This window comes from Bos mutus, chromosome 6, assembly GCF_027580195.1.
Source record: "Bos mutus isolate GX-2022 chromosome 6, NWIPB_WYAK_1.1, whole genome shotgun sequence".
NCBI classification, from domain to species: domain Eukaryota; kingdom Metazoa; phylum Chordata; class Mammalia; order Artiodactyla; family Bovidae; genus Bos; species Bos mutus.
The window spans coordinates 44,665,041-44,737,129 of NC_091622.1; the positions used below are offsets into that span (position 1 = coordinate 44,665,041).

The 72,089-nt window shown below is 39.0% G+C and overlaps 1 protein-coding gene across 2 annotated transcripts; it reads right to left on the reverse strand.

Moving 5' to 3' along the window:
• Positions 1-11,577: 11,577 nt before the first annotated feature.
• SEPSECS (Sep (O-phosphoserine) tRNA:Sec (selenocysteine) tRNA synthase) lies at positions 11,578-51,394 on the reverse strand. 2 transcript variants are annotated; one of them, XM_070372223.1, is made up of 11 exons: positions 51,323-51,394; positions 49,624-49,778; positions 47,751-47,869; positions 47,278-47,436; positions 44,564-44,717; positions 40,338-40,440; positions 31,485-31,614; positions 31,263-31,354; positions 18,849-18,942; positions 17,306-17,396; positions 11,578-15,952 (listed from the first exon to the last, which is right to left on the reverse strand). In XM_070372223.1, exons 1-11 carry the CDS (start codon positions 51,377-51,379, stop codon positions 15,649-15,651), a joined length of 1,458 nt encoding a protein of 485 aa, XP_070228324.1. In that variant the 5' UTR covers positions 51,380-51,394; the 3' UTR covers positions 11,578-15,648. The 2 variants fall into 2 exon arrangements, with proteins under 2 accessions (XP_070228324.1, XP_070228323.1); XM_070372222.1 differs by lacking the exon at positions 51,323-51,394 and adding an exon at positions 51,128-51,316.
• Between the last annotated feature and the right edge of the window lie 20,695 nt (positions 51,395-72,089).

Here is a 72,089-nt window from a genome sequence, read left to right on the forward strand (position 1 = left end):
TCACTGCAGAGCAGCTCCTGGGCCTCAAAGGGCTGACCAGCGAACAACAAGGCTATTGGATGGGTCAGCCAAAGACAGGGCTGACCATCCTTGTTTGCAACTGCTGGGGCTTCATCTGCTTCATTCTAATGGTTCTCACCATTCATCACCACAGGATACGTAGGGTCACCTTGAACATGGTCAGTGTGAATGTCAGCAGTCCTCTGGGTAGCGCAGGGATTCCCACTGATGAACAGGGAACTTCAGGCCCCAAAGGGCAGACACCCGATTCAGTCTCTGGGGTACCAAGAGGCCTGTTCTGACCTTCTTATCCATCCTGCCTGCCTCAAGGGAGCAGCAGTAATCTGAGAAGGTTGGTCTATGGAGGATTCTGGAAGCAGATGCCAAGTCACAAGCTTCTACTTCTGAACAAGGAGAGCAGGGAGCCAGATTTGAGCAAATCTAGGCCAGGTTGGCACATGCTGAGTGGACAGACTTGGGGCTTTTTCCTGGATTCAGCTCCTTAGCTGCTTTCTGTGCTTGCAGATGTCTCCTGCCCATCATACTCCCAGCCTCCCGTGGTGATGCTGGAGCCCCACAGACCATGACCTCGGGCCTGAGGCTGAATACTCAGGGTGCCTGGAGCAAAGGGTTTCTGAAGATCTCAGTCTCTTTAGTGCTCAGGAATAAAAGGGGCATATTTGGCTAATAGACACTTCCCTCCCCTCCCCCACTGCCACCATCAGCATCAACACCGATCCCTTCAGAATCCAAGCTTGAGGTGGGGCACCTGTGAGGGACAGAACAGGGAAACCACCTGTTCGGGAAGATTGTTGACCCTTGGCTAAGCATGATGCTATACCTTTGACACCTATCATCCTAATTCATCTTCTCCTGCATCCTATGAGACAGAGATCGTTGTTATTATTCCCATTTTACAGATGAAAAAACTGAGGCCTGCGGGCAGAAGATCCTTATCCTGATTTTGTCAGCAGGCCAAACATGCAGCTTGTTCATTTCATTTGGGGCTTTATTATTTTTTATCACTACAACTACAACTTATTATTTTTTAAAGGCTTTGTTGTTCTTCTTCAGTTGCCCAATCATGTCCGACTCTTTGCAACCCCATGGACACCAGGCTTCTCTGTCCCTCACCATCTCCCAAAGTTTGCCCAAGTTCATGTCCATTGCATCAGTGATGCCACAGCCATCTCATCCTGACGCCCTCTTCTCCTTCTGCCCTTAGTCTTTCCCAGCGTCGGAGACTTTTCCAATGAGTTGGCTGTTAGCATCAGAGGACCAAAATACTGGAGCTTCCGCTTCAGTATCACTCTTTCCAGTGAATATTCAGGGTTGATCTCCCTTAAGATAGACTGGCTTGATCTCCTTGCTGTCCAAGGGACTTTCAGGAGTCTTCTCCAGCACCACGGTTCGAAGGCATCAATTATTTGGCATTCTGCCTTCTTTAAAGTCCAGCTCTTACAACCATATGTGACTGCTGGGAAGGCCATAGCCTTGACTGTACAGACCTTTGTCAACAGGGTAATGTCTCCGCTTTTCAGACACGTAAACACTATCTATATTTGTCTTAGGCTTACCTTTGGCTTAAAAAAAGTACTTCTGTCCTGTGGGTATATCTGGCTGCTGCTGCTAAGTCACTTCAGTAGTGTCCGACTCTGTGCGACCCCGTAGACGGCAGCCCACGAGGCTCCCCTGTCCCTGGGATTCTCCAGGCAAGATCACTGGAGTGCGTTGCCATTAACTTCTCCAATGCATGAAAGTGAAAAGTGAAAGTAAAGTCACTCAGCCATGTCCGGCTCCTAGCAACCCCATGGACTGCAGCCTACCAGGCTCCTCCGTCCATGGGATTTTTCCAGACAAGAGTAATGGAGTGGGTTGCCATTGCCTTCTCAAGGTATATCTGGATTTCCCTTCAATTCACAATTTTTCACTAGGACCAGGTGCAGAAAAGGCTGAAGTTGTTTGAGAGACAGCAGAATCTCTTATCGGTGTATTTCAGGAGGACAAATGATTCCCTAGAATTTAGCGTCATCGAATCATGACACCCTCCCATCCATTGAGGGCTACCTATGTAAGAGATTTGCTAAACACTTTACAATTATTGCATTTTATCCTCCAGTCCCTGCAGGTAGAAAACACTATGACTTTTCCAATCCTGTCATTGAGGGCACTTAGGCTTATTTAGTGGAGAAGGCAATGGCACCCCACTCCAGTACTCTTGCCTGGAAAATCCCATGGACGGAGGAGCCTGGTGGGTTGCGGTCCCTGGGGTCACTAAGAGTCGGACACGACTGAGCGACTTCACTTTCACTTTTCATTTTCATGCATTGGAGAAGGAAATGGCAACCCACTCCAGTGTTCTTGCCTGGAGAATCCCAGGGACGGGGGAGCCTCGTGGGAGGCCATGTATGGGGTCGCACAGAGTCGGACACAACTGAAGTGACTTAGCAGCAGCAGCAGCAGTCTTATTTAGGTAATCCGCCCCAAATTGTATGCTTAATAAATGCCAGAACCAGCTCTAAAAGAAGGTCAGTGCACCATGGCCCATGAGCGAAAACACAACCAGCCTCCTATTTTTGTGTGGCTGTGAGCTAAGAATAGATTTTACACTTTTAAGTGATTGAAAAACAAAGTCAAAAGAAGACGAATATTTCACAACTCAAAATGATATGAAATTCAAATTTCAGTGTCCATAAATAAAGTGTTAATGGAACCCAGCCATGCCCATTCATTTACATATTGTCTGCCGCAGTTTTTGAGTTGTTGCAATGGAGGCCGTATGGCTTCCAAAGCCTAAAATATTTACTACCTGGCCCTTTTCAGGACAAGTTTGCCTATCCCTGCTCTAAAGCACAGGATCTTAACCCTTGTTCTAAGTTTCCAAGAAAACTGCAAGGCGGGAGTCAGAGCCCTGAATGCCTAGGTTTCTAGACCCTCCTACCCCTCGGAAGGAGGGCAGACAAGTCATCTAAATCACCAAACCTCTCTGGAGCTTAACTGCAAAATACACATCATCATCACGCCTGGTCCTGCTCCCAGGACTGACAGAAGATAAAAACAAGATCATGTATGTGAAAGTATTTTGTAATCTGGAAAGCACTCTATAGAAAAGGGGAGGATTACTGCATTATTTGACTCAGAGAAAGGAGGTTGGTATGAGGAAAATAAGCCAGTTTGGGGGAAGGGGGAGTTCTGCTTGGCTTTTGCATGAGTTATTAATGAAACAGACCAAACCTGCTAGAAATGGCCTTTGGCATAAACCCTGTGGCCCTCACTTGTCAGGCAGTTCCTTTGGCCCTGCAGAGAAGAATCATACAACAAGCATTTCTATCTGGGGCCAGTGCTTTTGCCCCAGAAAACTGGGCTACCTGGTCTTCCCAGATTCAGCCACTACCCAAGGAGTGGGTTATCCCCCCAGGGAATCTCAAGGCACTCCAAAATCTTCCCTGCTCTCCACATACACCCAGTTCTTTCTGCTCACTGATTTGCAAAAGATCTCAGAGATTCATTTCTATCTTTATTCCAAACTCAACATTTGTTTAAATATTTATTTCTGGAATAGACCACCATTAAACCTTCTTGGTTATTTCTATAGTGTGAACAAGTTATTTGATCATTGGACCAACGGATATTTACTAAGGTTCTCCAACATGCAGAGAAAGGAACATGCAGTAAGTAGACTGATGACCCCCAGGAAAGAGGCAATTTGAAGGACCAGCAGAGAATGCCAGGAGGGTGAAATTGAAGCTGGTGCCATCACCACTGTACTGAACACCCACTTTTCAAGGTGTCTAAGAGAGAGAAAGGAGGAAAGGAAGGTACAGTGAGAGTTCCAGAGGTATGGAATTGCTTTGTGATAGAGAAGGGCAAGGATGTGAGGCATGTCTTGAATGGGAAGGGATATTTGGAGCCTGGTAATTCCAGGGCGGGGTCCACTGCTGCAATGAACCCCCACTCACCAGGAATCTGTAGTCCTGGGGGCTCTCAACACAAAAGCTGATCTGGAATCTGACAGCAGCCCTGCTCGCCTATACCCCTACCCATCCAAGAGTCTCTGCTGGCACCGTGGATGCATGATGCTCAGTCGATCTTTTAAAAGTAAGAGGCAAACAAAACTGTGTGCGGAATTGGATGTTTATTTCCACCATCTGCGTGGCAATACAAGTTCAAGTTATAATGGCATCCGCACTCGATCAGTATTAGGCAACCATTTAAACATCCACAGCCATTTACTGATTATAAACACACACTAAAAAAAAAGCGGCAAGTGGCATGTGGCCCCGCACCTGCTGCCTTTGTGTGTGTCAGTCAATTTCATGCCTAGGAAGCACTGGGCTCCATGGGGACGGCTATATAAACAGTTTGGTTGGTTGTGGGTTTGCTTTTTTTCTTTTTTCTTTTTTCCTGGGAAACAGCATAAACCAAGTTGGCCCCAAAATGCATTTATTGCAAATAGATGGGAATAAATGGAAAATAGACAATGATCATAAATGCAAACAAAAATACTGAATTTCCTAATGTTAAAAGGCCCATTTGCTTATAATTAGTAGATTAAAACTAATGAGTATTTTTACTGGCTTTCAAGAAAAGTTAGCAGGGGTCACTGTGCAAAACAAAAAGGCTTCTATCTCCCATCTGCCTGCACCCTCAGCCCAGAAGGTTTGAGTCACCAGGTGATGGCAAATAGGGTATAAAGTGAATATGGTGAGAGTGGGCATGGGGAATTGAAGGCACAAAAAGAAACTGATGCATTTTACAGGGGGACTAAAGGAAGTTTACCCAAAAGCTGTCAAAATGTTTTCTGGATCAACTCTTTATCTTATAAAGGGTTTTCTTTATCTCCTTCAGACCTGTCCATGCCCTGTCATAGCTGGGGGCTCCTGCCTCAGTCCTGACCCTAATTAGCTGTGCGACTTTGGGCAGTCAGTCCTGCTCAGAACCTGTTTTCTTACTGGGGAAATACTTAAAGGGGGTGTTTTATTTCCAGGTTAACTTCTCCAAGGAGAGGTTTTGCTTTTGTTTTGTTCTGTTCTGTTGGGTTTTTGGATTTTTGGGGTTTTTTGGCAGCTTTCTAATTGAAAGTACTTTCTGCCTTTATGGTGTATAAGACCAATTTACTGCCTGTGAGCAAATCTTTTGGAGGCGAGAGTGTGGAAAATCACTCTCTCAGCTTTCTATCTGGTCAAAAGCTCCAAGTGCTTTCTAAAAGTTTCCATCTCTCTAAAGTGATCCGTGAGATCCATCAGGCATTCTTCCCACTGAGCATCATACTCAGCTCTTCTGATTTATCCTGGAGGGGGTCCCTGTCTGCATTCCTTCTCTGAAAACTGGTTTTGAGATGGCACCCTCCCATTGCTCATTAAACCTGGCTGGCTGGAGCCCCAAACAATGGTTCAATTAGCACTCAATGCATTTATCTAGAATAAGGGTTCCCTCTATGTATCTGACGGAGAAGGCAATGGCACCCCACTCCAGTATTCTTGCCTGGAAAATCCCATGGACGGAGGACTCCGGTGGGCTGCGGTCCATGGGGTCGCTAAGAGTCGGATACGACTGAGCAACTTTACTTTCACTTTTCACTTTCATGCATTGGAGAAGGAAATGGCAACCCACTCCAGTGTTCTTGCCTGGAGAATCCCAGGGACGGGGGAGCCTGGTGGGCTGCCGTCTATGGGGTCGCACAGAGTCGGACACGACTGAAGTGACTTAGCAGCAGCAGCAGCAGCAGCAGCTATGTATCTGAAACAATTACCCCCATTGCCTTATAGACCTAATCTAATTTGAGGTTCTAATTCACAGCCTTATGTTAAGGAAGTTGGCATTGAAATTGGATTGTTATACATGACTATGGACTGAAGTCCATTTCTTATGATAACCAGTGAAAACTTCGAACAGGTGAAATGTGAATTTCTCCAGCATCCTGGAAGATATTTAGGAGCCCATTTGGAATATGAACATCCTTCATAAATCCAGTATTACTAATCCATGGGAAAGTTGTTAGAAAATACCATCTCAAGCCTTGTGAATCTCTTTTCTCTGCACTTGTCTAATTTTCTCTGGTTACTCAAGCCATCTGTTTCTCACCTCTTCTCCCTTTTCCACTAAAATCTACCCTTAGGGGATCTTATTTGGATCATGACTCAAATGTAAAAAAGGAAATTAATTAGAGAAGTGAACAGTGATAGCATATTTGATGATATCAAGATAATTGGGGTTGATAACAGTATTGTGACTTTTTAAAAAATGAGTCCTTTAGTTGTTGTTCAGTTACTCAGTCTTGTCCGACTCTTTACTAACCCCATGGACTGCAGCACACTAGGCTTCCCTGTCCTTCACTATCTCCTGGAGTTTGCTTAAACTCATGTCCATTGAGTCAATGATACCATCCAACCATCTCATCCTCTGTTGCCCCCTTCTCCTCCTAGGAGAAAGGAGATTCTTCAGGTAGGAGATTCATATTGAAATGTGAGCTACACGTTAAAATGCATATTTGCTTTAAAGTAAGAGGGTGGTGCAGGTAAAACAGAATAGGGCTTGGTAAGTGTCAAAGGTGGCCCTCATTATATGGTTCTCTCCAATATGTTTGAAAATTTCCATAATAAAAATGTTTTTTAATAAACCACTCTCAGGGAAACATCTGATAAACTTATCCAAACTAAGATGTTGCTGCTAAGGGTAAATAGCAGTTATCTATTTCCTGATGTAGCTATTAATACATTTTAACAGGATTCAAAAAAAGACTTAAGACAAATAAATAAATACAACAGTAGCAAATAAGGTGGGAGCAAAGGAGAGAGGAGGGAAGGAGGGGGCCATGAGGAAAATGGCCACTCGAACAAGAGCTTTGAATACAGTTCATCTTACTGTTCATTTTTTCATCTGATCTAATAGGATTTAATCAAGATCAGGCCTCTAAACCTGGCTGCATTTTTTAAAATTGAAGTATAGTTGATTTACAATGTTGTGTTAGTTTCAGTGATTCAGATATGTGTGTATATATATATATATATTTTTTTTTTTTGCGTACTTTTCTGAGACAGAGGGTGGAGTAAACAGAGTCCACGACTGTGTTTCCCAATCCAACACCACTGATGTGGCAATTTGTGCAAATGCTCTCAGACCCCAGCATATGATTGTCTGGTATCCTGATTATCAGAACTGCTGTAATGAACAAGAACAACAACAAAAGTACTTGTACATTTTCAAAGGAATTTTCCTGGAATGTTAGGAGAGGACCAATAAGGGACCCCACCTTCTGGGCTTCCCTTGTGGCTCAACTGTTAAAGAATCCGCCTGCAATGTGGGAGACCTGGGTTTGATCTCTGGGTTGGGAAGATCCCCTGGAGAAGGGAAAGGCTACCCATTCCAGTATTCTGGCCTGAGAATTCCATGGACTGTATAGTCCATGGGGTCGCAAAGAGTTGGACACAACTAAGTGACCTTGGCTTTCAGCATGCCTTCTATTAAATTGGAAGTCTAATGTCTACTTTTATTTATTTATTTTTTAATTTTATTTTATTTTTAAACTTTACATAATTGTATTAGTTGGGAGGAGGAGGGTTCAGGATGGGGAACACATGTATACCTGTATGGATTCATTTTGATATTTGGCAAAACTAATGTCTACTTTTATTTTATTTTATTTTTTTCCTTTACAGGCCCTCTATCAAGATTCTTTTAGGTGGTTAGGAGGAAGGTCAAAGTTTCTTCCTTAGTCTATTGGGCCTTGATTGTTTTTATTTATTTTTTAATTTAATTTTATTTTTATTATTATTTTTTTTAATTAAAAAAATTATACATGTGTTCCCCATCCTGAACCCTCCTCCCTCCTCCCTCCCCATACCATCCCTCTGTCGTCCCAGTGCACCAGCCCCAAGCATCCAGCATCGTGCATTGAACCTGGACTGGCATCTCGTTTCATACATGACATTTCACATGTTTCAATGCCATTCTCCCAAATCTTCCCACCCTCTCCCTCTCCCACAGAGTCCATAAGCCTGTTCTATACATCAGTGTCTCTTTTGCTGTCTCGTATACAGGGTTATCGTTACCATCTTTCTAAATTCCATATATATGCGTTAGTATACTGTATTGGTGTTTGTCCTTCTGGCTTACTTCACTCTGTATAATAGGCTCCAGTTTCATCCACCTCATTAGAACTGATTCAAATGTATTCTTTTTAATGGCTGAGTAATACTCCATTGTGTGTATGTACCACAGCTTTCTTATCCATTCATCTGCTGATGGACATCTAGGTTGTTTCCATGTCCTGGCTATTATAAACAGTGCTGCGATGAACATTGGGGTACACGTGTCTCTTTCCCTTCTGGTTTCCTCAGTGTGTATGCCCAGCAGTGGGATTGCTGGATCATAAGGCAGATTTACAATGTTGTGTTAGTTTCAGTGATTCAGATATGTGTGTATATATATATTTTTTTAAAGATTATTTTTCCTATACTCAAAATATTGAGTATAGTTTCCTGTGCCATACAGTAGGTCCTGTTTGTTCCTATAGTAGTGTATTTATGTTAATCCCAAACTCCTAATTTATCTCCATCCCTTTCCCCTTTGATAACTGTTAGGTTTGCTTTCTATGTCTAACACAGCTACATTTTAAAAGATTGTCTCTGGTGCTACTTTGTTGAAATCTCTTTGTTGTTGTTGTTAACTGCCATGTAATAATAGCTACTATCAATGCACTTGCTGTTTATCAGACTCCTTGCTAGGTACTTCACACGCATGATTACATTTGATCTTTATTTCAACTTTCTTAGATATCATTACCCCAATTTTACAGACGAGTCAAAAGTAACTTGTGCAATGTCACTCAGACACGTAGAAGTCTGGTCTCTCAATTATGTCATGGTCACCACAGTACCTTGGTCACTATAGTACTTTGGTCACAACAGAACTCTTCCTAAAGGTTCAGGGGATGATTTACTCTTCTCACAGTGTATGGACCACTTGTCAGAGGTATGCTAAACCACTGTCTTGCCCCATGTTTAAAACAGTAATTAGTACTTTAAATTACTAAAGAGCTAACAACTGAAGTTTGAGCTAACGTTGAAGGAGCAAACAATGCAGAGGGCATGGGTTCAATCCCTGGTCAGGGAACTAAGATAGCACATGCCTCAAGGAGAGGCCAGGAAAAATAAAAAGGAGTGAATATCAGGGAGGTTGTCAGCAAAGCACATTGCTGTAGCCAGGTAACAAAGTCTTTTCTTGATGGGGAGACTGGAGCAGGACCTCTTTGGATCTGCCATAACCAAATAGGATTTTTGGAGCTCTGTCCTAGAAGCAATAGAAAACCACTGAATAGACTCAATCAGACATGATAAGATTTCATACACAGTTAAAATATAATTAATAATGCCTACTGAATCATTCATACAACAAATACATGTCTCATGTGCCAGGTGCCATTTAGGTACTTGGGTATATGTGAGGGGACAAAGATCCTGCCCTGAAGTAGCTTATGTTCTAGCCAGAGGGATAGAGATAAACAATTGAATGTAATAGTTAAATTACATAATACGTTGTATCTTTGCTCTTCAGTGTGGTCCCTGGGCCAGTATCACAGGCCAGTATCTGTTATCGCCTGTCGGTTTGCTAGAAATGCCAGCCTCACCCCAGATCTACTGAATTCAAATGTGCATTTTAACAAGAAGCCCACTTTTAAGCACAAAAAAACTGAGGCTCCACTTTCAACTTTAAGAAAAATTTTAAGCAATGTTAAAGTGGGGGAGATAGCCACCAGTATTAAGAGTAGTAGTCTAGGTAGACCTCATCAGGAAGGGAAAGTTTGATTAAAAACATGAAAGAGGTGAGTTAGCCAAGCCTCTGGGTTGAGCTGTTTCCAGGCAGAGGAAGTAGCTGGAACCAAGGCTCTGAGGCAAAGTGTGCCTAGTGTTTGAAGAACAGCAAGATAGCCAGTTTGGCTGGAAGGGGCAAGGGTGAAGAGTAGAAAAAAAAGAGAGATAAAGGAAGTCAGAGAGATAAAGGGGGTGGGAGTAGGATGGCCAGATGCTGTCGGGCCTTTGGGGGCACAACAAGGACTATGACTTACACTGAATGATATAAGGAGTCACTACAAGAGTTTGAGCAGGCAAGTGACTACACGCCTTAAAAGGATCACTCTGGCTATTGTATTGAGAATAAGATTGTAATGGGGCATGGTGAGAAAACAGGGAGACTTTTAGGGGTGGGAGGGAAGTACCGAAATAATTCAGATAAAAAACACTGATAGGTGAGACCTAGTGGATAAAAGAGGAGGAGGTAAGAAGCAGTTTGATCCTAGATAACTTTTTAAGGTAGATTCAACAAAGTTTCTTGATGAATTAGATGTAGGATGTGGGGAAAAAAGGGAAAGAGGAGAATTCAAAGGTGTGGAGTTCAAGAAAGAGGTCTGCTTGAGACCCATATTTGATCATTCTACTATAAAGTTATATAAGAATAGGGCTAAATATAGCAAACCACTGTGCCGGTAGGTCTGCTGACTATACCAAAAACTTTGGTCAGATAATACAATGGATGTGGGCATCACAGTAAATGAACTTTCTCTGTACATTTTTGTTGGGTTGTGATCTAGAATTTCAGGTACACAAAATTATTAATGCATATTTAAATGTTTCTTTAAAAAAAACTCTCAGATATAAACACAAAACAGAAATTCACAAAAATCTAAATAGAAAAATTCTGGAAAAAGAAAAAAGATAGTCATCAAAAATCAACTAATACTTTGTAATTTCCACTGGAAATGAACAAAATTTCATTGATGATTCTCTCTCAGAAATAATTCTACTGGGAATTCCCTGGTGGGTTCCTATGTTTAGGACTTGGTGTTTTCACCGCCATGGCCAAGGTTCCTCTGATTAGGGAACTAAGATCCTGTAAGCCACATGGTGTGGCTGAAAAAAAAAAATCTACCTAATAAGCTAAGAAATAGATTTTCATTTAATTTTTAAAATTTAATTTAAATCTAGTAAAAATTGGTACATTATAGCTTTATGCAGACCATCATAGTAGTTACTAACAGCAAGTGCTATGTTTCGAGTATTGAGTTAATCACTTTGTATCTCACTTAAATCCTCAATCCTAAAGGATTGTACCCACTTAACATACGATGAGACTGAGATTCAGAGAGGTTAAATGTGAATTCACATGGGTTAATAAGTACCAGTGCAAAGATTTAACTAAAAATCAAATGAGAACCTGCAAAAATCAAACAGTACAATTTAAAAACAAAGTCTGCTGAAGAAGGAAGTACGACCATTTTATATTTAATTAACATGTTTCTTTTTAAATACTTTTAAGCCTCCAACCGTCTACAGTCAACAGAGCTTTGCAAAATGGGTGCTGGAAGATTCTCTTCTCCTTCCCCTTTTTAAAAAAAAATAATCTAGCCTCCACCCCCATGACTCATGAGTCTCATTACAAAGTATGACTTTCCTTGCTGATTTCTGGGCAAGTTAATACTGATGATTAAATGAAAATATGTGCAAGTAATTTAATGTTAGTTATCTGCACTTTCAGATTTTATCTGTAGCAATGATTAGGTAAAATAATGTAACACACTGCCATGATTTATTAAAAATTTATTGCATAATAAATTATACAATTCAGTCTTATTTTTAAATAGTCTACAGCAAAAATATTTTTGGAAATATCTTTCTCTTTTAGTAAAACACATAAGTTAGCAGGCTGACACCAGCTTCAATTCTAATAGCTAAAATCCCTCACAACTATACATTTAAACATAGTCTTTCTTCACAGTTCTCTAAATGTTCAAGTTGACACCAATATCACTTGATAAAAACAAGACCATATAAATAGTTTCAGGTTTTGCTTAAGGCCTTAGATTGAACTTTAAAATATTAGGTGGAAAATTATAAAGATATAGTCGTTAGCCTTGAACTCATCGTCTTACACGTGTACACACCATAATGACCAAGAAGAGCATGAAAGTAGAAAGGCAGGCACGAAGGAACACAGCGGGGAAGTCTTAGGCCTGTATGCTGAGCGGCCGTAAGAGACCAATAATCAACACGATGTGACAGACAAGAAAAGACTATTTACAGGAACTTAAAAAAGATGTTCACAGCATATTCAGTTGTTTTATCAAATTATTCAGAGGGTATCAAACCTCTGAAATAATTCAACTTCTACGTACACAAACTTAGTTTAAAAATGGGACTGGCCTCATGAATGCAAAACACAAAACCATTTAAGGGCTTGGCAGAAATGAGTACATTTCAGACAGTGGGAAAAGAAAACCCAAGTTTTATATGCACCAAATGTGTATGTATTCATAAAAGTTTCCCTGAATGAGATTCACCAGGGTTTGCCATACCTGTCAGTTGGATTTTTCCTCTACGAAAGAAGACAAGAATATAACTTAGGATGAGCTACTAATTCAATATTAAAGTAACATCACTGGTTGAACAAATTATCTCTGTTTAATTTTACTAAGACCTACCATGGCTGTCTAGTCTAAAACCAAAAGCATGCCCTATAGCTTAGACCTCATGACAGTACTTACTATAGTGGTTAAAGAAACAGAACCACAATAGAGGTATGTGCTAGGGCAAAATATCAGGAAAAAAAACTCAATTTAAAGTTATCATTCTGTATATCAAGTGCCCATTGACTGAACATAACTGTTTTCAATAATTCACATTTGATCAACTCATCAACTATTGCAAAAAGCTAAATAAAAAGATTTATAGTTGAACACAGAGTTCCTAAGGCTAGTATCACATATCATTCCCTGAAAGAGGGAGAATTTGTCAGCAGAGAACTTAAGAGCCAAATTGAGAATTGGATTGAAAATACCCTTTCCTGCTCTGTGTATAATAAGTAACACATTGGGTGTAGTGACCTAAAGAATATTTCATGTTATTCAATTTTCTTTTCTGGGCAGACTACCACACAGCCCAATGACTTTAAAAACCAAACTCCAAAATTCTACCTGATAGTCTTAATAAGGGCAGTTGGAGCACAAAGATAGAGCAGGTCATCTTAGCCACTGATTGGAAAAGATATCATCGGTTGGCCCTTTGCCCCAGTGAGACGATAACTAAAGCCAATTATGAGGCTTACCAATCATTACTAGGAGATTAAAATAAATAACTTGTATGTACATGGCAAGGAGAGATAGCAAGTCAAAGGACACTGGAGTGGGGACAAAGGAAAGCCTAAATGTGCAGAACCTATAATATCCCTTCAAAAATTCTTGACTTCTACAACCTCAAGGTCAAATTGAAACCAGCAGGAATAGAGTTGGAATTCTAAAACCTCTGAAAAGAAAGGGCTAATAGTAAAAGCTGCAGCTGATTTTATGCGCCAGGAATGAAATGTTATAACATATCTATCATTCACATGTGGGTTTGTGTAATTTATCTTCAATTAGAATTATTATCTATTCAGCAGCTGTAGCCCAAGAACTGCTGATACACCACAGATGAGAAAACATTTGCGGGTCTCTGGACTCTGGCCTTCCTTAAGTTAAATGCTGATCACATAAAATAGATCACTCGTTCTATAAAGCGATCTGGGCTTATGTGGACAGTATACTGCATCACCAGCATCTACATCCACAGCATCATTTCATTTCCTTTCACAGACTGGAGAGGGTCTATAGCAACTCTTCATCTTAATCAGTTCTTCGATTCAGTCCCAAATTTACGTTAAAAACATTATACAACTTTTTAATCCAGGATTTACCTTTGAAAGAAATAATTAAAGAACCCAGACACTTCAAGTATCTGAACCCCAGACATACAAAAATTTCAAAGCAACCCTTTACGATAGTTGTAATTAAGTACTTATCTCAACAGTGGACTTCCAAAGTTGGCAATAAAATATTCTAATTTATCAGTGGGAGTGGCAGCAATCTAAGCTCATGTTTAACACAGTTTACAGTACCAAACCAATGAAGAAAAACACAATCCAGAAAGAAAAGTGGCATTCTCTACTGTAGTGTTTTCAAAAATACATTCAAAGGGACGTCAGTAAGTATTTAATTAAAAAAACAGGTTCCATCTTTAGACAAGGATATATTCAAACTCAAATAGAAGGGATTCTTAGAGCCTTTAATATGCCAATAGGCAGGTTTGCAAAGTTCCCAACTTGCTCATGGAACCTTTCATACCCTTGAGCATCTCTTAGGAATAAATGCTCCACAGAGCAAGTCTTAAGAAACACAGTTTTGAAACTTTGGTGCATTCAGGAGCTTCACTAATTCCTTAGGCTATCAGTCTTAAAATTAACACCAAAACTAACAGTTATAGCCAGTAAGTCTAGGATTACAGATTCAGGAAGGAAGCATATGGGCAATGGGTAGGGAATACACCTGTTCATCATACTCCATCATTTTCACCTCCCCAGCAAAAATATGTTCAGAATCCCCATGTTAACCACTCTTGATGATGGCTGTACAAAACACCTGAACAAGCTAACCAAGACTGCTTGAGGCAAAAACACTGAAATAAAGTTTTCACTTTCCCAAATGGAAAAATGCACACATGTCGTATTAACAGTTTATAATTATATACTCAGAAGAGGTAACCTCAGTTATCAGTTAAGAATCTGCATACTGTGTAATTCATTAACATTTACGGAGCTACTTTATATTAAGTTACTAGTGAATAAGTAAAGCTGCTATGGAAAACTTCTCTTTATTTAGGAGTTCTCTTACTTTGGTGGTGGTTTAGTCGCTAAGTCATGTCCAACTCTTGCAACCCTATGGACTACAGCCTGCCAGGCTCCTCTGTCCATGGGATTCTCCAAGCAAGAATATTGGAGTGGGTTGCCATTTCCTTCTCCAAGGGATCTTTCCCATCCAGGAATCGAATCCGGGTCTCCTGCATCGCAGGCAGATTCTTTACTGACTGAGCTATGAGAGAATTTAGAGCAGTGTTTCTCAACCACAGCTCTAGTGAGATTTGGGGCTAGATAAATCTTTATTTTGGGAAGTTGTCTTGCCCATTGTAGGATGTTGAACAGCATGCCTGGCCTCCACTAACTGGATATCAATAGTATTCTGCTAGTTTTGACAATCAAAAAGATCCCCAAATGTTTCTTAGATATAAGCAAATCATCCTGAAGTTGAGATCCATTTCTATTGAGTGAAAATTAAAGCTTACACCTTGACTCTGCTTTCCTGGGAAATATCCATTTTACAGGCATACCATGACTTACACACATCGACAAACATCTAGTAAATAGTAGCATTAGTGATCTTTCTAAATTCTGTGTGGTCAGAAACTAAGTAATTTGTGAATGACAGAGAATGGTCAGAGGAACACAGTCTACACATTTCAAAGAGAATCAGAGGTCATGTGTAATTTTACTATCAACATATTAGTAAGAATTATCTGAATCATAATGCTTAATTGGCAAATGTTTAACAATTGGAAAAATGTTAATTGTATATTATGACCTGTTGAGGATGGTAATGATTGAAGCAGTCTAAAAACAACAAATGTAACAATCATCAATGGCTAGCTCAGACCATATTCTATTCCTTGACCAAATATTCTCCATGAAATTCTCAATTCAAAAATCTTACGTTTTGTCTTTAAACTGTTAGCTTATACTGTAGCCTCCTCACTTCTTTCAAATTATCAAAAAGAAACCCTTCACATGTCATCAAGAAGAATCCTGGCATGTGTCAAGACATACATTATCTAGTTTTAAAGCCATTTCTTCTATATCCACATCTTCAGTTTTGTCATTATTGTCAACTCCAGATATGTCACTCTCTTTATTTTGTTCCTTTTTGACTGTCTTTAAACACTTGTCAAGTCTCTTTATGAACAAGTCCACATCCTGTGTCTTCATTCCAATGGCTGACGCAGCATTGAGGTAAGCACAAGGGTAATTATTTGTATGTGACATAAAGCCTCTGAAAGTGTAGCCACTCACAGTCTGCATAGACCCAAGAGGAACAACCCTGAAAGGGAAAAGATTTACCAATTTAATATGTCTGGTGATGTTAACAGAGTATCACTCATAAACAAAAGAAAGCTGTGTTACTAAGCCTTACACCCACTTACTAAAAAGTTTAAAAACAGCTATAGATCGTAGCCTATGAAAACAGACTGTCAGCCTTAAAATAAAATTATACGATACAATGCACTTCACACAGGAAGGTACTATCTGATGCTTACCATTACCTTATCTTCTATTAAAGAGCTACAAGCTCTAGAAATCAAAAACACCTTCACATCTTCCAAAAAGTAGAAAGAAAATTATTTGTTTTTGTACCAAATATGGAAATTTGACACTTCACGTATACACACTTCAATGGAATATTTAAGTTTGTAAATCAAACCACTTTGATTAACTGCCATGTATCTCCTCAAGTAATCAATAGACTAAAATTACACCTATCTGATCATATTATGCATGGAAGGTTTTAGAGCAAGGCTCCAGAAGAAATCGCATAATTGCTTACAGTGGATTGATGGTCAGCAACTAGCAATACTCAGCAATGGCACATGCATTTTTAAAGCTTGATTTCACTGGCATACTTGATATAAGCAGATTTCTAACGGTACTTTTTTTAAAAAGCAGCCAATTAAGATCAACCTAAACATAAAGACAAATAGGGGCAACACTAAAAAGCAAGGCCAAGAAAACCATTTTATAAGTGTCAAAACTATGCTGCATACAGATAGAGCTCATCAAGTTAAAACGGTGAAGTAATCTAAGATTTTTTACTTTTAGGAAGTTGTTCTTTGACGTGAAATCTCTGACCTCTGGTAGTCAGAGAGAAATTCTTTAGTAGAAGCATGTAAAGAAGAGTACTTAGAGCAAGTTACTTCAAGTCATCTTTCTCTGACTCATCAAATATAAAATGAAAAATGAAATTCATCTTAAGCTATAAAAGCAAAAAAGACATTTTTCAAAGGCAAGACAAGAACTGCATAGCTGTTTTCAGTTTAGGAAATGGACTTTTCCTTAAAAACATTTTCACTTAAACTTAAGAATGAAGCTAACTTATTTCTAACACCATAATGTGAAGATTATCTAATAAAGGAAAATAAATACAAATTTGTACAGAGGGTAACGAACTTTGTTTTTGTGTATCTATTAAACAAGATTCATATCCCTTTGTGACTATTTCACACACTACAGGTGGATGCATAACAGCCTCACAGATTCTCTACCTCATCACTATTTTCCTCCATGATGAATCCTCAGGTATAGCTCACCATATACTTGAGGGACTTATTGGTAAGGAAACATACTTCATTAACTTTATAACACAAAATAAAACCAATTCCCTTTTAAACATACTTACCTGGCTCCAGAAACCTGTCTTGTAAAAAGCATGGAGCCAAGCTGAGTGACAGCTCTGCTACAGTGTTTATCTAGGGTTCTAAGTGTCATAGCTGAAAGAGAAAACAGTATTCCAGTGAGCCTTGGTTCACCAGCCCAAAACCACTCAAGAAACAAATAACCATGAAGACGTTACTTTTTTTTATTGTGTTAACAAACATAAAGCATAAAATTTACCATCTTACCCAATTTTTAAGTATATACTTCAGTGGTATTAAATACTCAAACACTGTTAAACAACCATTACACCATTCATCTCCATAACTCTTTTTCTCTTAAAAACTGACACTCTACACCTATTAAACTGTAATTCTCCATTCTCCCCGACCCTAGCAACCGGCATTACACTTTCTATCATGATTTTGAGTACTCTTAAGTGCCTCACACAGGTGGAATCATATGGCATTTATCTTTTGCAACTGGCTTATTCCATGGAGATAGCACTTTTTATTCATTGTCTCATGGCACCATTTCACTTTAATGCACTTAATAAATTATAGTAAGGATTTACTTGCATATCAAAGAAAAATATTTTAAAACAAGCTAACATACTCAGAAAAGAATTTCCATACAACCCTTCCAAAGAGTGAATATTCCAATTAAATTCATGGAACAATGACATGAATAGCATGACTTACCATACTAGATACTTTACAGTTATAATCTCAACCACTCTTAACTTTGTATGTGAGGGATCATTATCTCTACTTATAGACAGGGAAAAGAAAGTTAGAGGCTACTACATGGCAGAACTGAAATTCAGATCACACCATATCACCTTCTATAGCATCTACCTAGATTTTAAACCAACAGAGAGGACTGACTAGGGTGATTTATTATCTATCAGTGGCCAAAAGGTTTTCCAAGGAAGTTCATTCCTGGAAAAGGCTTCAACTACAAATTATTAATTTCCTTACTTTCCTCAGATATACATAAATATGAGCCATATTATACTATATATATTCACAAATTAAAAGAGGTAATTATGAAGCTTAAATGTTAAATACATAAAAATCAACATTCATATTAACCTGTTTAGTAGCTCCTGTACTACAATGACAATATTAAATTATCATAAACACTGATATCTCTAACATAGGCATACTAAGGAAAACTAACAATAATAGCATTAAAAATTATAAGAGTAACTTTAATATCCAATGTTATGGTACTTTTTTAACTGGTAGAAATTTTTAAATAGTTATATAGATTCCTTATTATTGACCAAATTATTCTGGTAAGAAGCAAGAGGTCAAAATATTTTTTCCATATATTCATTGTAACATAATACAGATTTGAATTCTTTCAACACATAGGTTTTACCTTTGAAATACATTAAAGCATTTAAAAAGGCTAACTAAATTTTTAAAATTTACAAATCAGTACTGTAATGAAATTAGAAACATCACTGTAACAAGGAAGAACTCATACTCTTTTGAGAAATACCAGCTTCCCACTGGAAATGGTTCAGAAGTACTAATGTTTTAAAAAAGAAAAAAAATTACCTAAAGATATGGGATTGTGAGGTGTATGCAACAGTCTTTCATTGTAGGCTTCTGACAGCTTCTTTAGTTGGTTGGACAAATAGGAAAACATTTCCTGCAACAACAAAATGTTACATTTACAGAAAATCAAATAAACACTCACTGCAACTTGCCGGATTGAGTAAAACAAATCTGACTGGTGTATAGTCTATGCTGTAAATTAACTCATCCATGTGCCCTAGGGACAATTCTTTCCTTTGCCACAATATAGTAAGATTCAGAGCTGCCAGAATGATCTGAAACCACAGGATTTAAAGGTAAAGAACCAGAACATTTCCTGCTCAGGTGCTATCACATATCTATCAGAAATCCATCCTCTTTTCAGAATCTCCAGGGCTACCACTCTAGTCTAAGCAGCCATCAACCTCTCCCCTGGACCACAGCAATAGATTCTAAATGACTTCTCTGCCTTCTTTCCCGCCCTTCTACAATCTGTTCTTCAGACCGAGGCCAGAGTGGTCTTTCAAAAACATAAATCTGATCATGTTCCTCCCAACTTCCTCCTGTAAGTATTAAAAACAAAAAACAAACAAAAAAAACAACAACTCTTCATCTATAAGGCCCTGCATGATCCAGTCGAGCCAACATGCCCAACTCGGCAACAACCATTCCCTCCACTTACTACATGCCAGCCACATCAGCCTCCTTTTCTGATCCCTGGACACGTCTAACCTTTGTGCCTGCTCCTCCAGGACTGGGAAGGCTCTTCTCCCAGATCATGCCATGAGTGGTCCCTTTTGTCACAATCTAAGGAGACCTTATCTCTTCTCTATTAAAGTAACTGTAGACCCTGCCTACCTCCGGCTCCTAATCTCCCTCCAACACCACTGTCTATTTTGGTTCCTTCACTATACTTACACAGTCTGAAGTTATCTCTTTTATGTGCTCAAATAAATATTGCCTATGACTACCCACTAGAATGGAAAAACTTGAAAGCTGGGACTCCTTACCTTCTTCACCACTGTTTTCCCAACATCAAGAAAAATATGCCAAGATTTTAGTATGTAAGTGAATTGGGAAGAGACAGTTTAAAAATTAATTTCCTTTAATATTATAAACTTAAAATTAACAATTTCCTTTTAACTCAATTAAAAAAAATATAGCAGCTAACAACTAAAAACTGTACTGTTGATCCTACTCTGAAAAGTATATCTGGTAGTAAAAAGTAAAAATACATATTATTTTACAAGTACAAAATTTCATGTGCACAGGCACATTTGAGAATTTAATGAAGCTACAAAAAAATATTAAGTTGGCAACTATTTGACCTAAAATTGTTTTTTCTTCTCCTAGTAAGGACTTTAAAAAGTGTTGAAATGAATATCTGCCCCAGTAAGTCTGCAGCTGAACAAACCCATTTGCAATGACCTCCTCCAGCCATAGTCAAGACATATAAATTCTAATGATGTACCAAAGAGCCAAGGGCCAACAGAGTACCTAAGTGAAGACAGGAGGAAATCATACTTGAACTTCAAAGACCACATAAGCAGCTTCAGTTTTCTCTAAGGTAAGGATTGGCGAGTCTGAGCCCACACTGGGACCCAGAGTAGCTTTTTCACGTCTAAAGCACATAGTAGATGACTAACTCTGTCTTTTGTTAGGTAAGGATTAAAAGAAGAGGAAAATTCCTACCAGGTTTATGAATTATGAATGAGTCTCCTTAAGACCACAAGCATTTTTATCCTTGTCAACACAGTATATTTTATATTCTGACCTAAAAAAACTTTAATACTCATTCTTAAATTTTTAGGATCTTTTAAGATCAATTCTCAGCATGCCAGAATTATGAAATCTTAGATCACTAAAATATACTGATTCTTTTTATATTAAAAAAGTTAACATCCACATTTGTCATACCAAATGAAGTTATAAGTAAACATACTGTTATATTTAATAAGTTTTTCTCTTCTGTCATTAAAAAAAAAAGTGTACAGAAATACTTTAGGAGACATATGTTATCACCATTTGCAGTAACAGAAAAAAGAGTGGGCATCTTTTCTTAGACATATAAAGATTTCCTGGCCCTTCCGTCTTAAACTAATATTTTGATGTTCACTAGGTGAAATTATAAGAAAATCAAATGAAATTTTAAAATCAAGAGTTTTTCCTATAACTGGAATAATTTAATATCTTTTAGGTACCATGCCAGTGTTAATGAAGAGCAAAATTCCTGGGTTTCATTTACGTATTTCCCTTTACTATAAAGTAACTAGGTCACTATCATAATGCTCAGTGTTGGGAATTCCCCTAGAGGTCCAGTGGTCAGGACTTGGTGCTTTCACTGCCAATGGTCTGGGTTCAATCCCTGGCTGGGGAACTAAGATCCTACAGGCCAAAAACATTAAAAATAAAATTTTAAAAATGTTCAGTGCTGTTTAAAAAAGAAAAAAAAAGTCATATATTTTAATTTAGATGTTAACTGCTGATTCTTCATATTATACATTAAAGTCTTAATGGGAATCTAATTCTCTCTTACTGTCAAATTCATTAACTTCCCATGCTGCTGCTAAGTCACTTCAGTCGTGTCCGACTCTGTGCGACCCCACAGACGGCAGCCCATCAGGCTCCCCCGTCCCTGGGATTCTCCAGGCAAGAACACTGGAGTGGGTTGCCATTTCCTTCTCCAATGCATGAAAGTGAAAAGTCAAAGTGAAGTCGCTCAGTCGTATCCGACTCTTAGCGACCCCATGGACTACAGCCTACCAGCCTCCTCCATCCATGGGATTTTCCAGGCAAGAGTACTGGAGTGGGGTGCCATTGCCTTCTCTGCATAAGCAGAAACAAATCTAGGAGCCAGGAAATGCCTTTTACAGACTCCCACATTCTCCCCCCTAACACTAACAACAAAAAACTTATTTCAATTGTGAGGGCCAAATTTAAAATATTATTCTCTCTAGTATGACTGCCACAGTTATCACCAATGTGACCACACTTGTAGAATAAAAGGAACCTGAAAAGAGTAATTTCTCCTTAATTTGTACTTAGCTATTTCTTTAAAAAAAAAAAAAAGAAAGGAAATGGTTCCTTAATAACACCCTTAGAGGATGCTTTTAAATTCACTAATGCATACATGGCTATTAAAAAACAGATTTTTCCAGTGTTCAATTTCTAATACCTTAACAAATTAATTCTAACCAGTTCTATCAATCACTTGCTAATACCACTGGAATGGTAGCTAATATTAGAATAAAAATCTTCAGACTATAAATGTAATGCTAAAGTAACTAAATCACATATTACTAGTATGGGAGTAATTAAACAAAAAGAATATATTTGTGAGTCAAGTTCACATCCATCTGCAAATGTTTTTAGTATCTCTACTCTGTATAAAGGGTTATGACAAGTAATCCAATAAATAAAGCAGCTTAAAATATCTTAAAGCACAATGTACTGAGTCCTACAGTATTTCACATATTAAGGTCCTAAATGCTCTCCCATTAATATCACTACACTTTAAAAATATCATTTAAGAGACTGTACCACTATTTCCTACACTAATACTTAGCTAAGCAGTTTTTTACCTGATATATTAAAGGTATTTCAAAACCTGAACTATTTTTTTCCTACAGTTAAATCTATAACTGACATTTATTATAAAATACTCCTGTGAAGGGAGAAATTTATAAGCACTCCAAACAAATGTATATAGAAAGATCTTACTTAAAAGAAATGAAATATTATTGATTTTCTATGTCTTTTGTGCTGTATTTAACTTAATTTTAAAAGATTCTTCACCAGAGATAAGCTGAACCGTACACCTGAATGCTAATGTCAGCTACATTTCTAGAATAAAAATATAGAACTTTACACCATAACTCAAGATGTTAATGGAAGAGAAGTTGAATTACATTAAGCATTATCTTTCATATAGCCTTTTGCAAATTGATTTGCAGTTGTGAAGCCCAACATCTAGCTTATCCGTTCCCATAATCCAAGATGTACATAATTCACTAAATTTTAAAGAAAAGGGTCTTAGGTAACCACGTCTTTTGAAATAACTATTTCATGTTACACGATGAAAGAGAACTTCACATATCATTACAATATGCCTCATAAGGTGGGTAATAAATCAAAAAGGAAACATAACAAGTAGTCTGGTATTTCAATGATAATAATGTGTAAGGATGGACAGACAATGGACTGGAGGTACACATCCACTCACACAGATGTTCTAAGTGAAGACACACATACTAAACGTGGGATGCTGCTATCCATGACAATGGCCAGGCCACAGGTCCAGACATACTCCATGCCGCACAGGCTAAAGCTTTCAAACTTCTCTACTGATGCTTCATATCCAGGCCTAAAATCTGACACTTTCGTTGGGATTCAACTACTCTACCTTTAGGGCTACAAAGTTTGTTTGAGTTATATGTCTAACGCTCTCCAAGTTTCAGCAAACAAATTCCAGTCACTGAAGCAGCCATTTTGTCATTCCTTTTCTGCAGATATTCTCTTTCCCAAATCAGCAGATATTTGCAACAATGAACGATTACCTGCCTGTCCGGTTCAGCAGAGCACTCTTATAAAAAGTAAAGCTAAGCAGAATAATGGTCTTCTCTGGAACCAAACCTGAAGCAGAGATGAACATCTAAGACTGATTATTCTTTTGCATAGAGCAACTCAAAGAAATAGTTTCTGCAATTTTCATCCCTGTTCTTAAAGGCCTCTTCAGTTAAACTTCCTGGTCACTTCTCCCCTCAATGAAGCAGACATGTTGATCAGGAAGGGGCTAAGGGTGAACAGGTTCAATTCACACACACAGTTCCACTCTCTTAGATCCTTTCACTCTTCAAAAAAGAAGGCTTGAGAAGGAATGGCTTCAAGCTGAGTTCTTGTCTGCTTTTACTGTGAAAAAGATTAAGCCTTTTTGGAAGAGATATAGCTAGATGAAATAACCTCTAAAAATATCATTGTGGTGAATAAGGGCACAGAATTAAAAAAAATCCTAAGTTTTCTTTTAACACTCCTTTTTTAGTACGCAATAACACCAATAATATAAAAAGGAGCTCTCAGTGATGGTATAAAAATAGCTCTGGCTGGAGCAAAATAGCTATGCCTCAGCTTCTCCAGAGCTGAACCAATAAACTATCACGATTAAATTTTCACAGTTCAAAAGCAAGTCCATTTAAACAAAAGAGGATTTTACTTCTGCAACAAATCCAATAAAAAAACAATATTTATGCTACATATATGCAATTATGGTTTATGGAGGACATCCACGTTTTTCAAGAAAAAGACTTTCCTGTTGAATGAAGTTGTTAAAAAGCAAACTTTTATTCTCTTACAATGATAGAGTTCTCAAATGAGCATTTTTATACTCTGAAGATTACTACTATAGATAGTCTCTGTTCTAAGTAAATTCAATACACAGAATTTTAAATAAAATCAATGAATACATTAGAGCCTTTGGGATTTTACACACCTCTATTAATAAGAAAAGGGGTCATGAGAGTACCATTTTTATGGCTCAGATGCCTAGCACAGAGCAGGCAAACACTTCCACAACAGTTGATGGGTGACTGGAAGCAAGTGGGAAGACAGAAAGTGCAGAGGCTTCAGTATCACACAGACTCGGGTTTCAACAGCAGTTCTGGCACTTACGTGTGATTCTGGGTAAGTGCGTAACTTCTCCTAACCTCAATTTCATCTGTAAAATGGGCATGATATTTACCTCATAAATTTGCTCTGAGTACTACATGCGCTGCATGAAATAACGAATACAACGAACCTCGCAGAGTCCTAGACATACAGCAGACGCTCATAAAAATATTAGTTTCCCACCCACCTACTTGTCTCTTAGCCTAACAGTTTTCAGACTAAAATAATTAACATTAGCTAGCAGGACTCATACAGACACATGCTAATATACCGAAGCTATAATCCTATTCTTTTCCTGTCCCTGTTTCTTCCACTCTACACTATCTACATAAAGAAAAATAAAGTTCTGGATGCTACAAAGTGAGTGATCTCTTGACACCTAAAGTGGACTCATCCAATTCATAACACTAAAAAATAAAATTTCCCCACAAAATATTTACCCAGTGTTTAATAAAGGACAAAGTCCCAGTGAAATCAGAGCTGGGCTGCCTACTGGATCCATTTACCAGCTGAGCTACACATTCCTGCAAGTCAGTCTCAAAGCAGGTGGACTTTCATTCATGCTGAGCAAAACGTACATGTGCTTGGGACTTTGGCATCATCTAATAGTAACTTAAAATTTTAAAGTCAAACTCTAAATGTCAAAAGTAAGAAGCATGGCATAAAAGAAATTCCTAGACTGCAAAAAAATGACAGAACATCCCTAAAATCAACAATTTCAAAATCCTTAGGGGTAAGAAAAGTCCTTTTGGAAGAAGAGTATCTGCTAGGGAGGAAGCCCTATTCAAGTACAGTAAATGCTACACACAACAGGTAATCACCATTTTAAGTCATTCCTTTTTCACAAGTTTTCAACTATATCCCTATAGAGAAATGTCTCTATAAGAACATCTAAGTCATAAGAGATGTCAAGACACTTATTCCATGTAAAACAAGACTGAAGAGTGGACTTCCGTGTTCCCAAATGTCCTTTCATTTTTCACTTTCATAAACACTACAACACTATGACATTGCAGGTTTCTGTTCCAAGCTTCCATTATAGATACAAATGATTTGTGTACCCCAAAAGAATGGGTTTTAAGCTTGGGTGTGCATCAGATTTATCAGGGAAGTTTGTTAAAAATACAGTGACTAGGGACTTCCCTGGTGGTCCAGTGGTTAAGACCCTGCACTTACACTGCAGGGGAAATTTACATACCAAATAAATAATTACAAGTCTGATGAGAGTTATAAAAGAATAAGCAGTATTTCTCTATTGAAAATCCTCTAACAGCTATTTTACTCAGAATACAAGGCAAAGACCTTACATGGCCTAGAAAGGCCTACGTGACCAGCACCACCCCCATTACCATCCTGACCTCAACTCTCACAACTCTCCTTAATCTCTTTGCCCTAACCACACTGCACTCTTCTCTGCTTCTCAAATGCACTGTTCAGTTCAGTCACTCAGTCGTGTCCAACTCTTTGTGACCTCATGGACTGCAGTATGCCAGGTCTCCCTGTCCATCACCAACTTCCAGAGTTTACTCAAACTCATGTCCATTGAGTCGGTGATGCCATCCAACCATCTCATCCTCTGTCATCCCCTTTTCCTTCCGCCTTCAATCTTTCCTAGCATCAGAGTCTTTTCAAATGAGTCAGTTCTTCACATCAGGTGGCCAAAGTATGGGAGTTTCAGCTTCAACATCAGTCCTTCCAATGACTATTCAGGACTGATCTCCTTTAGGATGGACTGGTTGGATTTCCTTGCAGTTCAAGGGACTCTCAAGAGTCTTCTTCAATACCACAGTTCAAAAGCATCAATTCTTTGACTCTCAGCCCTCTTTATGGTCCAACTCTCACATCCATACATGACTACTGGAAAAACCATAGCTTTGACTAGACGGACCTTTGTTGGCAAAGTAATATCTCTGCTTTTTAAAATGCTATCTAGGTTGGTCATAACTTTTCTTTCAAGGAGCAAGCGTCTTTTAATTTCATGGCTGCAGTCACCATCTGCAGTGATTTTCAGTTCAGTTCAGTTCAGTCGCTCAGTCGTGTCCGACTCTTTGCGACCCCATGAATCGCAGCACGCCAGGCCTCCCTGTCCATCACCAACTCCCCGAGCTCACTGAGACTCACGTCCATCGAGTCAGTGATGCCATCCAGCCATCTCATCCTCCGTCGTCCCCTTCTCCTCCTGCCCCCAATCCCTCCCAGGATCAGAGTCTTTTCCCTGAGTCAACTCTTCACATGAGGTGGCCAAAGTACTGGAGTTTCAGCTTTAGCATCATTCCCTCCAAAGAAATCCCAGGGCTGATCTCCTTCAGAATGGACTGGTTGCATCTCCTTGCAGTCCAAGGGACTCTCAAGAGTCTTCTCCAACACCACAGTTCAAAAGCATCAATTCTTCGGCATTCAGCTTTCTTCACAGTCCAACTCTCACATCCATACATGACCACAGGAAAAACCATAGCCTTGACTAGACGGACCTTTGCTGGCAAAGTAATGTCTCTGCTTTTCAATATGCTTTCTAGGTTGGTCATAACTTTTCTTCCAAGGAGTAAGCGTCTTTTAATTTCATGGCTGCAGTCACCATCTGCTGTGGTTTTGGAATCCAGAAAAATAAAGCCTGACACTGTTTCCCCATCTATTTCCCATGAAGTGATGGGACCAGATGCCATGATCTTCGTTTTCTAAATGTTGAGCTTTAAGCCAACTTTTTCACTCTCCACTTTCACTTTCATCAAGAGGCTTTTTAGTTCCTCTTCACTTTCTGCCATAAGGGTGCTGTTATCTGCATATATGAGGTTATTGATATTTCTCCTGGCAATCTTGACTCCAGCTTGTGCTTCATCCAGCCCAGTGTTTCTCATGATGTACTCTGCATATAAGTTAAAAAAGCAGGGTGACAATATACAGCCTTGACATACACATACAGCCTTGACATACTTGACATACTTTTCCTATTTGGAACCAGTCTGTTCTTCCATGTTCAGTTCTAACTGTTGCTTCCTGACCTGCATAGAGATTTCTCTGGAGGCAGGTCAGGTGGTCTGGTATTCCCATCTCTTTCAGAATTTTCCACAGTTTATTGTGATCCACACAGTCAAAGGCTCTGGCATAGTCAATAAAGCAGAAATAGATGTTTTTCTGGAACTCTCTTGCTTTTTCCATGGTCCAGCAGATGTTGGCAATTTGGTCTCTGGTTCCTCTGCCTTTTCTAAAACCAGCTTGAACATCTGGAAGTTTACAGTTCTCATACTGTTGAAACCTGGCTTGGAGAATTTTGAGCATTACTTCACTAGCATGTGAGATAAGCACAACTGTGCGGTAGTTTGAGCATTCTTTGGCATTGCCTTGCTTCGGGATTGGAATGGAAATGGACCTTTTCCATTCTTGAGGCCATTTCTGAGTTTTCCAAATTTGCTGACATACTGAGTGCAGCACTTTCACGGCATCATCTTTTACGACTGAAATAGCTCAACTGGAATTCCATCACCTCCACTAGCTTTATTCATAGTGATGCTTCCTAAGGCCCACTTGACTTCACATTCCAGGATGTCTGGCTCTAGGTGAGTGATCACACCATCGTGATTATCTGGGTCATGAAGATCTTTTTTGTACAGTTCTTCTGTGTATTCTTGCCACCTCTTCTTAATATCTTCTGCTTCTGTTAGGTCCATACCATTTCTGTCCTTTATGGAGTCCATCTTTGGATGAAATGTTCCCTTGGTATCTTGAATTTTCTTGAAGAGATCTCTGGTCTTTGGCATTTTATTGTTTTCCTCCATTTCTTTGCACTGATCACTGAGGAAGGCTTTCTTATTTCTCCTTGCTATTCTTTGGAACTCTGCATTCAAACGAGTATATCTTTGCTTTTTTCCTTTGCCTTTCACTTCTCTTCTTTTCACAGCTATTTGTAAGGCCTCCTCAGACAGCCATTTTGCTTTTTTGCATTTCTATTTCTTGGGGATGGTCTTGATCACTGTCTCCTGTACAATGTTACAAACCTCTGTCCATAGTTCATCAGGCACTCTATCAGATCTAGTCCCTTAAATCTGTCTCTTGCTTCCACTGTATAATCGTAAGGGATTTGATTTAGGTCATACTTTAATGGTCTAGTGGTTTTCCCTACTTTCTTCAATTTAAGTCTGAATTTGGCAACAAGGAGTTCATGATCTGAGCCACAGTCAGTTCCTGGTCTTCTGCCCTAATTTCAGGTACTGGTTTTTGCCTGAAATACTCTTCTCCATCATACACTTGACGGAGTATACTCCCTCAAACTTCTTCAAGTCAACTCAGAAGTCATGTTCTCTATGAGGCCTGCACTAACCACTGTATTTTAAAAATCAGTTCTCACCATCTCCCCCCTCACATCAACCCTAACCCCCCTTATTTTACTCTGTTCTTCTTTTCCACAGTGCTTTCACCTGTATAATTTATGTATTAAACAAACTTTATAATTTATATTTTATGTTATTTGTTTACTGCTGGTATCCTTCATACAAAATGTAAGCTCCACAAGAGCAGGTATCTTTTGTCTATCTTATTGGTTATTATATCAATATTATAGGCTTGACACATAATATATGCTCAACAGATACTTAGTAAATTATTTACTCAGTGAAACTTATCCTACAATCAAAGTTCTCCACTATTTATTTCTATTTCATAGAAATACTGGTCCATACGTTAGACCATGCTATTTTAAATGAGCTTGTCACTGTTCAGACTGGGGGAGGGGGTGGGTCAAGAGGGCTTAACAGGGGTGGAAATGGATATGAGATACCATGAAATTCAAGAGATCATCTTAAAAATTTCAAACTTAAAAAATGCTTAATAGAAATTACAAGTCATATAAAGTATGACTTGTGCTGGATTACTAAATTACAGGCCAATTCCCATGATTATAATACCCAAGGCCCAGAAAGCAGCTATTTCATTTTCAGAAATATTCTATAATCTTTCAGAATTAGAAATGGCCTAGATGTCAATTGTTTCTTTCATAAATAAGGGAAAAAAATTTGTGAGTTCAAGTACCTTTACCATAGTGAAACAACTAGGGACAGGAGAGCTAAGACCCCCAGTGTCTGATACAACTTTCACATATACAGGTGATGGTTTTCCTCAGTCAACAGTCTCCATCTGTCCTATGGGGAAGGAGCGTTGAAAGATTCTGCTGAGGTTTTCTCTCTCAAAACAAGATGATTATTTCTTGGAGTTCATCAAACTGGAGTTTTAGTCTAATCATCTAGAATTTCTTTTCAGGGCTATTGAGGCATAATTTACACACAGTAAAATTTCAGGTGTCCACTTCTGTGAATTCTGACAAACATACAGTCATGGAACTACTCCCACTATCAAGATACAAAACATTTCACTACCATTAATAATCCCCTCCCCAACCCAGGCCTCTAGCATCCACTGATCTCTTTTCTGTCCTGATATCTTTTTGCCTTTTACAAAAAGGATGGCTACATACAATATGTAGCCTTTCAAGTCTGGCTTATTTCATTTAGCATAATGCACTTGAGAGTTATTATGCTGTTGCATATGTCAGTAGTTGGTTCCTTTTTATTGCAGAGTATGTATGTATCAGTTTGTTTATACCCCAGATGATGGACATTTGAGTTGTTTCCAGCTTTTGGCAATTATGAATAAAATCACCATGAACATTCACATATAAGTTTTTGTACACATACAATTTTTCATTTCTCTTGACTAAATAGCTAAGAGTGGGACACTAGTTTTTGTGGTAAGTATACAAGAAACTGCCAAAGCGTTATCAAAGTTGCTGATTAGTTTTTTATATTAGTTTTTGTTTTTTATATTAGTGACATCTCACTTTAATTTGTATTTCCCTAAAGACTGAGGTTGACCATCTTTTTCCTATATCATGTAAATCTTAAGAGATGTCCTAACAATAAAAAGTAAGCAATTACTTTCCTATGGGTTGAATTAGTGGGAAGAAAGGGACTAGGAGAAAACAGGGCACAGAAGTTTTAAATTTCTGTTAGATATTCATAAGGCTGTTTGTTGAGAGGATCTATCAGATGATATACATGAAAATATTTTAAAATATGTAAATTAATATGATAAATCTTAGGGACTGTAACTGCTACTAAGTATTAGAAAGTTATAGATACAAAAATGATACCAGGAACCTCTAGCCCTCCCAGATTGGAGATGAATAAAACATCTTAATCTGACCTGCCCTAGCAACACTGTCTCTGACTACAATTTTGAAGCTGCCCTGAATTAAGCTAGCTTTTAGTGTTGAAGATAAAGTTCAGTTTTCAAGCACAAATGTCACTTTTCATAATCAACATAATCAATGAGTTCAGCATTCCAGTAACGGCAAAAGATGGATTTATTACTTAGAAAGAGAAGCTGGTCAACTTCTACCTGTATTTTTCCTCCTGCAAATGACATGTCACATCTAAACAAGTCTTCCAAAACTAAAAAGAAAAAAACTTGTCCATCTGTCTTTTAAGAGCTTCTATTTACCTATAAGTGATAAATGAATTAAATTTTACCGAACTAATAGAATCCCTGATACAGGACTTTCTCAAAAAAAGCACACACAAAAACAAAATTGCTTTTCCAAGATTTCTCAGGATATCTGAATAGATGGGATAACAATGATTAATTGAAAACCAAATCAAAGTCAATCCCCTAGGACTGTGCTAGGTATCTATATCCCAAATTGATAAACCAATAGACAGAAACACCAATACTCTGGAGTACTGTTTTAGTCAAGGATATTATTTTATACCTACAGGGAAAGCTTACCTTTCTTTCTTTTAATAGCTTCTTGTAGCCATTTGATCCAAGTGATAATAAAGTAATAAGGACATCTAAAGAAGGTGAAGCTGAAGCTCTTCCTGAAATAAGGATGATATGTTACATTAGGGAGAAAAAGCTTTGTAAAGTAAGATTTATTACAGTAGCCTAATACACAAATGGATATTTGTTTGTTAGTTACTTTTTCTGAAGAGCAACTGATTTATTTACCTGGATACATCTTGCTGATTTCCTGAATGAAGGAATCATTAAAGCCAGCAATTATAGCACCACCTACTGGAACCATAAAATTTTTGTCCAAGCTCTGAACGAAAGCATCTATTCTACCAACACGAGCTCCCTAGAACAGAATAACATGCAATATTACATTATTAGTTTCCAGAAGAAAGGACAGCAACTGCTGTTAATAAATGTCATTAAAACAATGCACAGAAATAAAAACACAGATCAAATATTTTCTTTGTATAAACACCAGTAAAATATTTTTTAGTATTAAACAGAGTTTTTAAATGTTGCTTCTTATAACTGGAGGGCTTCCCTCATAGCTCAGTTGACAAAGAATCTGCCTGCAATGCAGGAGACCCCAGTTCAATTCTTGGGTCAGGAAGATCCCCTGGAGAAGGGATAGACTAGCCACTCCAGTATTCTTGGGCTTCCCTTGTGGCTCAGCTGGTAAAGAACCCGCTTGCAATATGGGAGACCTGGGTTCAATCCCTGGGTTGGGAAGATCCCCTGGAGAAGGGAAAGGCTACCTACTCCAGTATTCTGGTCTGGAGAATTCCATGGACTGTGTATAGTCCAGGGGATTACAAAGAGTCGGACACGACTGCGCGACTTTCACTTTCTGCTCCTACCACCACTTGGATAACAACAGAGAAAAGAAAGATTCTATTTTTAACATCAACTAATGGAATTTTTTGGAAGTATACTGTTGGCAATGGTTCTACGTAACTTTGTTTCCTAATGTCATAATCTTGGATGATCCTATTCCATTGCAAATGAACTTCAAGTGAAAATTTCATATTCTGGTGAAAAATGGAATACTTGCTAGAAATGTAAAACTAAGTTCTAGTCCCATGCAACACAGTCCATGACCTTCTGCCTAATGTGTTTCAATTTTCTCCTCTTAAAAACTGAGATACTATCTAAATTTCAGCTAAGATAGTTTTTCTTCTTTATCTATAGCCACAGATTTTCAATCTGTATTCACAATCTACATTCCTATTAATATTGTAACCACATTTGACCTTCATCTTCCCACTTTATATCCACATCCATATCTCAGGGAGAATAGAAGGAGCAGATAGGTAGCCTAATCTGAGAGACCAGATCCTGGCAATAGGGAGAAGCAGCAAAATCAGAAAAAGGGCACAGACCACTCTGGAGGCTATCCTGTGATTGTTTCAATCGTAACCTTCCCCATCATTCTCCTTTCTAATTTCCTCATAAACCATGATCAGAGAAAATCTCATCTTACCACAGGAAAACAGAGAGAAGCATATAAGACTAACTGAATAAATAACTGAAAACCATGCAAAGTCACTGAACAAATAACTGAAAACTATGCAAGGTAGTAGCACATAAAAATGAAGTGGAACGGAGTTACCTTTTCATCAACATTTAAGTACTGCCCAAGATGTCCTAAGAGAAATCTGAACTTAAATTGGGAGCAGGAGTACTAAGAGGGCAATCAGTCCACAAGACTTTGCTAGAATCCTTTCACTACTAAAACACAGAAAGCAGTCAAAGGGCAGCAAACTCTGTGGCAGGAAAACAAACAGGCCAGGAATGGTGTATAGATCTTGCTCTCCACACTAAGGTCTGAGGCTATTACTGAGGAGGAAAGAAAAACACTACAAGGCTAGAAGGGCTTAAACAGAATAGGAAACACAGGAGCACGTTCTATGAAGTAAACAGTGGCCATTTATCAGTTCATTCACTTACTCATTAATTCAGAGGACAAATATTGGGGCACCTATCACCTATTATCATACACTGCTCCAGGTCCTGGACACAGCAGCAGTGAATAAAACAGATGATTGTTCATACAATAATTAAGGCTAGAATTTACAGAGAACTTACTACGCATCAGGCACTGTTCTAAGCACTCTACATTCTTAACTCATTTAACCTTTGCAATACCCCTCTGGGCAGATGTCACAATAATAGCTATTTTACAGATAAGAAAATTAAAGCACAAAGAAATTAAAGTGATGTGCCCAAGGTCAGAAATGTAGTTAAAGTGTCTTACTGAAAGTCACCTGGGGCTTCCCAGGTAACTCGGTGGTAAAGAATCCATCTGCCAATGCAGGAGTCACAGGAGATGTGGGTTTGATCCTCGGATTGGGAAGATCCCCTGGAGAGGAAATGGCAACCCACTCCAGTGTTCTTGCCTGGAGAACCCCATGGAGAGGAGCCTGGTGGGCTACGGTCTATGGGGTCTCAGAGTCAGACGCGACTAAGCAACTGAGCATACATGCACACACTGAAAGTCACCCTGGCAAAAACCTAGGTAAGTGCGATGAAGAATTCATGTTTAAAGAATTAAATAGTATCCTACAGCATTTTCATCTTTCCAGCAGCTCATAAAAGTCTTGGAGGCCCTGAATCCTCATTTCCTCATTTCTTGCATCTGATTCATCAGCATACCCTATAAGATCGACTCTCAAAATACATCTGAATCGAACTGTTCCTTAACACCTCAACAGCTACCACCCTGGCCTAGGCCACCAACACATCTCACGTGGGCAGCTGCAACAACCTTCCATACTTGTCTTCCTGCAGGCCGTTTCCCACAGCACAGCCAAAACGATGGTTATAAAAGTCAGTCACAGGCTATTCTGCCCAAAGCCTTCCATTGCCTGATGATCATACCAAGAATAAAATCTCAAACCTTTACCCCACCTCAGAACCTCTTTACCCTCACTGCCACCCTCAGTTGCCCTGGCCCAGCTATACCGGCCTCCTTGCTCTTCTTCACCCATTCCCAGCACACCCTGGCCTCTGCGTTACTTTCTGCCTGGAATCTCTCCAGAGTACCACCCAATTCACTCTTTCATATCACTCAGGACTCTGCTCAAATGTCACTTCTCAGAGAGGACTTCCTGGATCACTCCATCTGACACCCCTCCTCTCAAACGCTAGAGCATTTATGAAGACCTGTCATCCTTATTGCTCACTGTCTGCTTCCACTCCATGAGGATGAAGATTGTTACAATTACTACTGCATCCCCAACACCTACCCTGGTGCCTGGCACATCTGTGGGAACCCTGCAAATATGTGTTGAATGAATTGACAGGTCTATGAATAAGCAGTATAACACCTACTTCTCTCAAATTCTCAATAAAAACACACACTGCTTCCCACACTTTGGGAGCTTAACAATCCATTCTAACTCTAAAATTTAAATTAATTCTACGTAATTTTGTGACTCTACTACAACCCTATCTAGTAATGTGTCCTCACACCCATATTCTATGAGTCTCCTAAATTAGTCAGTTTAATATATATCAGAATTATACGTTTTGCAAAGTTAATTTCCTGGCCATATATGCATATCAGAATGCACAGTATGCTCAGCATTAAGTCATTCTGGGGTACTGCCCTTGAAAAAAAAAAAGAATTCGGAAACATTTTAGTTATACCTCTTTCTTTCCTGATTGCTTGATTATTGCAATACTATCTTCTCAAGAAAGCTTAGCAGTTTTGGTACTTTGTTTTTTAGAGGAAAATAAGGGCTTTGGAGTCACATAGAACTAGATGGGCCATTTTGCAGCTTCGTTCCTTAGGCAAGTCACTTAATACCTCTGAGTGTGTTTCTTCATTTGCAGAACAGAAACAATAAGAAGTATACCTTAAACTGTTAGGATTAATTTAATAAACTTTAAAAGTCTAGCAGGATGCCTGACACATGGTGTATACTGAGTAAATGGCACGTACAATGAATAAAAACTACTGAAACAAAGTTAATTTTAATTTTTTAGAATGTCATGAAACAACTAGCACCAATAAGACCCAAATATTCGTTTGGTTGAAAGCAACAGGGACACCACCTCTTTTTCTAAGGGTCAATGTTCATGTAGGGTTCTTCGCTTTTTTAAAGAACTATCAGTTCTAGAAGGTAACACAGTATCTGCAACAATACAACTACCTCATAAAAATTCATTCACCATCTTATAATGTTATTTTCTGGTTAAAATTTTAGTAAAACCACCTCACAAATGAAGAGAAGTGATGACAAAGTAGTCTATTTGTGATGTATAACCCCACGGGAAGCTTTCGGAGTCCTAAATTCTTCAATTACACCATCAAATTTCCCAGTATTCAAAAATATGTCATGAACATTGCTGGGTTAAGTATGTAACATCTGGATAAATGTTAAGGGACCATTAAACTGATTATTATGAAAACTTCATAAGCATGTGGAGAGTATAGAAACACTAATATTTAAATTTAAAAATTAAATATTTTTACTAAATTTGAAAATGTTAATACTAAGTATACATAACAGCTATAACCATATACGTATTTTAAAAAAGAGAGAAAAGGGATACAGAAATTACTAAGGGTAACTGTTAGGGTAACAGGTTTATGAGTGATCTTCTACTCCTTCCTCATTTTTCTAAACTTTTAGGAATGCTGGTATATTTAACTTTTAAAAGAACTGAGGCTGCTAAAAATTAAAGAGGAAGAGAGAGGAAAAGGGGGAAAGGGAGATGGAATAAAAATGAATCACTGAAATCATGTTTTTTTCAAGAGTTCCTCTGCCACTATTCAAATTAGATATAATCTAATCTAAAATTGTGATGAAGCCTTAAAAAGTTAAGGAGTTATGGAAAAGGATATCGAGGAAACAGTAAACGGTTTTCCACAAAGGTTTTAAAAAACCTGGCATACCACCCACCTCTGGACCTCTTTTGTTATGCAAGCTAATCTATTTCTTTATTGACTAAGCTAATTTGGGTTGGGTTTCTGTTACCTGCAGTCAATTACATCTTAACAGGTACAACCTTTGAGTAAAGAAATTAAGAAAATCGGCTAATACTATCATATAAACCATATTTATATCAGAGTACACTCAAAAGAATAAAAAAGAAAACAAAAAATTTATAAGATAGGACCTAAAGATCTAAGAAGCATTCACCACCACGTGGGAGACCGCAGACAATCTGTGAGCAACTCTTAACCACGTAACACAAATTACATGTGTGTCAAAACTGAGTACTTGTTTAATCAAAACCATATCATTTTCAGAATGAACACAAAGTCTCAAATAAAAATGCTGGAGAGGGTGTGGAGAAAAGGAACCCCTCTTACACTGTTGGTGGGAATGCAATCTATATACTAATATGGAGAACAGTGTGAATCCTTAAAAACTCACTGTAAGTAAATATAACGTGTACCCCAATGTTTGCAGCACTGTTTATAATAGCCAAGACATTATTGATGTCCATCAGCAGATGAATGGATAAGAAAGCTGTGGTACATATACACAATGGAGTATTACTCAGCCATTAAAAAGAATACATTTGAATCAGTTCTAATGAGGTGGATGAAACTGGAGCCTATTATACAGTGAACAGAAGGAAAAACATAAATACAGTATACTAACGCACATATATGGAATTTAGAAAGATGGTAACAATAACCCAGTTCCGAGACAGCAAAAAGAGACACTGATGTATAGAACAGTCTTATGGACTCTGTGGGAGAGGGAGAATAAGATTTGGGAGAATGGCAATGAAACATGTAAAATACATAGGAAACGAGTTGCCAGTCCAGGTTCGATGCATGATGCTGGATGCTTGGGGCTGGTGCACTGGGACGGCCCAGAGGATGGTATGGGGGGAGGAGGAGGGGAGGAGGTTCGGGATGGGGAACACATGTATACCTGTGGCGGATTCATTTTGATATTTGGCAAAACTAATTTATGTAAAGTTTAAAAATAAAATAAAATTGGAAGAATAAACAAACAAACAAACAAAAAAAAAACCTGAGTACTTGTTTATATCATTATGAACACAAATCATAAAACTTGTATCATACCTAAATAATATCTATCTATATACTAATATAGCATGAATAATCACTGTAAGTAAATATAATTCAATTTGGAGTAATCAATTATTGAGTGCCAATTATGTACCAGGTTCTGTCCCAAGGACTGAAGACATAACAGTGAACAAAGTCCTTTCCCTAATAGAAAACAGTCCTTTCCTATTTGCCAACTCCACAGTTATATGCTAGAATAAATATTCAACATTTTATGAATACTATAATCAAGTACATTAGAAAAATGAGAACACTGGTAATGGAACATTTTGAGAAAGTTAAATAAAATAAGCTACTGAAGTTTTTTTTTTTTTTAAGAAAAACAGATTAAAAAAAATTGAGGTATAGTTGCTTTACAATGTTGTGTTTAGTTCAGTTCAGTCACTCAGTCATGTCAGACTCTTTGTGACCCATGGACTACAGCACGCCAGGCTTCCCTGTCCATCACAAACTCATGTCCGTTGAGTCGGTGATGCCATCCAACAATCTCATCCTCTGTCATTCTCTTCTCCTCCCGCCTTCAATCTTTCCCAGCATCAGGGTCTTCTCAAATGAGTCAATTCTTCATATCAGGTGGCCAAAGTATTGGAGTTTCAGCTTCAGCATCAGTCCTTCCAATCAATATTCAGGACTGATCTCCTTTAGGATGGACTGGTTGGATGTCCTTCCAGTCCAAGGGACTCTTGAGTCTTCTCCAACACTGTAGTTCAAAAGCATCAATTCTTCGGCACTCAACTTTCTTTATAGTCCAACTCTCACATCCATACATGACTACTGGAAAAACCACAGCTTTGACTAGATGCACCTTTGTTGGCAAAGTAATGTCTCTGCTTTTTAAAATGCTATCTAGGTTGGTCATAATTTTTCTTCCAAGGAGAAACTGTCTTTTAATTTCATGGCTGCAGTCACCATCTGCAGTGATTTTGGAGCCCCCCAAAATAAAGTCTGCCACTATTCCCCATCTATTTGCCATGAAGTGATGGGACCAGATGCCATGATCTTAGTTTTCTGAACGTTGAGCTTTAAGTCAACTTTTTCACTCTCCTCTTTCACTTTCATCAACAGACTCTTTAGTTCTTCTTCACTTTCTGCATAAGTGTGGTGTCATCTGCCTATATGAGGTTATTGATATTTCTCCTGGCAATCCTGATTCCAGCTTGTGCTTCATCCAGTCCAGCATTTTGCATGATATACTCTGCATATAAGTTAAATAAGCAGGGTGACAATATACAGCCTTGATGTACTCCTTTCCCGATTTGGAACCAGTCTGTTCTTCCATGTCCAGTTCTAACTATTGCTTCTTGACCTGCATACAGATTTCTCAGGAGGCAGGTAAGGTGGTCTGGTATTCCCATCTCTTTCAGAATTTTCCACAGTTTGCTGTGATCCACACAGTCAAAGGCTCTGGAATAGTCAATAAAGCAGAAATAGATGTTTTTCTGGAACTCCCTTGCTTTTTCAATGATGCTTTTTCAATGACGTTGGTAATTTGATCTCTGGTTCCTCTGCCTTTCCTAAAACCAGCTTGAACATCTGAAAGTTCACTGTTCACATACTGTTGAAGCCTGGCTTGGAGAATTTTGAGCATTACTTTGCTAGCGTGTTGAGATGAGTACATTTGTGCAGTAGTTGGAGCATTCTTTGACACTGCCTTTCTTTGGGACTGAAATGAAAACTGACGTTTCCCAGTCTTGTGGCCGCTGCTGAGATTTCCATATTTGCTGGCATATTGAGTGCAACACTTTCACAGCATCATCTTTTAGGATCTGAAATAGCTCAACTGGAATTCCATCACCTCCACTAATTTTGTTCATAGTGATGCTTCCTAAGGCCCATTTGACTGCATTCCAGGATTTCTGGCTCTAGGTGAGTGATCACACCATCATGATTATATGGGTCATGAAGATCTTTTTTGTATAGTTCTTCTGTGTATTTTTGCTACCTCTTCTTAATATCTTCTGCTTCTGTTAGGTCCATACCATTTCTGTCCTTTATTGAGCCCATCTTTGCATGAAATCTTCCCTTGGTATCTTGAATTTTCTTGAAGAGATCTCTAGTCTTTCCCATTCTCTTGTTTTCCTCTATGTCTTTGCATTGATCACTGGAGAAGGCTTTCTTATCTCTCCTTGCTATTCTTTGGAACTCTGCATTCAAATGGGTATATCTTTGCTTTTCTCCTTTGCCTTTTCCTTCTCTTCTTTCACAGCTATTTGTAAGGCCTCCTCAACCATTTTGCCTTCTTGAATCTCCTTTTCTTGGGGATAGTCTTGATCACTGCCTCCTGTACAATGTCACAAACCTCTGTCCATAGTTCTTCAGGCATTCTATCAGATTTAATCCCCTGAATGTATTTGTCACTTCCTCTGTATAATCGTTAAGGGATTTGATATAGGTCATACCTGAATGGTCTAGTGGTTTTCCCTACTTTCTTCAATTTAAGTCTGAATTTTGCAATAAGGAGTTCATGATCTGAGCTCCAGTCAGCTTCCAGTCTTGTTTTTGCTGACTACATACAACTTCTCCATCTTTGACTGCAAAGTATATAATCAATCTGATTTCGGTATTGACCATCTGGTAATGTCCAATGTTGTATTAGTTTCTGCTGTACAATGAAGTGAATTGGCTACATATAGCCCCCCACCTTGGACCTCCCTTCCACCTCCCACCTTGGGTAGGATGAACTGAGAGACTAGGACAGATAAATACACACTACCAACTACCATGTGTAGAGTAGAGAGCTACTGGGAACCTGCTCTATAGCATAGGAAGCTCAGCTCTGTGTTCTGTGGCAAAATATTTTTATATCCCTTCTGAGCATAGCTATAGTCCAATGCCACTAGCAACAAATAATGACTTTCACTAGTAACTACTGGATGCAAATTCCTAATGCTCCATAAAAATGAAGATGCTAAACTAACTGTCTTTCTATATTAGGTTGCAAGAAAAACAAAGTAATAATCCCAAGTATGTTAAAATACATTTTTTCTTGACATATCTTTTGAAGCTCTTACCTGCTGAATGAGGTGCATGCACTTTGAAGATTGCACTCCATAAGCATTGTTGACTATATGTGGAATGCCATAATTAGCACAAATCACAGCCAGTTCTTCTAACCTATAAACATATTCAATAGAAAGATGTATTCATACTCTGCCTTAATAAACTACAAAAAAAGTTTTAAAATTTAAGTTATCCATATGGCAACCCACTCCAGGATTCTTCCCTGGGAAGTCCCATGGACAGAGGTGCCTAGTGAGCTATAATCATGGGGTCACAAACGACTTAGCGACTAAATAGCAAAAAAGTATACTAGGGGAGAAAATGACAAACTGAAATTTTTACAGCAGTATTTCAGCATATAATTTGGCACCTTTAATATACATAGTAGGTACTTAGGGATAAGCCTGAAAAAGCTTTTAAATTAATGTTACCAATAAAAATAAGAAAACAAGTGTTTAGAAAAATCTACATAGACGGTAGCTTTTAAATCACTTGAAAATTTTCGATATAAAAAGCAAGAAGCAGATTATTTATACAGTTCTTACAAGGTTGATATGCTCATTTTTAAATGCTTTCAGTTGCTTATCACTCCAAAGCTAATATCTGCAAAATAATTAGCATATCTTGAAATCCTAAGAAGTCTCATATGAAGCATCTCATAAAGTAAAAAATACATTTTCAAACAGACTTTAATGTATTAAAAAATACAGAACATTAAACTACTTGAGTACCAAAATAACGTTTTCCAACAACTTGGATACTAAAGAATCTTTTAAATAGCTGCTGGTTTAAAATTCACTCTTACTTTTTCATTTGATACTTCTCATATTAAGACAATCTGAGAGTCTAACTTTATGCAAAGTAAGGTAATAAATTTCAATTGGAGTGTAATAAATAATGCTCTTTTGTAAAACTAAATACTACTTGTGACTGAGGTCATCTCTAACAGAAATGTCTTCATGCTATGAAGCTAAAACAAAACCTTATGGCTTGATAAAATTATTAAAAAATGCTCTCTACAATATAAAATTTGAAAGCAAAGCATGTTAAAAGAAAAAAATTTTTCCCATAAGAATGTATTATAAATATATAATAGCTTAACTATCTATTTATCCATAGCACATTTTCCTTTTACAGTAGATGTACATTAATATGTTTTTAAACTACAAATAGGAATAACATTATTCAACATCAGAAGTTTTCAATTTATATCCCTAAAGTTTTGTTTTATGAATTAAAAACTCATTTTATCACTCATTTTCATAAACCTCACAAATCAAGGCAGAAAACTAATCAGATGTTGTTTTTAACAAAAATAGACCTTCCGGAATACACACAAGTATTTTTTTTATAAAAGACACTTTCACATGTTTGTATTTTAATGAAAGTATTTCTTAATAACGGAACAAACTTCTTTTAGAATAAAGCATCATAATAACAAAGTACTTTAAAAAAAAGGACTTGTGAGTAGTTTTAAATATTCTGAATTGATCAAATTGCTAATATTTACAATGTGTATTAAGAGGGCAAGGAGAAACAAAAAAATATTTTTGACGTGAATTGGACTGTATTCTAACTCAGAATCCAATTTAAGTTATCAATTTAAGAAATGATACTTTAAAAAAACATTTTCTTTGATTTTGCTCCATAATACTGTCCAATTAATTAATAAAGATAATATATACATTCAAATTAAAACTATAAAGGAATTAAACTTAATGTAAGGAAATAAAAATGTATTTTTAAATTTAATAAAATCAGAAATTCAAACATATTACTAATAACTGAGCATCATCATATTCCTAAAGTTCACTCTAATCAGGAACATTCATTATATAACACCAATAACAGTAGCATTTAACATAAGAATAAACATGAGAATTCTGACTGAAAAAAAACCCCTGATTTTTTCTAAAGGATAATACACACAAAATGTACTTATCCTATACCAGGTAATAAAGTTATTCAAAATGATACAGATGGCCAACAGGCACATGAAAAGATGCTCAACATCACTAATTATTATAGAGATGCAAATCAAAACTTCAATGAGGTATCACCTCACACCACTCAGAATGGCCATCATTAAAAAAATCTACAAATAATAAGTGCTGGAGAGGGTGTGGGGAAAAGGAAACCCTCCTTCATTGTTTGCGGGAATGTAAACTGATGCAGCCACTATGGAAATAGAGAATGGCGATTCCTTAAAAAAACTAAAAATAGTTGCCATAGGATCCAGCATTCCCACTTCTGCACATACATGCAGACAAAACTCTTAATTCAAACAAACACATGCATCCCTATATTCATAACGAGGGCTTCCCCAGGTGGCATTAGTGGTAAAAAAAATCTCCCTGCCAACGCATGAGACAAAGGTTCAGTGTCTGAGGTGGGAAGATTCCCTGCAGTGTGAAATGACACCCACTCCAGTATTCTTCTTGGATAATCCCATGGACAAAGGAGCCTGGCAGACTACACAGTCCATGGGGCCACAAAGATTCAGACACGACTGAGTGACTGAGCTATATTCATAATGGCACTATCTACAATAGCCAAAACATGGAAGCAACCTGAATGCCTACCTATAGGTGAATGGATAAAGATGTGGCCTATATATACAATGGAATACTACTCAGCCATAAAAAAAGAACAAAATAACACCAATTGCAGCAATATAGACTGACCTAGAGATTAGCATACTAAGTGAAGCAAGTCAGAGAAAGAAAATTACAATTTGATATCACTTATATGCAGAATTTAAAATGATACAAATGAATAAACTTACAAAACAGGAACAACTCACAGACACAGAGAAGAAATTTATGATTACCAAAAGGGAAAGAGGGTGGGGGAAGGATAAATAAGAAGTTTGGGATCAGCAGATACAAACTACTACATGTAAAACAGATAAACCACAAGGTCATACTGTATAGCACAGGGAGCTATATTCAATATCCTTTAATAAATCCTAATGGAAAAGATATAAAAAAACAACATGTATATTGTTTTTATATGTATATGTATAACTGAATCACTTTTCTGTACACCAGAAACACAACACTGCAAATCAACCATATGTCAATTTAAAAAAAAGTCAAAATGAAACAAAAACAAAAATATCCTCACAAAAATATCCTCAAGGACAAATGATCTATAATAATGCAAATATCCATATGCTGTTTTTAGAAATGTAATTTATTTCCATCACATTAAAATTTTTCTAGATAGCAAAAACATCAATGAAGAAATAAAGATGTTTATTTAATATTTCAATACCAATTTAAAATTTGATAAGTAATGAATAAACAACTCAAGCATATGTAACATAATCTGAAAACAGCACTCAAGCTCATGAATGAAGCAAGTGTCTTAAAAAAGTCTTAAAATCTGCCTATAAAGAGCTAACATGTATTCATTATTGTCAAATCACGTGACTTCATGAACTAAAATCAAAGTGTAACTTGATGCTATGAAAATAGTCCAAAGTCAATGTAGTTTTTATAAATTATTAGTACTTATATTAAAAATGTTAAAATGAAACAAACAGTTGCTGTCAAAACTAGAAATATATATTACTATACCTAAGCCTACCACATTTTCAGAGCAAAAGCTTGTGGCCATCCTTTAGTAAAGGAAACAGTTGCCATTTTTAAACATTTGCATTTTCTCTAAATGCAAGGATAATTATATACCTAACTGTATATCTGGGTTAGTCTTCCAATTTATTTATTTTTTAATTTTTATTATTATTTCTTACTTTACAATATTGTATTGGTTTTGCCATACATCAACATGCATCAGTGGACAATAAATAATCCTAAAATTTTCTGTTTAAAATCTGTTATTATAATACTGATAGTTTCTATATATGAAAACAAACTGTAAGATCAAGTAAGTGGAGATGGCAATAAAACCAAATATGTAAATCCAAAATTTAGCTTAGAAACTTCTATTAAATAATGACAAAAAGGATGCTAGAAAGCCAGAAACATAATGAAGAGCAAGAAAACAGATGCTCTGAGTCTTTTCAGGTGATAAAAAGGGTCTCCACTTGGTACTAGTTGCTTTTCCTTCTTCTATATCATATTTTTATTTTCTGAAGCCATTATGTTGTTTCTTCAACAGTCCATTCAAGTAGCATTAACTGCCAAATGTTACTTAGACATCTCTCAGAATTAGTATAAGTGCATTTTAAAGACTGATGAACAGTGAAAGACAAAGTTCACAAATCATTTACCTATCAGGCACCCTTGGAGCAAAACAGGATGTGGTAGAATGAACACACAGAACGTGATCAGGCCCAAGTTCCTGGACTTTAGCCTCCACTGCTTTCAGGTCTGTGCGCAGCTCGTCACCTTCTAAAATGTTCTCTATCACCACAGGCTCAAAACCTAACCAAGTCAACCAGAAACCAAAATGTTAGAATAAGGGGAGATCCTGGACTCTAGGAAGCAGTCCTATTCTATACAGAACTCTTAAATATTTATTTTGGTCAATGGACCCTTCTCTAATATAAAGACCTGGCTTAATACTGGCATGAGGCAAAGGCAGGTCAAAACAATGTGAAGGACAGGTAGGATCACAAATCCATTTAATATTTTGATATGACAAGAAAGACTAATTCTGGGAAGAAACGAAAACAAGTGTTGAATAGATGCCTAGGAAAGTAATAACACAGTCATTGATGACAAAAGAGGTCACTGAGCCCTGTTCAATTTCAGTCCACCAAAAAGTAAATCTACTCAATCTCTGGCAACACAAGTTTTATTTTAAAGTACACTTTATTTCAGAGATGAACAAAAATAATACAATTCAAGTACTGGAACAAATCACAATCATGCACTTAATGTTTTACCTCTAAAGAAAAATAAAACACATTTTAGGAGACCCATCTCATAGCTTGTAACAGCCTTCTATAATTTAAATATAAAAATTGTTTTGCACATAAAGTTATTATGTACTCACATCTTAAGTCTTCCCAAATACCAGATCTAGCAGTAGACTAGATTCATGGATTTAAAAGCTATAAGGGATTTAGAAACCATTTAACTCAACTTACTCATTTCAAAGATAAGGGAGCCAAAGTTTAGGAAGATTAAGTGGCTTCCCCAAGGTCACACAGCAATTTAAAGCAGAGTTCAGTGCAAATAGTTTTCATTTCTGTTTTAGAATCCACAACAAGTTGTCTGCATTCTACCTACAGAAATATAAAACTTCAGCCACTATAAAATCATCAATTCACATGCTGGTCCACAGAAGTCTAGACTTCATATCTAAGCAGCTACTAAAACAAAACTTTACTTAAATAAATAACATCCTAAGGATAGCTAATTTTCCATTATCAAATTCTCTAGATTCAACCCTATTTTTGCTTTTAAACAACTACAATGCAAGTTTGTGTTGTTTTTCTATGAATACAACCATCTTGCTTCCTAAGAACATAATGTAGTCCAAATCATAACACCTTTTGGAAAAAGTTTCCAGTTTTTCAATATATCAATCTTTCCATAAGTTTGGTTATCAGATTTTTGGTTAATAGTTTGCAAATTAACAGACTTGACAGATTTATGCCAGTTAAAAGTCTATTTCTGCTATATGACCTCAATCTTTCCGTAAGTTTGGTTATCAGATTTTTGGTTAATAGTTTGCAAATTAACAGACTTGACAGATTTATGCCAGTTAAAAGTCTATTTCTGCTATATGACCTTATTATGAATCCCTTTACCCGAGTTTCTTTAGAATTATTTAAGCAGTTTAATTACAGTCCAATACTGTTCATTTCATACAACAGACTGAGGTCATTCAAAAATAACTTTAAATTCTCAAATTTGACTTGTCCTAATCAGGAAGCCAAATACTAAAATGCCAATTTAAAGTTTCTTCTCATCTATACTCAGTGATGTCTGTATTCCTGTACTTTGATTCATGGTAATTATTTATAGGTATTCCACTCATGTACATACAACAAACATTCCTGAAGCACCTTGTATGCTCCAGGGATTATTGCCCACATTTCATATGTTATCCTATTTAATCCTGAAAACAATCGTAGGTAATCATATCCCCATTTTAAAGAATGGGGGCATAAAATGCAACACTTCCACTTCTTGAGTGTATACTTTTCAGAATTCACAGCAGGGACTCAAACAGGATATGTATACCCATGTTCTTAGCAGCATTATTCACCATAGCCAAAAGGCGGAAGCAATCCAAGTGTCCACCAGTAAATGAATAAACAAAATGAGATATATATATACATGCAATATGCACTCAGGCACGCGCGCACACACACACACACACAATGGGAGTCTTAAAAGAAGAAGGAAATTCTGGTACATGCTATAACATGGATGAACCTTAAAGATATTATGCTAAGTCAAATAAGCCAGTCACGAAAGGACAAATAGTCTATAATTCTACCTATATGAAGGACAAATTCATAGACAGAAAGTAGACCTGGGGTGGAGGGCAGGGGAGAGTTATTGTTTAATAGGCAGAGTTTCAGTTTAAGAGGATGAAAAAGTTCTGTAGAGAGATGACAGTGATGGTTCAAACATGATGAATGTACTTAATATCAAGAAACTATATATTTAAAATCAGTTAAAATAATAAATTTTGTTATGTATGTTTTACCACAATTAAAAAAAAGGAATAGGAACAGGTTTATTTGGTAGCTCAGATGGTAAAGAGTCTGCCTGCAGTGCAGGAGATCCAGGTTCAATCCCTGGGTAGGGAAGATCCCCTGGAGAAGGAAACAGCAACCCACTCCAGTATTCTTGCTTGGAAAATCCCATGGATGGAGGAACCTGGCAGGCTACAGTCCATGGCGCCACAGAGACAGACACGACTGAGTAACTTCACTTTAGTTTCTTTTTCACTTATTTGCCTCTATATAAAATGTTTAAATTTTCTGTGGTATTGAAGACATATATGCTGCTTCTCTTTTTTTACCTGCAGTGATCATGGATTTAAAGCAAGACTTCTGGTCTATTCGTGGCCATATAATATACTTTGCCTTTGGTCTTCTGTGTCGCAATGTTAAGAAACACAGGGTTAGACTCATACCAGTTGCCATTGGAACTACAAAGCAGCTGGTCACTGTATGGACACCTACAAATAAGAAGAAAAACAGAAATTAGTTATTCCATTGAAAAACTAGCATCCTTCTTAAAGAAAATATATACTTCTATCAAATAAAAGAGTTATAGACTTAATACTTCTTCTGTATTCCTGCTCAGGAAGCTCACTGCTAAATTCATCCTTCAGGCTTATGGCTCTTATTTTCCATCTTATTCTAAAGGTTTTATATACATCTTTTCAAAAGCCATTTATACTCCTTTTGGAAAGAAGCATTAATAAAAGAAATTAGGCAAAGGTTTGTGTGACTGGTCAGCCAAAAGTATTATGATTAACACAGTACATACCAGCCAATTTTATGATGTCCAGGACCAAAGAATTGGTAATTTTGTTCAAAAGGCTAGAACCTGCAGCTTTGGGTTGCACAGCAGAAATATCACCTGATCGTCCAATTCCATGAATGAACCTAAGCAAAAAATGGGCCAACAACTGGACAAAAATGTTCAGTGTTAAGTAATCCACTGTATAAGTATACAAATACAAATAACCAAATAAACACTATATTTGACTATTAATAATGTGGAAATATCTAGTTAAAACAAATTCATCAATTATGCTGTGGTTGCTAGTCTTCAAAGATGGCTACTATTGATTTCTTTTCTCTCTATGCCCATATGCCACTGCCACACCAAGAGATGGAGTCTAATTCCCCAGATTGAATCTGTGCTGGCCTCAGTGATTTGTTTGGTCTGGAAGAATCAAGCAGACATGATGGTGTGGAACTTCTGAGCTAGGTCATAATAAGTCTTAAAGCTTCTACCTGGCCTCTTGAAGGGTTTGCTCAAGGGGAGGTTGGGGAGAGGAGGAGAGGGTTTCTCTCTTCAAATCCAGTTGCCATGCTGGTGGAAACCCAAGTCAAGCCACTTGGAGAGGCCATCTCAATTCCCAGCCATCTAAGTGACTGAATTTGGATAAACTGCCCAGTTGAACCTTCAGATGACTAAACTCTCAGCTGGACCGTATACATGAGAGACCTGAAGCAGTAATTACCTGAGGAGTCCAGGTAACCTGTAGAACTGTGAGAGACAACAATAAGTGACTGCTTTAAGCCACTATGTTTTGAGGTGGTTTGTTATACAGCAATGGAAAACCAGAATATATGCAATACTAACTTATCTTCTTTCTTTCTATTTCTCTAATCAGAGCAGTGAGCTAAGTTCCAACAGAGATGAACTGATGTTTCAAACATTGCCTTAAGTTTAGAAGAATTATATGCTCCTTAGCATAAAATTAGTGTACAAACCATTCATTTTAAATTTGATTTATCATTTATAGTTGCCTAGATTAGAAACTCTGCACATAGGAATTATCACAGAACACTAGTGTCATACTCCATTACCTCTGCAACCTCAGGTACAAAGTTGTTTTTTTTTTTTAACATATATTATCAACCGTGTTATCAGCTTATTTTTAACCATGAATTTTTCATCTAGTTCATACATTTGTTATCATTAGCTTTGACAATAGTTTGGGCTGAAATAAAATTCTACTATCCCGAGGAAAATTTCATCATGATTTAAAATCATGGAACACATGAGTTTTAAAGAGTTTACCTATTTTTCAAGGAAAAGTTGGAGAACAGAGAAATCATATTTCAAACCACTGACAACTAAATCATTGTCAGAATTGATGGAATAATGTTTCTGAAATAATACAAAAGAAAAAAGTGATTTAATGACCTGAAATTAAATATAATATACCTTTCCTACACCTACTGCAACAAAGCAGGATACTCATATAATGGGATTCAATTTAGATGTGAGTGAATGATGGAAAGTTCTATCCATATAGCATTCTATTAAAAAAATTTGCAATGTTAGAAAAGAAACGTGGAAAATTATAAACAACCCTAACACTTTTAAAACTCTTATAATCAAATAGGTTAGGTTAAACACTGTTAACACAACATACAGCCAGTATTTTTAACAACCCAGACCTGACAGGATAACCACCACATACTAGAACTTTTACCCTACTGTCTTAAAAAACACCTATTCAGATAAATTGTTTCCATCTCCCTGTTGCAGCTAGTTCACATGTCCATTTAAACAAGAAGTAGGTTACAAAGGAACATTTTATAATTTAATATTATTAATACTGCCACCATGGTTTTTAACAAAGAAAAAAGAAATGCTTTGTACTTAAAAAAAAAAAACATACCTGTAATGTCGCCGAGCAACTAATGCAGATGCCACTCTTCCTTCCCTTTCTCCCACACCACAATTGCCCAGGAAATTGTTGCTGTCCATAACTGCAAGTTCATGTAAAAAGAGTTCAAGTGTACTTTCATCCCAACCATCCTCTGGACACTTGCCCTTAAAAAAGGAGGGGAAAAAAAGCTTATGACTATATTAAAAAAAACATCATTCCCTAGAACTCTACTTCAACGAACTTCAAAACTTTTCCATGCAAATTCTGCCATGCTCCTTGCTTTCTAAAATTCAGACATGAATTCAACACTATGAAGAAACCCTCAGGAGGCAAAATGTTTGTTACAATCCATTACAATTATCTACAGACTGGTCCAAGAAGTGATGATAAATGCATACAATGAGATTTACTCAGGTTTAAAGCTGTAACAAAAGTAACTGAAGACAAATAAACCTTATCTTCAACTAGGATTTTTCAAACCAGGGTGTTAAAACTGGGGTTGCCAAACTGTACTGAGATTAAAATTCAGGATGCTGGCAAGAACCAGGAGAACTGTGAAGTTCCTCAGCAATACTTGTTGTGAGTTAGCATGTTGTTCAGTCACTAACGGGTCCGACTCTTTTGAGACCCCAAGGACCGCAGCACTCCAGGCTCCTCGGTCCTCGACTATCTTCCAGACTTTGCTCAAATTCCTGTCCATCCCGGGGTGTTACCTAACCATCTCATACTCTGTCGCCCCCTTCTCCTTTTGCCTTCAATCGTTCCCAGCTTCGCGGTCTTTTCCAATGAGTCGGCTCCCTGCATCAGGTGGCCAAAGCATTGGGGTTTCAGCATCAGTCCTTTCAGTGAATATTCAGGGTTGATTTCCTTTAGGATTGACTGATTTTAAGTGCCTTGTTTTGTCGCTAAGTCCTGTCTGACTCTTTGAGACCCCACGGACTGTAGTCCGCCAGGCTCCTTTGTCCATGGAGCCTGGATTGTCCAGGCTAGAAAACTGGGAGTGGGTTGCCATTTCCTTCCTCAGGAGGTCTTCCCGACCCAGGAATGGAACCCACGTCTCCCGCATTGGCGGGCGGATTCTTTGTCACCAGGTAAGTCCTTCCAGTTAATTAACCTAAGTTTATTTAAACATCACGTGTTTCCTGGGAGTAGTGAAAGTTGGAAGAGGCGAACTTTGCCCTACCCGCAAACAAAAAACTAAATCATGTGGCCCCTCCCTCTCGCTTCTCCAACCCGAAGTTAGGGGAAAAAAAAAAAAGGAGGGGGGGGGTCTCAAAATCCCGAAAACCTCGTATCCCCTAAAAACGCTGGGTTTTGCAGCACTGGCGAAGCTGAGAAGGACCTGAGCGGTGCAAGCCGGTACAGGGCAATGCCAATCTGCGACAGGGTCTGGGGACAGGGTTCAGACAGCAAATACGAGCGGGTGGGGCATGTCCTGGAACTAACAGGGGCGCTGGGCGGAGCCGGAGTCTGGGGGGCGCGGCGGTTGGGGAGGGACCCCAGAGCCCAGTACCTTCTCCAGAAGTAGCCGCATGAGGTGCTCGTGCGAGCGGCGGGCCTCACAGCCCTGCCGCACGTAAGCCGGCGACACCAGCCGCTCGCCCGCCGCGAAGAGCTCGCGGTTCATGTCCGTAGTGGCGACAGCTGTCGGAGACCGGAGAACAACTGACACACAACAAATACACCCCGGAACCAGGAGACGACTCACCTCCTGGACGGTACGGGAAGGCCTTGGGACAAAAACCTCCGTCTCGCTCTCGCACATGCGCGAACTGCTCCTAATAGTGTGCCTGAAGACGAAGCATTTGCGCCTGCGCAAGGGTGTAGGTCGTTTGGCAGGCTTCAACCAGTACAGGAAATTAGCCCTGCCCATAGATATGAAGGAACGACTTTGCACCTGAGAGCAGCGGCTGAGGAGATTCAGGGCCAAGTGAGTGTCTTCCCTGAAGAAAAAATTTCCTAGGTTACGCTGTATTCCAGTCCTGTTGAATGGTGAGATATCTGAGTCTGCTCTTCAGCCTTACTCAGGCCATGTTTCTCAGATTCCAGACCCGTTCATCCCTTCCTTCATAGATCTCAACATTGACAGTTGTCTGGAAACCCCATTTGAAATAGCAGTGCCCCCACTCCTTTTCTCCTTTGCACCACAAAATTTTTGTCCATAACACTTATCATCCACCTCCTGATGAGACGTTTATAACAAACATACACATACACACACGTACACCCAAAAGAATGTAAACCCTCTAAAGGGCAGGGCCTTGGTATTTGCTGTGGTACTCCCCAAATGCCTGGGAAAGTGCCCAGAATATAGTAGGGGCTCAAATTTTTTTTTTAAAATATTGAATTAATGAGTTACTTTTGACTTTTGAACAACCTAGCACTAGGTGCTTGAGATGGAGATGAAAAGGCAGGATCCCTCCCATTGATTTCCTTGCAGTCTTCACTCTAGGTGAGCCTACAATAATTCTTTAAATTACTCTTTTCTAGTGGTATGCTGGGGCCCATTTACAATAGTTCATATTCTCTTTCAAGAGGTGATTGTCAAATGTTCAATAATTTTGTGAGTTGGTTTTTAAATACAGTGGCTCTTAATTGTAAGTTTACAATTAAGCCAATTGTCTTAAAAGCAAAATATGCTAAACACTCAAACTTGTAATTTCCCAATTATTTTTCTACATTTTACTATTATCTGTGCTCTTGAGATTATTTACATCTGCTGTACTGTATGGTGGAAACAGGATATAATGGCACCTTACTTCACATCTCTTTCCAACTACCTGTTCAGTGGCATCCTACTGGTAAATTAAAACTGGCCAAGGTGGGAGTATTTACACCATGGAAATCCACTGAAATCAGTAATCTTTACAAATCAGACCCTTCGCTCCCAATCCCCCACACCCACCACACCCCACTCCCCTGGGACTCATTGTTTAACAGGTAACCTGGTGGCTCAGACAGTAAAGAATCTTTCTGCAATGCAGGAGAGCTAGGTTTGATCCTTTGGTTGGAGAGATCCCCTGGAGAAGGAAATGGCAACCCACTCCACTGTTCTTGCCTGGAGAATTCTATAGACAGAGAAGCCTGGTAAACTACAGTCCATGGGGTCCCAAAGGACACAACTGAATGACTAAAGCTTTCACACTCAACCACTGTTCCTACTGTGTATTCCCAGACCATCCTGCCATTTATCAGCCATGATACTTGCCAGATTGCATTTCAGTTGATAATTTTCTGTCTTCCTCAGCTAGACTGTGAGCTCCTTATTGATGAGGGTTATGTTTGACACTTGTGTTCAAAGCACAGCACTGAACATCTATATGATAAATGTTCAACAGCTTCCCCTTGCCAACAGTCTCCAATCAGAGCACACCTGAACCCTTCCCCTTTTCTAACATAAAGCTTTTCCACTCCCCTGCCTGCCTTTGAGTCTGCCAAATGCAAGTGATGATGACTAAATCTCTTACACTAGCAAGTTCTGAATTTGTTTTAAAACTTGCTAGTTCTGAAGTTTCTGTTATTTGGATGGTTTTCATTCATTTCCATAGTTTTCCTGGAGACTCCACTGAGACACGATCTGAACTGTCCATCACCATGGACCCCAGCCTTCAGCCGGATGAGGTTCTCACAGATACCCCAATGCCCCCCTGCTTCTGGCTGTCAAGTCTGTGTCAACATGGTAAGTAAGTGCCAAATCTGGGCTCCACTGTTTTTGTGTTGAGTTATTCAACTATTTATTATAAGTTTGGTACCCAGGTTTTGTTATTAGTTCCCATATATTTGACATCTTTGGAATCAGACCATTCCTTTCCATGCTTTTTGGTTCTCTTTAATACTTCTATTTTGTATTGTGCTGTTTGAAAGTGTTGTCAAAGGAAGAAGAATCATAAGGTAGAACACAGGCACAGGTCCTCTAAACTGTTGTTCAAACCAGTGTCACAGACTGATGAGTATTGATCTAATGAGGGCTGTTCTTACCAGACCAGCATCCACTTGGACAAATTTTGTCATGAGTCACCAGTGAAACTGGATGAGATTCAACTTTCATCTTGATTTTTGTTCTGATTTTTGTTCTGTTTTGATCTAGAGGGCGTTCACTCAAATTCACTCACCTGCCAAGGGTGGAAAATTTGTTGAGTCTATGTTCAGAGTGGTCTTGAAACACAAAGAGACCAAACATCTCTTTTAACCAACTATTGCCAGCTCTCCTGAGGTCGTCTAAGCTTAGAATCTCTTTTCCTCCAGGAAAAATGGCTGCTGCTTATATACGGATGGTCAGCCTCATCAATTCCCGGTAGACAGGGATGCTACTATTACTAAATTAAACCCTGTCATTTTTGTTCAACTATCTGTATTTACTCACCTCAAGTGTTCAAAGATAAGTCAGTATATTGAAAGTGTTTTCCTTTTTCAGAAAGGTTCTCTGAAAAAGGAAAAAAGTTCTTCAATAGCTTCATTTACTGGCATTTCTAAATACAAAAATCCCTTTTGTCTATATGTGCATAAGTAATCTGGACAAACCCTTGGGGTTTTAATTCAACTTCATAGGAACCATCAAAAATCTATTGCTAGACCCTTGACCTCATTGGAAAGATTTATCCCCCATAGTAGTATCTGTTGCTTAAAAAAATAAGTAATTGTTGATGTTTTTACTGAACTAGCTCTAGGATCCTCATTTGACCTCATAGTTCCTCATATAGGACAGACATTAATGCTGGCTGAGAACATGCAACACTTTTCAGCCAGCTGATTAACCTCCTTATTACTCTTGTACTCTCACATTACTAACTAATCACCACTCCAACACTGAATTTTGCCACTCTGCCAGAGGAAGGTGAACAGCACAATTGTCTTGCCTTTGTTAGGGAATGTTCTGTACATGACTCAAATGTATTAGAGAATGCCACTGAGAACTGAGGTCTAATATTATTTGTTGATGGCTCATACCTCAAAACTGAATCTGGAGGTTATCAAGCAGGATATACTATCACTAACTTAATCTCTCCTTTGGAAATCAGTCCTCTGCCTGAGGTAAAAATCAGCCCAAATGGCAGAACTTTATTGCACTTAATAGAGCTAGTCAATTAACTGAAGACCAGACAGTAAACATACTTGAATGTAAGCTTTTGAAGTAGTACCTGACTTTGAGCACAGTGCTAGAAGTCTCATTTTAAAAATGGACAAGTTGGTAAACTTTAGATGCATTCCTACTTCTTAGAGGGGCGACTGTTATGCAAATGGAGGCTCATGCAGGAAGAGGGCATGCATGTGTGCATGCTAAATCGCTTCAGTCCTGTCAGACTTTTTGCAAGCTTATGGACTATAGCCTGCCAGGCTCCTCTGCCCATGGGATTCTCCAGGCAAGAATACTGGAGTGGGTAACAATTCCCTTCTCCAGGGGCTCTTTCCCCATCTAGGATCCAACCCATGTCTCCTGCATTGCAGGCAGATTCCTTATATATTTACTTAAAACTGCATTGGTGACGTCTAGAAAGAAACCTCCTGGAAAACAGAAACTATGACTATTTATTCACCTACTTTTCTAGCAGTTAGCGTGGTGTCTGGCACATGGTAAGCATTCACAGATTTGAATGAATAAATAATTAGAATGAGTCCCAGAGATTGCTTATCATTTGGTGGTTGCTGAATGAACCCAGATATGAAGAGAGGGGAGAGAGCCAGAGACAAATCAGTGACACCTCATGAGATGAGGGTATTTCAAATTAAGGAGATATTTTCCAAAGACAGATGCAAATAAACAAATAATGACCATATCACTTTGTCATTCCTTTCACATGTGTTCTAAATGTTCAGGGTAGGGGGAAATGACAAGTCTCACAAAGCATGGCAGGATATGGCTGTCGTCAACCTCATTAATGAGACCTCTTAAGCAATTTGAAGCAAAATACCTTTCACACCAATGTCAAGCTTCAAAGAGGAGTCAGAAGTAGGAAGTAAGGGAGTGGTAGAATCAGTAACTAGGTTTCTCAGAGAAGTCTCCTGTGATTAGAACAAGAAAAAAGAAATATAGTAATTGCATTTTGCTAAGACTCAGAATTCAGAGATCCTGGTCTTGCCTTCATCTGTATTTCAGATGGAGAGAGATGAAATAAAAGTAGATGTGGATGTAGCAGAAGGGAAATGAAGACCTTCCTTGGGATGAGTAAAGCAATTCTTTCTCCAGAAGGAGGAGAGGTGGGTAGAGAAAGCTTCTTCCAAGCAGGAAAACTGAGATTATTGCAATAACTTCAAAAGCAGGGACCAAGAAGAAAGCTGTGGGAGACTTCTCAGGAGTCTGTGAACTGGCCCAGAGCCTGAGGCTTGCTGCATTTAACAGAGAGTGAAGAGGCCCTTCGCTCAGAGGCCCTTGGCTCAGAGTGATGGTGGGTGGGGGAGCAGTGATAAAGAACTGGGTGGCTGGTGGTCAAGTAGCAGTGAGAAAGGAGCCTCTGGAATCAGGCAGATGGAACTCAGAGGCTGGCTCCTCCTCTTCCTCCAGCATGTGTGTTAGTCACTCAGTTGTGTCCGACTCTTTGTGACCCCATGGACTGTAGTCCACCAGGCTTCTCTGTCCATTGGATTCTACAGGAAAGAATAACTAGAGTGGATTGCTGTTCCCGTCTCCAGAGGATCTTCCCTACCCAGGAATCGACCCCTGCTCTCCTGCATTGCAGGCAGATTCTTTACCATTTGAGCTATAGGGAAGTCAGCACCAGCATAAACTTGTGCAATTTACCTGTCTCTCTAGAAAGACCCCAGCTCTCTACTCTATGAAAGGATCCTAATAATAGTGCAGGGAAGGAATGATAGGTGTAAAGAACTCAGCCCAGTACTTGCACTGATGGAGCACTCAGCAAGTGGGAGACCTTGGTTTCTGCTGTTGCAGCCATTTGTGGCCATGGCAGTGAGTGTGTCACTTGACCCTGAGTGTGGAGAGTGTGGACTGTCTCACTCAGCCTACTTCTCATTGGTCTTACTAGAAGTGAAAGTGTTCGTCGCTCAGCATTGTCCAGTTCTTTGTAACCTCATGGACTGTAGCACGCCAGGCTCCTCTGTCCATGGAATTCTCCAGGCAAGAATACTGGAGTGGGTTGCCATTCATTTCTCCACTGTATCTTCCCAACCCAAGTCTCCTGCATTGCAGGCAGATTCTTTACTGTCTGAGCCACCAGGGAAGCCCCCTTACTAAAAACTGGACAATTACAAACTACATTCTCTGGACTCCCAACTAGCATTATAGAAACAAATTAAGTTTAGCCAATTAGATGTACTTCCATGAGACTTAGAAGGTGGAAGACATTTCCTGCTTTTTTTCTGACTGTTAATTGTCACTGGCAAACAAGGCAGTAGAGACATGGAATTTTTCGTCCTGGGATCCAGAGGTGGTATGGCCTCCTGATACCAGGAACACAGTCTCAGCTCTGGGTTCTTGACATAAGCAGCCTTAGCAGTAGCCACAGAGGTGGTAGTTCCCCTGGTAGGTCAGTTCTGTAGTATTCTAGAATGCATTTCCAGAGGCCCAGTCTAGAGTCCATATCCCTTGACCCCTCAATGATTTTGTAAACACCTTATTCCCTACATTAAGTCCCTTCACAGTTAAATACCTAGAGCCATGTCCACTGCCAGCACTCAATCCTACTACACTAGGTGTTTGGATTTATTTCTTTCACAATCTCAGTTGTCACATTTTTCACATGTGAAGAAAAACAGTGTTTTTAAAACATCATTCACTTTACCTGGTAACATTATCCTCCCTGAGTTAGTCATACCTCCTGGAAGATTGACCAATTACCCCATCCCTGTGTAACTAAGTCTGAGGCATTGTCATCTCCTGGTGACAGCTGCCCAAATTGCTACTGTGATGCTGGGGAGGGAGTAATCAGAAGAATCAGAATAGAGCAGACTTCACAATCCCAAACCAAGAAAGGGGAGCCCAATCAATACTGATGTCCTTATGGAATATTGAAAGTGTGGTTGTTGACAAAGAAGAATTTCCCCAGTACTGCTCAAAAGAGATGGAGTACTAATGACTCAATATGAGTCTTTCTGTCAGCTTGGCAGATTTAGCCTTTTCATCAAGAATGACTCACCATGCCTCATCAGTGACTGTATTGCTTTAAAATAACCACTCCCTTTGCAATGGACTCAAATCTTCTTCAGAAGGAAGGAAGGAAGTAAATACACTCTGCAACCTTTTCATCTTGGTTTCCCTGTTGATAAAAGACCATGCTACCCATCTGACACCTGTGCTGGTGTGGTTGTAACTTCTCTATCTCCCTAGACACTAATGAGTTAGCATTCTAGCTTTTTTTCAGCTTTTTGTGAAGCTGGAATCATTTTATCTATGATTCAGTTTTCCAGAGTCTGAAAACTTTGTACAGAGAAGTGAGTATATCTTGTGAACCTACTGATCTGAATCAAACCTCTGAGCTCATCTCTATGAGAAGCCCTAAAAAGCGTGACTTGCATTCCAAAGTGGACAAATATACTCTTTGTTCAGTTCCTAATTACCTGCATATGGAATATTCAACACCATTTATTTTCATTCCATTAGGAAACTAATTGAAAAGGCTGCTGCAGTTGCTGCTAAGTCGCTTCAGTCATGTCCGACTCTGTGCGACCCCATGGATAGTAGCCTACCAGACTCCTCTGACCATAGAATTCTCTAGGCAAGAGTACTGGAGTGGGTTGCCATTTCCTTCTCCAAATTAAAAGGCTAGGCTCTTGAGTTCAAGAGATATGGATTCAAATCCTGATCTTAGGCTTCCTGGCTCTGTGATCAAGTTACTTTACTTCTCTGTTTTTTATTTTCCTATTTTTTTGGGCTCCAAAATCACTGCAGATGGTTACTGAAGCCATGAAATTAAAAGGCGCTTACTCCCTGGAAGAAAAGTTATGACCAACCTAGATAGCATATTCAAAAGCAGAGACATTACTTTACCAACAAAGGTCTCTCTAGTCAAGGCTATGGTTTTTCCAGTGGTCATGTATGGATGTGAGAGTTGGACTGTGAAGAAGGCTGAGCGCCGAAGAATTGATGCTTTTGAACTGTGGTGTTAGAGAAGACTCTTGAGAGTCCCTTGGACTGCAAGGAGATCCAACCAGTCCATTCTGAAGGAGATCAGCCCTGGGATTTCTTTGGAAGGAATGATGCTAAAGCTGAAACTCCAGTACTTTGGCCACCTCATGCGAAGAGTTGACTCATTGGAAAAGACTCTGATGCTGGGAGGGATTGGGGGCAAGAGGAGAAGGGGACGACAGAGGATGAGATTGCTGGATGGCATCACTGACTTGATGGATGTGAGTCTGAGTGAACTCCGGGAGTTTGTGATGGACAGGGAGGCCTGGCATGCTAAAATTCATGGGGTCGCAAAGAGTCAGACATGACTGAATGACTGAACTGAACTGAACTGAACTGAACAGAACTGAACTGAATGTGTAAAAGGAAGCAGTAAGAATACCTACTTTTAATGCAGATGGCCAATAAGTGCATGAAAAGATGTTCAACATTACTAATCATTAGAGAAAGGCAAATCAATGCCACCATGCCATACCATCTAACAATTGTCAGGATGGCTATTGTCAAAAAGAACACAAATAATAAATAATGACAAGGATGTTCAGAGAAGGGAACCTTCCTGCATTGTTGGTAGGCATGTAAATTGATGCAGTCACTATGGGGAAAATGCTATGGAAGTTTCTCAAAAAAAACTAAAAGTAGAACTACTGTGTGTGTGTGTGTGTGTGTGTGTGAGTCACTCAATCATGTCTGACTTTTTGCAACCCCAGGGACTGTAGCCCACCAGACTCCTCTGTCCATGAAATTCTCCAGGCAAGAATACTGGAGTGGGTAGCCATTCTCTTCTTCAGGGATCTTCCCAACCCAGTGATCAAACCTAGGTCTCCCACATTGCAGGCAGATTCTTTACTGTCTGAGCCACCAGGGAAGCCAGAACTACTGGATAACCCAGCAAATCCACTCCTAGGTGTATTTTTTTTTAAAGAAACACTAATAGAAAGATACATGCACCTTAATATTCATAGCAGCATTATTTACAATTGCCAAGATATGGAAGCAACTTAAGTGTCCATCAACAGATTAATGGATAAAGAAGATGTGCTCTCTCTCTCTCTCTCTCTCTCTCTCTCCATATATATACACAATGGAATATTACCTCATCAGTTCAGTTCAGTTGCTCAGTCGTGTCTGACTCTGCGACCCCATGAATCGCAGCACGCCAGGCCTCCCTGTCCATCACCAACTCCCGGAGTTCACCCAAACTCATGTGCATCGAGTCGGTGATGCCATCCAGCCATCTCATCCTCTGTCGTCCCCTTCTCCTCCTGCCCCCAATCCCTCCCAGCATCAGGGTCTTTTCCAGTGTCAACTCTTCATATGAGGTGGTCGAAGTATTGGAGTTTCAGCTTCAGCATCAGTCCTTCCAATGAACACCCAGGGCTGATCTCCTTTAGGATGGACTGGTTGCATCTCCTTGCAGTCCAAGGGACTCTCAAGAGTCTTCTCCAACACCACAATTCAAAAGCATCAATTCTTCAGCGCTCAGCTTTCTTCACAGTCCAACTCTCACATCCATACATGACCACTGGAAAAACCATAGCCTTGACTAGATGGACCTTTGTTGGCAAAGTAATATCTCTTCTTTTCAATATGCTATCTAGGTTGGTCATAATTTTCCTTCCAAGGAGTAAGCGTCTTTTAATTTCCTGGCTGCAATCACCATCTGCAGTGATTTTGGAGCCCCAGAAATAAAGTCTGACACTGTTTCCACTGTTTCCCCATCTATTTCCCATGAAGTGATGCGACCAGATGCCATGATCTTATGCAGCATGATCAATGCAAGGAAATAGAGGAAAACAACAGAATGAGGAAGACTAGAGATCCTTCAAGAAAATTAGAGATACCAAGGGAACATTTCATGCAAAGATGGGCTCAATAAAGGACAGAAATGGTATGGATCTAACAGAAGCAGAAGATATTAAGAAGATGTGGCAAGAATACATAGAAGAACTGTACAAAAAAGATCTTCATGACCCAGATAATCACAGTGGTGTGATCACTCAACTAGAGCCAGACATCCTGGAATGTGAAGTCAAGTGGGCCTTAGAAAGCATCACTACGAACAAAGCTAGTGGAGGTGATGGAATTCCGGTTGAGCTATTTCAAATCCTGAAAGATGATGCTGTGAAAGTGCTGCACTCAATATGCCAGCAAATTTGGAAAACTCAGCAGTGGCCACAGGACTGGAAAAGGTCAGTTTTCATTCCAATCCCTAAGAAAGGCAATGCCAAAGAATGCTCAAACTACCACACAATTGCACTTATCTCACACACTAGTTAAGTAATGTTCAAAATTCTCCAAGCCAGGCTTCAGCAATATGTGAACCGTGAACTTCCAGATGTTCTAGCTGGTTTTAGAAAAGGCAGAGGAACCAGAGATCAAATTGCCAACATCCGCTGGATCATGGAAAAAGCAAGAGAGTTCCAGAAAAACATCTGTTTCTGCTTTATTGACTATGCCAAAGCCTTTGACTGTGTGGATACAATAAACTGTGGAAAATTCTTCAAGAGATGGAATACCAGGCCACCTGACCTGCCTCTTGAGAAACTTATATGCAGGTCGGGAAGCAACAGTTAGAACTGGACATGGAACAACAGACTGGTTCCAAATAGGAAAAGGAGTACATCAAGGCTGTATATTGTCACCCTACTTATTTAATTTATATGCAATGTACATCATGAGAAATGCTGGGCTGGAAGAAGCACAAGCTGGAATCAAGATTGCTGGGAGAAAATAAGAATAACCTCAGATATGCAGATGATACCACCCTTATGGCAGAAAGTGAAGAGGAACTAAAAAAGCCTTTTGATATTACCTCATAACTCAGCCATAAAAAAGAATGAAATTTTTCCATTCCCAGTGACATGAATGGACTTCAAATTTAAATTATTTGCTGAATGTCACAGGAATGCAAAGATGAGCGAGCCATAATCAAAATCCTTTAGATATATCTGATCTAATATATACAACCTGTGTATAAGTAACAATGAGTCTGAATGTCTGAATGAGCTGTGCTGTGTAATTCAAGATCCCATCCAACTTAGACAACAAGCTTAAGTAGGACATACTTTTTGAAAGTGGACCAGGTCTCTGTCCAGTGATAGGTAGAAGGAGTGTTCCAGGAGGAGGGCAGTAGAAGAGTAATAGTATGGAGATAAAAATAAGCCTGATGGGACTTTGGTAGGGAAGTGGACCTTAAAGGCCAACTCGAACTTCAGCAGTTGGATTGCAAAAGGAACCACAAATGCTTCCCCATCCAACATCCACAACTTAGGTAATTGTATCCCACACTGACACTGGACTTGGTCATGCAGCTCTTTTTGACCAGTGGGATGGATGGCAGCAAATGTGATTCAGGTAGAGACTTGCTGCTGCTGCTGCTGCTGCTAAGTCGCTTCAGTCGTGTCCAACTCTGTGACCCCATAGACAACAGCCCACCAGGCTCCCTGTCTCTAGGATTCTCCAGGCAAGAGCATTGGAGTGGGTTGCCAGTTCCTTCTCCAATGCACGAAAATGAAAAGTGAAAGTGAAGCCGCTCAGTCGTGTCTGACTCTTAGTGACCCATGGACTGCAGCCTACTGGGCTCCTCTGTCCATGGGATTTTCCAGGCAAGAGTACCGGAGGTAGAGACGTGAGAAGAGCTGATATGTGTAGGCTGATCCACCCTGCTGCCACGTGAATAATCCTGCTTTAGCCAGTTGGATGGTGATGAGAAACACGTGGTCCAGTACTCTCCTTTGCCCAAGTCAACAGTCAGCACTGCCAGGGGAACAGCAGTCTAGTTCCCTGCAGCTGGCCATAGATCAAGAGCAAGCTCAGTCAACACCAGCGAGGGAATCACCCAGTGGGGCCGACGCCAGGGAACTGTTAGCATGTTAATGGTGGTTGTTTTAAGCCAATGCATTTTGGCGTGGCTTGTTAAACAGCATAAGCCTGCTGATAATGAGAATGAGAGATATTCAGAGGTGGGGGCAGGTGAGCAAATATGACATGCTATGCAGATAGATGTATGCTTTCAAAATTGTAGGCACATTGTAAATATTAGATTAAGCAAAATAATTGTTAATTTCAACAACATTCCCAGGTAATTCTTTTGCACTATTAAAGTTTGAGAAGCACTAACGTGTCCTAAAAATGCAAACTGAATCCACATTGACCACTAACCTAGTCTTTCCTTTCCTAGCCAGATAGTTTTACTTCTCTAGATGCTTTAGTATACCTGTCTTCCTGCCTGCTTCCTACTATAGCTTTAGTAAAAACAAAACACACACATCAACCCTCCCCCCTGCAAAACAACAACAAAAACCCACCATTATCCTTTGATATTACCAAGAAACTGTATGTATGTGTTTTATTTCCCCATCCAGGTTTTGAACTAATTAGGAAATAAGACAAAGGATAAAGCAGAAGGGAGATAAAATATTTTCTTTATCACTGATAAAGTCTAGGTTAAAGACGTGCCAAATGGGCTTCTCTGGTGACTCTGATCATAAAGAATCCACCTACAATGCAAAGGACATGGATTCGGTCCCTGGGTTGGAAAGATCCACTGGAGAAGGGAATGGCTACCCACTCCAGTATTCTTGCCTGGGGGATTCCATGGACAGAGAAGCCTTGCAGGCTACGAGAGTCCATGGGGTCGCAAAGAGTTGGACCAGACGAGCTACTAACCCCTACACAAACACAAATGGGATTCCCCTGCAGCATCCAGTATTAACCAGACGGAGGAGACCGGTAGGCTGCAGTCCATAGCATTGCAAAGAGTCAGACACAACTGAGCAACTTCCCTTTCACTTTTCACTTTCATGCATTGGAGAAGGAAATGGCAACCCACTCCAGTGTTCTTGCCTGGAGAATCCCAGGGATGGGGGAGCCTGGTGGGCTGCCATCTATGGGGTCACACAGAGTCGGACACGACTGAAGTGACTTAATGGCAGCCGTAGTAGTAACCGTAGTGAGTGCTGGCCCAGGGCAGTCTCCCCAAAGAGAAAGAGAAGGAAGTTCTAGCTAGGGGAGGGGGAAGAGTTAGTGAAGTGCTGGAGAGAGCCAGAAGAGTTGCTTGTGTGTAAAAGAAACTCTGGGAATGGGGACAGATATCAGTATGTGTGTGTGTGGTGGTAAGAGAAATAAGTTCTGTATAATGTTGTCATGGGCTTCGCTTGTGGCTCTGCTGCTGCTGCTAAGTCGCTTCAGTCGTGTCTGACTCTGTGCAACCCCAGAGACGACAGCCCACCAGGCTTCACCGTCCCTGGGATTCTCCAGGCAAAAACACTGGAGTGGGTTGCCGTTTCCTTCTCCAATGCATGAAAGTGAAAAGTGAAAGTGAAGTCGCTCAGTCATTCCCCACTCTTAGCGACCCCATGGACTGCAGTCTGCCAGGCTCCTCTGTCCATGGATTTTCCAGGCAAGAGTACTGGAGTGGGGTGCCATTGCCTTCTCTGTCCCTTGTGGCTCAGCTGGTAAAAAATCCGCCTGTAATGCAGGAGACCTGGGTTTGATCCATGGATTGGGAAGATCCCCTGGAGAACGTAAAGGCTACCCACTCCAGTATTCTGGCTTGGAGAATGCCATGGACTGTATAGTCCAGGGGATTGCAAAAAGTTGGACAAGACTGAGAGACTTTCATTTTCTGCCCCTACCACCACTTGGATAACAACAGAGAAAAGAAAGAAAAAAGAATGTTGTCATCCTAATTGCTTAGAAGTCACTTAAGAGCCAAATTCTTTAGAAATGATGTGTAATGATGATTGATTGATGGTGTAATCTTTTGCTAAAAGGAAATAATATTGTAATTTGTGATTTTGAAAAATTAGATGGAGTTTAGGCTGAATAGTAATGATAACAAAGAACATGTTTGAAAGTTTATGAACAGAATAATACCAAACTGAGGTGAATGAAAAGCAATGTAGATTTGAGGGAAGCAAGAATTTATTTATGAAGATTGATATTTGGCCCAGGAATGGAAAGACCCATCAATGACTTCCATGTGCCTTCCAACCCTATGACTTTGAGTTGCCCTAAGACACTGTACTACTACTATTAATAATGATCATGGTAACAGTAGTTAAGCTTTTTGAGCACTTACTGTGGGCCTGGTACTGAACTATAAGAACAATATTTTATTTAAGCCTCATAACAAGACAATAAGGTCAGTATTTTTATTACCACTCTTCTCATTTTGTGGATGAGGAAATCAATACTTAGAAAGGTTAATGACTCATCTAAGGTCATATAACTAGTAAGTGATAGAGTGAGGATTCAAACCAGGGCACCAGTGTAATGGTCATCTATACTCATGATCTTCATTTTAACTAACTTTTTATTATTTCCATTTCAAGTGTAATACATTTTTGGTATATACCCCCCAAATTAGAAAATTCAGATTTTAAAAAAGAGAAGAAAATAAAAATCACCTATAGTTTTCCAGAGAAAGATAACCGTTTCTATTAAAATTGTTGTATATACTCATCCAGTCTCTCTTCTGTGCCCATATCTGCTACTTCTGTTGTTGTTTTACAAAAGAGGAAATATATTGTATATGTTTCATTACCTGCCTTTCATACTTTAACAATGCATTATAACATTTTCCATGTCATTCTAAAGCATGTTTTCTTCTGAAATACCATTTTAAATGTCGTATTTTATAATGTTATGAATTCATTATAATGTATTTAACCAATCTCCTATTACAGGTTATTTAGATTGTTAAAATATTTTCACTGTTATAAACAATTCTGTGGTGAACATTTTTATAGCATCATCTTTGCATTCATCCTTATTTCAGACATTATTTTTGCCTGCCCCAAAGCCATTTCTTCTCCTGGTGTTTGCTCCTAAGGAAACCTCAATTTTTAGAAGTTAGTAGAGAGATGTCCTTTGAACTAGACAACTTTCCTCAACCCCTGTTGTGATTTAGTGTGGCCACATGACTGAGTTCACGCATTCAATGGGGTGTAAGTGAAAGCAATCAGGCCTTTTCTAGTCAAATCTCAAAGAAGTAGCTGTGCTTGCCCCATTCTCTGTGTACCCATCCTCTAGAGAGGTACAGCTGCTGCTGTGCATGGCCCCCAAGGGTAGCTATGTTAGGCAGGGTTTGATAGAGAAACAGAACTTATAGGATATATATAGAGAGAGGGAGAGAGAAAGAATTCTTTTGTAATCAGCCTTTTATTTTGTTTAGGACTTTAATGGAATCGATAAGGCCTGACCACATTAGGGATGACAATCTGCTTTTCTCAATGTACTGATTCAAATATCTCATCCAGAAACTCCCTCACAGATACACCCAGAGATAATGTTTAACCAAACCTCTGGGCACCCTCGACCCAGTGCAGCTGACACATAAAATTAACCATCAAAGTGACAGAGTCAGAAGATGAAAAGAGTGTAGGTACTTGATTGCCAGTTGAAGGAGAAATGCTCACAGAACAGAAGATCTTCCTTGAACTCTTCTTTTGGTAAAAAATAAACTCAATTATGTTGGAGTCATTATACGAATATTTCTGCTCTCCCATAATAAACGTTGCTGAAAAACCACACATTCAGCAAAATTATACATTCAAAATAATGCTTTTAGGAATATTATATTTATAGTCAGACCACTAAAAATGTATGCAAGTTTATAACGAGGGCATGAACAAAAACAGTCATTGGTGCCTTGGGAGACAACTTGGACAGTTTAGGCAGGAAGCTCAGCATGGTTGGAAGTTGCTCCAAGGCTATTAAAATGCTATTAAAAATAATTGTATGGAGTTATAGAGATGGAGAACAGATTAGCTATTGCTCAGGGTTAGAGACGTAGTGGACTTCCCAGGTGGCACAGTGGTAAAGAATCTGCCTACCAATGCAGGAGACCCAAGAGATGTGCTTTCAATCCATGGATCGGACAGATCCCCTGGAGGAGGAAATGGCAACCCACTCCAGTATTCTTGCCTGGACAGTTCCACAGACAGAAGAGCCTGGCGGGCTACAGTCCATGAGGTCGCAAAGAGTCTGACACCAATGAGTGACTGAGCACGTACACACACAGAGATGGTGGGAGAGGAGGCTGGCTGTGGCTGTGAAGTAGTAGTACAAGGGAGCCTTGGGTGATGGAAGAGTTATGTAGCTTAGTGTCAGAAGTAGTTATGTTAATCTACATGTATGATAAATTTGCATAGATCTACACACACACACACACACACACACACACAGCACACACAGTGTGGGTAGAACTGGTCAAATTTGAAGAAGCTCCGTAGATCATACCAGCCACCAGTATCAGCTTCCTGGCTTTGATGCTGTACTACAGTTGTGCAAGATATTACCCGTGGGGAAGCTGGGTTCATCAGGGCATATTAAAGCTCCCTATACTTCTTTTTTTTTTTTAATTTCCAACAAATCTGTAATTATTTCACAATCAAAAGTTCTTTTTTAAAAAATGGGCAGAAATGTTCTCAGTGGTTGCAGAAACAATACAGATGGAAAGGAAGTTCTGAGCCTAGGGAGGTGCATCTGGGTCACCAGAGCAGAAGTGCAGACTGCCCTGAGCAGGGCGAGGAAGATACCTGTCTGGAAGGAAGCCCAAGATACTGTAATTATTTTCATTTTCTTAATGAATACCTGAAAGAGTTCTTGCCTATGTATCAGCCAAGGTGAGGCATTCTTCCATTCCCACCAAAGGTCATAATTCTACTCTTACTATTCAATGAGAATAACTGATATGTAAATCAGTAACATATCAGAGTTACTGTTTTGGATTTGGCTTGTTTTCTTTGTTCCAGATCTATTTAGCCATTTAGAAAGACATATACTTGATTGCACATGGGACATTTTCAAAATATAAGCCATTAAATATTTAAGGGATGGGGGTTTTCTGCAAAGCTTTGAGTCATATGAATTGACCTGCCTTTTGTGAAGATGTCCAGATGTATTTCTGGAAATAGGCTTCTACAGACTGTTGATGTCCCAGCCCAGTGTGTAAAGGAATACATGAGGCTCAACCAAAACATAATTGGTGACTGTATCAGAGGTCCTAACCATCAGTGCATAGACGTCACCAGGGGCGTTTGCTTAACATGCTGGTTATCTGCTCTCCCATTCCCAGTTTTTGAATCCTTCCATTGAGAGATAAGGTACAGGAATAGGCAACGTAACAAGCTCCCCAGGCAGTGTGGCTGGTGCCTGTCTGAGGATCTCTCTTTGAAAAACAGACTTAAAACCTCAACAAGAAGGAGGCTGGTCCACTAGCTTTAAAGTATTTCGCTGAGTTCCTGCTAAAATAGTGCAATTTGGCTGAACAGTGAGCTGTGGAAGAGACGAGTAGAGGCGATGCTTCAAAGACATGCTGAGCAAAGTGAAAAGCAAGTTAAAGTACCATGACATTGCTTCCAATAGCCTGGGATTGACAGCAGCTGACAGTTGTGCTGGTACCAGTGTCACCTCTGAATACAAAGAACGTTGGGTATTTTGACTTATTTCAGCAGGGATAAAATGTTAGGGAGGAAAATATTCCCTTAACTAGTTTCCTCCTCTGAAGCATCAGTGTAGAATAATAATGTCTTAAATTCATGCATCAGCTTTCCAATCACTGACTTATTTGAAGCCATCACAAGAGAGATCTTAAATTATCTGCCCTTAGGCAAGTGGTACATTTCTCAAAATTCCTTGACTGGTAAAAAGAAAAAGAAAAAAAAAAAGAAATGTACTTTTGAAAAACAAGTTCCCAAGTTCTTTATAGCTTAGAAATATTTCCTTCTTGGGATTTTAGGAGATGTCCAATCGAAGTAAAAGTGAATACAAACAGAGGCAGAGTTCTGGTTAGCAGTTGGTTAAGACATCAAGGACAATTCTCTGCCCATGGTACACTGAGTTACATTTGAATTTATAAAAATTATGAGATCAGTTTTTGCCAAACACTGTCCTAAACATTCACTGAAGTAAAATTTATTGCATAAAGTTAAGAAAACTATAATTATATCAATAAATGCCAGCAAAACTGATCAGAGACCCCAAACTGCATTTGCAGTACTCTGGCTTTGAAGCTTATTTCAGTTCAGTTCCGTTCAGTTGCTCAGTCATGTCCGACTCTTTGTGACCCCATGGACTGCAGCACACCAGGCTTCACTGTTTATCACCAACTCGCAGAGTTTACTCAGACTCCTGGTCCATCGAGTCAGTGATGCCATCCAACCATCTCATCCTCTGTCATCCCCTTCTCCTCTCGCCCTCAATCTTTCCCAGCATCAGGGTCTTTTCCGGTGAGTCAGTTCTTCACATTAGGTGGACCAAGTATTGAAGTTTCAGCTTCAGCATCAGTCCTTCCAATGAATATTCAGGACTGATTTCCTTTAGGATTGACTGGTTTGATCTCCTTGCAGTCCACGGGACTCTCAAGAGCCACCAGGGAAGCCGAACCTTATTTATCATACCTAATTCTGTTTGGGGCTTCCCTGGTGGCTCGGTCAGTAAAGAATCCACCTGCAATGTGGGAGACCTGGGTTCGATCCCTGGGTTGAGAAGATCCCCTGGAGGAGGGGATGGAAACCCGCTCCAGCGTTCTTGTTTGGAGAATCCCCATGGACAGAGGAGCCTGGCGGGCTGCAGTCCTTGGGGTCACAAAAAGTCGGACACGTCCAGAAAGCAGGAATAGAAGGAACATACCTCAACATAATAAAAGCTATATATGACAAACCCACAGCAAACATTTCCTCAATGGTGAAAAATTGAAAGCATTTCCTCTAAAGTCAGGAACAAGACAAGGGTGCCCACTTTCACCATTACTATTCAACATAGTTTTGGAAGTTTTGGCCACAGCAATCAGAGTAGAAAAAGAAATAAAAGGAATCCAAATTGGAAAAGAAGAAGTAAAACTCTCACTATTTGCAGATGACATGATCCTCTACATAGAAAACCCTAAAGACACCACCAGAAAATTACTAGAACTAATCAATGACTATAGTAAAGTTGCAGGATATAAAATCAACACACAGAAATCCCTTGCATTCCTATACACTAATAATGAGAAAACAGAAAGAGAAATTAAGGAAACAATTCCATTCACCATTGCAACGGAAAGAATAAAATACTTAGGAATATATCTACCTAAAGAAACTAAAGACCTATATATAGAAAACTATAAAACACTGGTGAAAGAAATCAAAGAGGACACTAATAGATGGAGAAATATACCATGTTCATGGATTGGAAGAATCAATATAGTGAAAATGAGTAGACTACCCAAAGCAATTTATAGATTCAATGCAATCCCTATCAAGCTACCAACAGTATTCTTCACGGAGCTAGAACAAATAATTTCACAATTTGTATGGAAATACAAAAAACCTCGAATAGCCAAAGCGATCTTGAGAAAGAAGAATGGAACTGGAGGAATCAACCTACCTGACTTCAGGCTCTACTACAAAGCCACAGTCATCAAGACAGTATGGTACTGGCGCAAAGACAGAAATATAGATCAATGGAACAAAATAGAAAGCCCAGAGATAAATCCACACACATATGGACACCTTATCTTTGACAAAGGAGGCAAGAATATACAATGGATTAAAGACAATCTCTTTAACAAGTGGTGCTGGGAAATCTGGTCAACCACTTGTAAAAGAATGAAACTAGACCACTTTCTAACACCATACACAAAAATAAACTCAAAATGGATTAAAGATCTCAACATAAGACCAGAAACTATAAAACTCCTAGAGGAGAACATAGGCAAAACACTCTCTGACATACATCACAGCAGGATCCTCTATGACCCACCTTCCAAAATATTGGAAATAAAAGCAAAAATAAACAAATGGGACCTAATTAACCTTAAAAGCTTCTGCACATCAAAGGAAACTATTAGCAAGGTGAAAAGACAGCCTTCAGAATGGGAGAAAATAATAGCAAATGAAGCAACTGACAAACAACTAATCTCAAAAATATACAAGCAACTCCTACAGCTCAACTCCAGAAAAATAAATGACCCAATCAAAAAATGGGCCAAAGAACTAAATAGACATTTCTCCAAAGAAGACATACAGATGGCTAACAAACACATGAAAAGATGCTCAACATCACTCATTATCAGAGAAATGCAAATCAAAACCACTATGAGGTACCATTTCACACCAGTCAGAATGGCTGCGATCCAAAAGTCTACAAGTAATAAATGCTGGAGAGGGTGTGGAGAAAAGGGAACCCTCTTACACTGTTGGTGAGAATGCAAACTAGTACAGCCACTATGGAGAACAGTCTGGCGATTCCTTAAAAAACTGGAAATAGAACTGCCTTATGATCCAGCAATCCCACTGCTGGGCATACACACTGAGGAAACCAGAAGAGAAAGAGACACGTGTACCCCAAGGTTCATCGCAGCACTGTTTATAATAGCCAGGACATGGAAGCAACCTAGATGCCCATCAGCAGATGAATGGATAAGAAAGCAGTGGTACATATACACAATGGAGTATTACTCAGCCATTAAAAAGAATAGATTTGAATCAGTCCTAATGAGGTGGATGAAACTGGAGCCTATTATACAGAGTGAAGTAAGCCAGAAGGAAAAACACCAATACAGTATACTAATGCATATATATGGAATTTAGAAAAATGGTAACAATAACCCTCTGTACGAGACAGCAAAAGAGACACTGATGTATAGAACGATCTTATGGATTCTGTGGGAGAGGGAGAGGGTGGGAAGATTTGGGAGAATGGCATTGAAACATGTAAAATATCATGTATGAAATGAGATGCCAGTCCAGGTTCGATGCACGATACTGGATGCTTGGGGCTAGTGCACTGGGACGACCCAGAGGGATGGTATGGGGAGGGAGGTGGGAGGAGGGTTCAGGATGGGGAACACATGTATACCTGTGGCAGATTCATTTTGATATTTGGCAAAACTAATACAATTATGTAAAGTTTAAAAATAAAATAAAACTTAAAAAAAAAAAAACTAATCATTCAAAACAAAAAAAAAAAAAAAAAAAAGTCGGACACGACTGAGCGACTAACACAGCACATTCTGTTCTACAAGTGAGATGACAGTTCTCCTGGTGATAATAAAAGCAGAATGCCTCTGACTGCAGCCTCTCTCACTCACTCTCTCTTTCCCACAAGGAATATTTCTTTTAAGACAATAAGTGCATATTTGTTTTAATTTAAAGGCTATCTCCTCTAGTTTCTTCATCATACGTCTTCTCAGACATGCAGTGAAGGATTTTCCTACAAATACAAATCGCCATATGGGCCCTCTGACTTGTGCACAAAAGATTCTAGAAGTCTACAAATGGGGAGAATGTGTATTTCAGTAAAGACACCACCATTCATCCATGTACTCAGGCCAAGATGTCAGTGAGCCACCTTGATTCTCTTCCCACCCCTAGCCCCTCATCTGACACATCAGTGTCTTAGC

Coding starts and splice junctions, on each gene's coding strand:
- SEPSECS (XM_070372222.1), bottom strand. CDS start 51,241: ATGAACCGCGAGCTCTTCGCGGCGGGCGAGCGGCTGGTGTCGCCGGCT. Junction 47,870..49,623: donor GTTGCTCGGCGACATTACAG/GTATGTTTTTTT, acceptor TTTTTTGCTTAG/GTTCATTCATGGAATTGGAC. Junction 31,615..40,337: donor GCATGCACCTCATTCAGCAG/GTAAGAGCTTCA, acceptor ATTCTGTTCTAG/GGAGCTCGTGTTGGTAGAAT.